This window comes from Helianthus annuus, chromosome 7 (assembly GCF_002127325.2).
Source record: "Helianthus annuus cultivar XRQ/B chromosome 7, HanXRQr2.0-SUNRISE, whole genome shotgun sequence".
Classification (NCBI taxonomy): Eukaryota; Viridiplantae; Streptophyta; class Magnoliopsida; order Asterales; family Asteraceae; genus Helianthus; species Helianthus annuus.
The window spans coordinates 84,578,426-84,650,514 of record NC_035439.2 but is presented as its reverse complement, the minus strand read 5'-3'; the positions used below and the strand labels follow the sequence as shown (position 1 = coordinate 84,650,514).

General features: G+C 36.0%; 1 protein-coding gene across 1 annotated transcript; it reads left to right on the top strand.

Moving 5' to 3' along the window:
• Window positions 1-28,650: 28,650 nt before the first annotated feature.
• On the top strand, window positions 28,651-40,696 carry LOC110867917 (glutamate decarboxylase). The gene is made up of 7 exons (XM_022116976.2): window positions 28,651-28,849; window positions 28,931-29,135; window positions 34,749-34,949; window positions 35,516-35,730; window positions 38,004-38,257; window positions 38,978-39,030; window positions 40,050-40,696. Exons 1-7 carry the CDS (start codon window positions 28,764-28,766, stop codon window positions 40,515-40,517), a joined length of 1,482 nt encoding a protein of 493 aa, XP_021972668.1. The 5' UTR covers window positions 28,651-28,763; the 3' UTR covers window positions 40,518-40,696.
• Window positions 40,697-72,089: the final 31,393 nt, after the last annotated feature.

The window sequence follows — 72,089 nt, the reverse complement described above, 5'->3', positions numbered from 1 at the left end:
AGAAGAGCTGAGCCAGTTCGAGAAGTTAGGAGTGTGGAAGTTAGTAGATTTGCCTGATGGTCACAGGAAAATTAACACAAAATGGGTGTTTAAATGCAAGAGAGATAATCGAGGGGTTATTATTCGAAACAAAGCTCGACTCGTAGTCCAGGGCTTTAGTCAGCAGGTGGGTATAGATTTCACTGAAGTATATGCTCCCGTGGCTCGACTAGAAGCGATTAGAATCTTTCTGGCATTTGCATCGTGGAAGGGATTTAAAGTGTTTCAGTTAGATGTAAAATCGGCGTTTCTCTATGGGAAGGTAAAAGAGGAGGTATATGTCGGACAGCCACCGGGCTTCACCGATCCAATCCACAAAGACAAGGTTTACTTACTGGATAAAGCGCTGTATGGTTTACACCAGGACCCGAGAGCTTGGTACGAAACATTGTCTCAATTCATCCGTGGAAAAGTGGATGCCACTCTCTTCACCAAAGAGGTCGATGGACATCTTCTGATAATTCAGATATACGTGGACGACATCATATTTGGTCGACGAATGAAAATTTGTGCAAAGACTTTGAAAAAGTTATGAAGCAAAAGTTTGAAATGTCATCGATGGGGGAGATGAAATTCTTCTTGGGACTTCAAGTTGATCAACTACCTGAGGGAATTTTCATACACCAGACGAAGTATGTTCATGATGTCTTAGAGAAATTTGGGATGTCAGGATCTACTCCAGCGTCAACCCCTTTAGCGACGAATCATGGGACAAACCCAGATCTCACCGGAGACAGGGTAGATGAAACGATGTATCGCTCCATGATCGGATCGCTGATGTACTTAACTGCTTCAAGACACGATATCATGTATCCAACGTGCCTCGCAGCACGGTTTCAGTCAAGCCCCAGAGCTTCGCATATGGTGATTGTGAAACGGATATTACGCTACCTGAAAGGAACTCCATCATTGAGGTTGTGGTATTCAAAAACAGGAGATTTCACGCTCGAAGGGTATTCTGACTCCGGCTATGGAAACTGCAAAGTTAACGCAAAATCAACAACAGCGGGTTGTCAGTTTTTCGGACCACGATTGGTCACCTGGCAATGTAAGAAGCAAACCTCTGTGGCTCTATCCACATGTGAAGCTGAGTATGTATCTGCTAGCAGTTGCTGCTCTCAGATCTTGTGGATCCAGCAACAGATGCGCGACTACGGTTTGCAATTTCTTAACACCCCTATCTTTGTTGATAATGAGGCTGCGATAAATATTACGAAAAATCATGTTCATCACGCTAAAACGAAACATATCGAAATTCGTCATCACTTCATCCGAGATTGCTTCGAGAAGAAGTTGATACGAATTGAGAAAATCCACACTGACGAACAGAAAGCTTATTTACATACCAAAGCACTTGATAAAACTCATTTTAAATATCTTTTAAAACTGAATGGTATGAAGCTTTTATCGGTGTCGGATGGGATTATTGGCGTTGATGAGGATAATATTGTAGATGGTGATGTTGAGAAACAATCTGCAATGGTTTGTCGATTTTTTACTTGTTATGGTATTTAGGGGGAGTATTATATTTTCAGAAAATACAAAAACAGTAAAAAAATTCAAAAATCCAAAAACATGAGAAAATTTCAAAATCCAAAAACAATAGAAAACTGAAAAAGAGCTTGTGTAAAAAAGGAAAATGATAGTACATCGGCTTGACAGTTACAGTACGCTAAAGAAATGTAAAGTTTTAAAGTTTTTAAACAGTCTCGCTGATGATGTGTCAATAGGTTTTTATACATTCAGTAAATCTTGTTTGGGATATAAACCTAAAATTCAAACTTGCTTATTTTGTGGGGAAAAATCTTAGATATATAAGTAACCCCTGAAATCTTGTTTGAAGGGTCCCTCTTTTTGAGATACTAGGTCTTTATACTCAGTGATATCTGGGGTATTATCCCAGGACTTCTGATTTTGCGGAAGCAGTGGCCTAGTTCCCGTATAATACTTTGCGCTTGCTTGAAATAAAGCTCACCCTCAGCATAAAAAAATGATAAAACATTGCAAAATGCTAATCATGTGCTGTTGAAGAAAAGATTCTCTAAAGGGAACACACCAAAAGAGGAGCCGTCATCTCTCTGCTGAACGGAAGTTCTGACCTGAGCTCTCACGGTTTCGCATTTAACCCTTTACAGATATCATCTAGGTATACTCACCTGTAAGACTGAATATTGGGATCTGGATACGGGAGTATATTCAAGAGGTGGGACACACATATAAGTTTAAGTCATTAATTCACCTAAATCGTATCCTGAACATATTGAAGTTTGTATGAAAATTTAAGAGGATCAGCATATCGACAATCTAAGTGAATTGTTTAAGACTTAGTATGTTATCAAGCTTAACGGTGCTAGTAACTTGTTGTTAGCATATATGATTCCCTAACACGCTCACCAAAAATATGTTTGTAAATAGTTTACTTTTACTACATTTCATTTCTGAAATTCATTTCTAGTTTAGAGTCATTATTAAAAAATCCAAAAAGATTTTTCATTTCTGCTTTATTTTCCGACAAACCAAAGTGGGGAGTTGATCTTCAGATTCAAAAGGTTGAAGCAGATGCAGAAAGATTCTAAGCTGGATGATGAGTTGGGAGCTTAACATGTTAATTGAGGAATTGGAAAGTCAAAACAAGTTCATTAACTTGAAACTTGTAATTTTCAGAAATTTTTTTTGAAAATTTAATCAAAATCAGTTTGTTATGTCACAGATCAACCAAGGTCATTAAGTTGGACTTGGTAAATAAATTGAGTAATCAGGATCATTAACTTGGACCTGAATACTTAAGTGGATTTCTAAAACTGATAAGCATTTAATAAATTTTTAAGATTGAATAGATTATAATGTTATATGTTTGAGAAACAGGAGTGAAATCCCCATGGTAAAGAAAATGCCAAAGTTTGAACCAGAATTCAAGTCCCAGATTATCATGAGGGGGAGTCTGCGAAAGGGGGAGTCAAAATTCTGGATCAACATTCAAAGGGGAGTTTGAAGATAAAAGATTGAAGGATGTTTTTCAATGTCAAAGACAAATTTAGGGCAGAGAACGATAGATCAAGACTAAAGACTGAAGACTGGATGCTAAAGACTTCGTCAACATCCAAGGGGGAGTCTGTTGATGCATTGATGTCTGTTAACTTCGTCTTTACTGAGTCTTGTATTGTATTAGATAGTTCAGGGCACGGAAATCGAGAAAACAGTGTTTATGGGTAATTTCGCTTGAAATGGACATATACCATTTCAAAGGGAATTAAGGCTTCAAGCGAGATTAGGTAATTCCGCACGGAATTAACTAATTCCGTTTGAACTCGTAATTCCGCGTGAACAATTTCAAGCGGAATTAAGACGCCTATAAATACTGATGTGAATGTGTCATTTGGAACGGAATTAGATCATTGTTTTTGAGCCGAGGTGCTGCCGGATTGTTATCTGAATTGTAAAAAGCTCAGGAATTCAATATAAGAAGATAATTAGAGGAAAACAAGCTGTGTTACATCAATTACATTGATTCCGCCTTTGTTTTTGATGTTGAACTCTTCATATTGACTCGTTATGGTCACACGACGATCCAACAAATATGCATCGTATAGGCCTATACGATACGTATTGAGGGTGTCAATTTAATAAGCCAGGTTGTGCCAATAATACGACCCTTTTAAAGTTTTTCCAATTTCTCTCTCTTCACATTTCTCTCTCCTCTTTTTGTTATTTTGTAAAAAAGTTTTTTTTTAAATAAAGTTGTAAAAAAGTTTTCTGTAAAAAAAGTTTTCGTAAAAAATGTAAAAAAAGTTTAAAATGTGTGTGTAAAAGAAAGGGTTCGGTAAAAAAAAAAGGTTAAAACCGTAAAAAACTTTTGGTATAAATTTTTGTCTTTTGTAAAAAAAGTTTTTATGAAAAAAAATTTTGGTAAAAAAGTTTTTGTAAATAAAAAAATTAAAACCGTAAATAAGTTTTTGTAAAAAAAAATTGTAAAAAGGTTTTTTTGTAAAAAAGTTTTTTGTAAAAACAAAGTTTAAAACCGTAAAAAAAAGTTTTCGTAAGAAAAATTTTAAAATCGTAAAAAAAGTTTAAAAACGTGTGTGTAAAAAAATGGCGCGTAAATACGGGGGGGGGGGGGGGGGGGAATGGGGCGTAAAAAACGGCGCGTAAAAAAACAGCACGTAAAAAACGGGGCGTAAAAAACAGCTCGTAAAAAATCCGGGTGATAAAACGACGCGTAAATACGGGGGCGTAAAACGGCGCGTAAAACGGGCGTAAAAAAAGGCGCGTCAAACGGGCGTAAAAAACAGCGCGTAATGCCAGGCGTAAAAAACGGCTCGTAAATAAACCGGCTCCTAAAAATCTTTTTTGTAAAAAATTCCTGACAAAAACGTTTTTTGTAAAATAAATCAGATTTTAAAATGTTTATTAATTAAAAAATCTAATTTTAATAAAAAATAATTAATCTAATAAGACAAAAAAATAATAATAAACAATATATACAATAAGACAAAACAAGCAAATTTACTAAACTGCCCTTTTGACATTAAAATATTAAAAAACATAATAATACATAAAGAATTTAATATTATTTTTATAACTTTTAGGGGTTGTTTGTTTTTTTCTTAAAAGCTCTTCTTGGTCTCTTTTGTCTGCGCGGCGCAGACACACGCAAACCTTTTGTTTCGCAGAGTGTTTGTTTTTTAGAAGTGATTTCACTTAAAAACATCTCCCTGTCCTCTTCTTCCAGCAGACCTGGACTTCCATCTTCTAACCTCTTCATACCACTTCCAAACCCTAATAATTCTCCTTCCCTTCTTACCATTCACGTCTCACCCCTCACCTCCTCCCAAAACGGCTTCCACCTATCTCCTCCACCCCACAGCGCCGACGCCACCTCTCCTCCACCCACAGTGCCGCCGTCACCCTCTCCTCTCCTCCACCCTACCCTCCGGCGCCACCCTCTGTTGGCCTACTCACCTCTCCCAGCCGCCACAACTCTCTCAGGTTCCCCGGAATGGACTCCTCGCTGCCCGCCACCATCGTTGACTCCACTCCGCCTCCGACTGCCTCTCCCTAGGTCAATCGTCCTCTCCGTTGTTCCCTTACTTTCACGATTGGAAGTTCCAGTATGATTCCGATCTTAAACCTAAGGTATTTCTGTGTTTTTGTAAGATCAGATGTTGAAAATTTGATTGCTATTTGCTAGTGAAGTGATCTGAGTTCTAAGTTAGTGGATCTGATGTTGTAGTTTGGGAGAATGTTGAAATGATGTTTGGATTTGGGTGATGAATTAGGTTTTAGATGTATGAATCTGAAAGTGAAAGTTTGGTGTTAATTTATATAAGTTTTGATGTTAATTTTCTAAATTTTGGTGTTTTTATTAGAATTTCAGTTTATTTTAGCATTTTGCAGAGGTTAAAAAACAAACAGTCTTTCCCTTGCAGACTGCAGAGGTTTGGTCCACCTCTTCTACTTCAGATGTCTGCAGATGTGGTCCACAGACTGCAGACATTTTACCTCTGAAAAAACAAACAGCACCTTAATCTCATCCATCTATCTTCAAAGATCAATGATTGAAAGAAAAGTGGTTCTCATGGGGGTTCTCTTAACTAGGGGTGGTTCTCATTTTAGCGGCCCTATATATATATATATATATATATATATATAAATATATATATATATGGGAGCGCTAAAATGAAAACCACCTCCAGTCAAAACCGAGAGAACCACTTTCTAGCCACTAGATCAACAAGATGGATGGATGAGATTAAAAGTAACTAAAATTAATATTAAATACATTTTATCTTATTATATCTTTAATATTTTAATCCAAAAGGGTTGTTTAGTAAAATTACTCTCTTTTGTCTTTATTATTTTTTTATTACTTTTTTGTTTTATTATATTACTTTTTATTTTTTAAAACAGAATTTTTTTATTAAAAGCATTTTTAAATTCAAAATTTTTTAACAAAACAATTTTTTTTGCGCGCCGGTTTTTGCACGCCGTTTTTACGCCCGGCTTTTTCACACATCGTTTTTTAACGCGTCGTTTTGGAACGCCGTTTTTTACGCTCGGCTTTTTCAAGCGTCGTTTTTTTAACGCGACTTTTTTTACGTCCCGTTTTTTTAGGTGCCATTTTATCACACGGTTTTTTATGTTTTACAATTTACATAGAAAAAGTTTTACGTTTTACGTTAAATAGTTTTTACATAAAAGTTTACGTTTTACATTTTACGTTAAATTTTTTACGTTTTACGATTTACGTTTTACGTTAAACTTTTTACGTTTTACGTTAAACTTTTTACGTTTTACGTACAACTTTTTACGTTTTACGTAAAACTTTTTACGTTTTACGTTAAACTTTTTACGTTTTACGTTAAACTTTTTACGTTTTACGTTTTTACATTTTACGTTTTTACGGAAAACGGAAAGAGTTTCCTCTGTTTTTTGAATAAGCCGACAACTCAAGTTGTCATTATCTTTTCAAAACTAAACAATTTTCAACAATATAAACACAATATATAAAATTTCTATCAAAATGCCAAACGTAACAAGTCACTAAAGTATCTGTTCGAGCTCGGGTCCATTGACTGCTTTCGACCCAAACCAACCCCCGAAACTGACCCTAGTTGCACCGTGTCGAACCGAAAACCGAGCCGCTACTGAACTGTGTCACCGCCCTGTTTTCTTGTCAAACCGAACTTGAACCGAGTGAACCGTAACTGAACTATGTCAAACCGAAAATGAACCAAGATCCGAGCCGAAACTGAACTGGGCAAACCCGAACCCAAAATAATCCCCTGACCCACAACTGAACCAATGAACAGTAACAATCTGCGGTTGACTTCTGTTGACCATGCTTCACAAAATCCGAACCCAAATTAACTTGAACCAGAACGGCCGGAGAACATAGATTCGAGAGAAAAAAAAATGTTGTTTTAGAACTTACCGGAGAAATCCCAAAAAAAATCAGGCTGTCGGCTCGAATATGACCGGCGCCAGTGACCTCCGTCGTCGTGTCTCTCTATCTTCGTCGTGTCTCCTTCTCCTACCTCTCTCTCTCATCTTCTCTCTCTCCGATCGTTCTCCCTCTCTCTTGGTTCTCCTCACCGCCACTCGATGCCACCCGGACAGCGCCACCGGCTGTGGGGTTCCGCTACGCCGCCATGTCATCGCCTACCGTTGATGATGATGACTGGAAACCACGAGCCAATCTCTCTCTCTCCAGCACTCTCTTTCTCCCCTCCGATTCTCTCTCAGACTTGTGAGGAAGATTGATGTGTGTGGCCGGAATCGTCGCCGGAGAAGGATTTCAAAGAGAGAGATGAGAGAGGTGAGAGGTTCTTTAAGTGATTTGTAAATGAAAAATATGAGCATATAAATCTGTATCTTTAACAATTGTTTCACATGTTCACATAATTCAAAATAAGATGTGTACTTTACAACGTGTGATGCAGTAGTAGTGAAGAAATGGTGGATGGATGAAGGCACTGGGTAGTAAAGGAGGAGGATGGTTGGGTAGTAGTGGTGGGTTTCAAACGAGGAGAGAGAGAGAGAGACAAAGAAGGGTTTTTAATAGATCTGACATTTTAAAAAGGTGATGGTAACTAGAGGTGATTTTCATTTTAACGCTCCCATATATAAATAAACTAGGTTATCACCCGCGAACTTCACGGGTAGAAAAATTTACTTTATATTAATCGAGTTATGTCATTAAATAAAATAAAAATACATGTTTTCAAACGTAATTTTTTTATAATTGTTTTGAATTGAAAGTTGTAGTCAATGGGTTGCGAGTAAGGTCAGAAACTTCGGGCAAGAACCGGAGGCAGAAACTTGCCTCTCTGAACGACCCATGAAACAAAAAAAAAACTTTTATTTTTTATAATAAAATATACACATGAAGTTGTTCGAACCTGCAAAACAAACTCATTTAATTAAATTTAGAAGTTAATAGTTTAAATTAGAAAATATAAACAACAAAAACTTTATTCATTAAAATATACACATGAAGTTGTTAACCTGAGCTTCACCAACATCTCTGCATCATCGACATCGCAGAGTACATCCAAAATCATTTAACATCCTAAACCTGTAACAACCACCCAGATAAGAGACTTAATCTTCCAAGTACCTCGAATAGTTTGTCGGATCGTTCAAAATCCAGTATGTTTAACGCAACTTCACAGCTCTATGAAACAATCGGCTCTGGATCTTTGGAGAATTCCTCAAATAGAGATATACGTTGGTCATCTACAAAAATGGTTTATTAAGGTCAGAAACATCAAGTTTTTCATAAAAGTGTCCCGAGTCAACCCAACACAGCCGTTTTGACCCTAAAAACCATGTTTGACTACCTACCCAATATAGTCCATTTTCCACAAAATATTATTAAAAAGTATAGTAGATTTTAGAAGCATGGTTACCTTATATTTTTGGTTTTAAAAATGTGGCAACTCTCTCTCTATCCTCTTTTCTCTGTGTTAAATTATTCTTTTTATCCTTTTCCTTTCAGTTTTTCGTTCAGAATATAATTCAGATTATAAGAACCTCTCATTTTTTATACTTAAATGTGAATCTAATTGTTCAAACTTATTTGTCTACAATCAACAAAATCTCATATAACCAGCAATTTCACGCACAATCAAAGGTGTCACAATCAAACACAAACATAATTCAATCTACACATTTCTCAAAACACAATCTCTAACATCACTAACCTGTAGCAATAATTCAAAACCCTAACTAATGTGTTGTGCACTCACTAATATCTGCTACACATGTCTCACTTATTCATCTTCACAACTTCAAACACATCTTATCTAACACCTTATGCCAATCAACAAAATCTCATATATACATAAACCTTAAATATTACTCAAACACATCTTATTTAATGAATCAAAATAAAAACACATAAACCTTGAATATTACTCAATTTATGACTACTATCCCACAAAACAAAAGTTTGTCAACAAATTATACTAACTTATGCAATGGTAAACCATAAAAATAACAAATTAATTTAGATGATTAGCCTTGCAGAAAACCCAAATCGGGAAAGTTTACCAGAATCGTTAACGAAAAAAATCAGACTCAGATTGGGTTACTCAAGCGGATATTAATCACGAAAAAATCAGACTCAGATTGCCATTACTTCAAAATTTAAATTTAAGATAATGATTGACTTCAAAATTTAAAATTTAAAATTTAAAATCTGAAAATCAAATCACTAATATCCAACCCCGTAAATCAAGCAAACTTATTAGGAAAGTCTAACCTTTCAAATTTAAATTCAATTTACAGTTTCGAAATTTAAAATCAAACACATTAATGGCAAACTTTCAAATCTAATAAGTTCTGTTCAAACTTATTTGTCTACAATCAACAAAATCTCATATAACCAGCAATTTCGTTATCAAAGACCTCACAATCAATTTCAAACATCAATCAATATACAAAATTTCTCAATGCATAAATTTTAATATCACTAACCTAATGCGCTACTACTCAATAATGTGTCGGTGCCATGAAAAAACATCATAACCTTAACTAATGTATTAACTTACCAAGGCTCAAGGCTGTATATTTTCCCAATGTTGTTTGTCCGACGCATCGTCACAAATCTAACAACCGAATCAATCAAATTATTAGTTAAAACCCAATAAACAAAGTATACTAATATCATATCCCGTAAATCAAGCAAACTTATTAGGAAAGACTAACTTTTCAAATTTAAATTCAATTTACAGATTCGAAATTTAAAATCAAACACATTAATGGCAAACTTTCAAATTTAAATTTAACATAATAATTGACTTCGAAATTGAAAATTTAATATCAAACACAAGAATGGTTTATTTCAAAATTTAAATTTAGAATATGGATTAACTTCAAAATTTAAAATTTAAAATCTGAAAATCAACTCACTAATATCTAATCCCGTAAATGAAGCAAACTTATTAGGAAAGTCTAACCTTACCAAGCAAAACCAACCGACATGGTACCAATTTACAGCAATAGCAAGCATATCTCTGTCCAACATAGTTGCAGCCAAAAACTCCGGACCATCCAAAATAAACACCTAATGAATTAAAATAAAAGCACATCCCTAAAATTACAAATAATATAGTCAAAGCATCTCATAAAAAAACATCAGGATTTCAAAGCATTCAAAATTGGTTTGATTCAAAATTTAAATTTAAAATAATGATTGACTTCAAAATTTAAAATTTAAAATCTGAAAATCAAATCACTAATATCCAATCCCGTAAATCAAGCAAACTTATTAGGAAAGTCTAACCTTTCAAATTTAAATTCAATTTACAGATTCGAAATTTAAAATCAAACACATTAATGGAAAACTTTCAAATGTAAATTTAAAATAATGATTGATTTCAAAATTTAAAATTTAAAAATCAAATCACTAAGGAAACATACCAAAAATATAGGATCATATTCCCCAATCAACTTTAACAACAAATGAGAGTTGTTTTTAGGATCCATAACTGCAAAGGAAGTAACCATTGTTTTAAAAAATATATAATGGTAATATATTTATAGAAACAAAGTCTATTTACAGAAACCGAATCATAATTCCGAATACAAAAATAATCTTTAACAACAGTAATCTGATTATAGAAACAAAAACAACTTTAAAATTGAAATCAAAGGCATCTTTAAAGAATTAACAACTAACTAAACACAAAAATTATAACTCAATGACTCACGATAAATCATCATCAATAACTTTAAGACATTGACATATGAAAGTTGTTCTCCCACAATAAGGTTGCAAAATCATATGGTATTTCCTATCAATCGAAACAAAAAAAAAACATATAAGTTGCAATAACTTATTGTGTGCACAAAACTGAAAACTTAAGAAACATACCAAAAATATAGGATCATAGTCCCCAATCAACTTTAACAACGAAGGAGCGTTGTTTTCATGATCCATAACTGCAATGGAAGTAACCACTGTTTTAAAAAAAATATATAACGGTAATCTATTTATAGAAACAAAGTCTATTTACATAAACCGAATCATAATTTCGAATACAAAAATTATCTTTAACAACACTAATCTATTTATAGAAACAAAAACAACTTTAAAAAGAAATTAAAGACATCTTTAAAGAATTAACAATTAACTAAGTACAAAAATCATAACTAAATACAAAAAATTATAACTCACAAAACAAACCATAAGAACTTCAAAAGATAATCACATAAAATTTCAAATTAACACCTAAAGACAAAAATAAAAAAGAAAGACTATACATATCAAAAAACAAACAACACCAACAAAACTGAACTAACCTGTTTTTGGTCGACGAACAATTCGAAAAATATAGGATCATAGTCCTCAACCGACTTTAATAACGAAGGAGCGTTGTTTTCATTATCCATAATTGCAAAGGAAGTAACCATTGTTTAAAAAAAAATATAACGGTAATCTATTTATAGAAACAAAGTCTATTTACAGAAACCGAATCATAATTTCGAATACAAAAATCATCTTTAACAACACTAATCTATTTATAGAAACAAAAACAGATTTAAAAAGAAATTAAAGACATCTTTAAAGAATTAAAAACTAATTAAATACAAAAATTATAACTAAAATACAAAAAATTATAACTCACAAAACAGTGCAAGATATACCTTTTCTTCAACTTCTCATAGGAACCCATTCAATAGTTCCTTGTAGGGGAAGGAGTCTGAAAGAAGCTCTTCACCTAAAATTACAAAACACAAAAAGTTTGTGAGATATGCAACTCGAGTACAAAAACAATAGTCAAAGACTCGAAGCATCCCTAATATTACAAATAATATAGTCAAAGCATCTCATAAAAAAACATCAAGATTTCAAAGCATACAAAATTTAAAATCAAACACAATAATGGTTTACTTCAAAATTTAAATTTAAAATAATGATTGACTTCAAAATTTAAAATTTAAAATCTGAAAATCAAATCACTAATATCCAATCCCGTAAATCAAGCAAACTTATTAGGAAAATCTAACCTTTCAAATTTAAATTCAATTTACAGATTCGAAATTTAAAATGAAACACATTAATGGAAAACTTTTAAATTTAAAATTTAAATACAAACCTTAATTCCGGAAAAATTATCATACTAAAAATAAATCACTAAAATTTAAATTTGAGGTTTCAAAAAAAAATTATTAACAAAATTTAAAATTGCTCAAAAATATAAATTTAAAATTTGAATTCCGGAAATAGAAACCCTAATTCCGGAAAATAATCATACTAAAAATAATTCACTAACGAAATTTAAAATTGATCAAAATTTATAAAATTTAAATTCCGGAAATATAAATAGAAACCTTAAAATTTTAAATTTGAGGTTTCAAAAAACGTAACACCATTTATTTATAGAAACAGAAACCTTAATTCCGCAAAATTATCATACTAAAAATAAATCACTAACGAAATTTAAAATTGCTCAAAATTTTAAATTTTAAATTTAAAATTTAAATTAGAAACCTCAAAATTTAAAATTTAAAATTTGAATTCTAAAAATTATATCATTAACATCCAATGCCATAAATTATCATACTAAATATAAATCACCATTTATTTGCTATAAGTTTAAAACGAAATAAAAAAAGATAAATATCAGTTTACTTAAAATATGATTAGTAATTAGAGTACACATAAACGTACCAAAAATATCGGTTCATCTTCATCAATAAGCTTTAAAAATGAAGGACTGTTGTGCAAGGGATGCATATCTGAAAAATATATATGAAGGTTTTAAAAAAAATAAAACGGTAAAGTATTTATAGAAAAACAATCAATATTCCTAAATCAACAATCAATAAGCTTTAAAAGATAATTTAATCAATTGAGAAACTTCCAAATTCAAAAATAAAAAGAAACGGTTTAAAAAAATAAAAAATATTTATTTTTTAGAACCAAAATCAATATTCCGAAGACAAAAACATTATACCGGATGAAAAAATATCAGACCACTGTAAATCTTCATCAACACAATCAAAAAACATCGGACACAATCAAAACATATCATCATCAACAACAAACTAAAAGACTGTAAATAAAAATATGAGTAACATGAGAACAAAATCAAAACATCAACAAAATATCATTTCATATGATTGGAATCGGATAATGCAAAATCATCATCAACAAACAACCAACAAACAACGAAAAAAAAAAAAGAAATACCGAACAGAAAGGATAAAATCAAACCTACACAAACTTAAAAAAAAAAAAAACAGCTATAACATTTAACTAACCTCTGTTGTTTCACGAATGATCGGAGTCCGATTTTATCCAAGATTTAGGGTTCCACATGAAAAACAAAATCAACAAAAATCAGTAACTTTGATATATGTAGATGATGATAATAAAACCTCTGATCTTGATTTTGTTTGCAAAAAAAAAAAAAACAGAAAGATAAATGTTCAATCGCTAGATTAAAGATACACAATAGATAAACAACAAATTAAAACAACATACCTTCAATTTTTATGATCAGATCTACAAAGTTTAGGACAAAGAAGAAGTTAATAGCATTCGACACAATCTTTATAAAATCAAGTTTCTATAGAATTGAATAACATAAATAAAGTAGATTTAGGATCGATTGTGTAGATTACAATCGTAAAACAAAGAAATCAGAAACAATAAAATCAAAAACATAGAAACATACCTTTGATTGGTTAATAGGATTGATTTGTGTGAAGAAGATGATGTTGCAGAGATTTGGCTATGGTTTAGAATTGAGGATCTTGGTGGTGGTGATAGGAGAGATGATGCAACTTAGTTTTTTAGGGTTTGTAAAGTGTGTGCAAGAAGAATGAGAAAAAAAGGAAATATATACTATGATCCGAATTCGAAAAACCCGACCCAACTCAATTCGGATCCCGCCTTTTTTCCTTGGAATCGTGATTGTACAAAGCAAATTGGGATTTCCCTCCTAAACCAAATTGCCACATCAGCCTAGATGGCCAAAGACAAAGGACACATAGCCCAAATCCATCTCATTTATATATATATATATAGATGTTTACAAATTTATTGTATTATTAGACAAATAAGTATGAATTGATATCGTTTTGGTCCAAATTGTTTTGACCCCCTTCTTTTAACCCAATCAATTAATGCCCCTGTAAAAAAATTATGAATGAATCACTGGTCCCTCAAAGATATCCACACCAAACAAGAAGTGTCAAAAAGGTGTAGCTATAGTATTTTCACGAATCCTTTCTTAAACTATAAGTCTATAACTTTATGTACGCAACTAATTATAAATTTATAACACAAGTTGTATTTCACAAAAGTTTTCAAACCACTCGTAACAGTTTTTTTTTTTTTTTTTTTGCGAGTTTGTTATATGCTTTCTAATATTTTTTTTGTTTTCTGTGAATTCGTATTGTACACACTAGTAAATACCGAAAATACCCAAAAGGCAATCGGTAGTGGAGAAAGAATAATGGCCATGAAAAAACAATCAATATTGAACCAAACAGATCACAAAACTTATCAACTAAAGAAAGGGCAATGATAAACAAATGGGCCCCTTTTTAGAAATCACTATCAGCGACAGCTACCTACCGTATTTTTTCACTCCACCAATACAAAACTGACAACACACTAAAATATCTTGAATAAACTACCATTATTTTTTGAACGGAATAAACTACCATTATTAAAGGCGTTATGCGGCGAAACACGTAACTTTTTTCCTTATTGAAAACACGGTTGTATATTTTTTGGTGGGGTCTATTCGCACACGCCCTTAGTCTATTTAAACACTCCAAAGCGCCCCGCTATGGCCAAAGCTGGGCGCTTTGGTGTAAAGTCAACAGACAAGGTCTGACAGGTTCAGTCCTTGTCTGTTGACTTTACATCAAAGCGCCCCGCTTTGGCCTAAGCTGGGCGCTTTGGTTTTTTTTTTTTTTCAAAACGCCCCGCTTTGGCCTAAGCTGGGCGCTTTGGTTTTTTTTTTTTTTTTTTTTTTTTTACATTTTAGGCGTATTTTTGACTGGTGACTGTTCTACGTTTAAGTTTAAATTTTACATTTTTGGTCCAAATTTTACAATATTTAATTTGTTTGTGCACATATATCTAAAGGTGAAGTCTCATCTCAATATTTAATTTGTTGAGTCATCTCACTGTCATGTACAACCCTTTCCAACTCTTTGACTAGTCCCATCCGTGCTATAGTATACATCCGTGCTATAGTCTCATCTCAATATTTAGCAGTTCTTGTGGGCTCCACAATGCCACTTGCCACAATGAAATATAGTATACATTAGGGTGTAGGGAGTGGTTAGACAATTGAAAGTGGTAAACTTCAAAATTAACCAATGAGAGTGTGCCACGTCATTCAGTCATAAGTGTTTAAACTATGGTAGCGTTTGGAATGATCCATTTCATTCCATTGTCCATTCCATTACCTCGTTCATTCCATTCCCTCATTCATTCCATTACCACATACCAAACATACCCTATGTTGAAAAGGGTTGGCAATGGTTAGACACTTGGTGAAGTGGTAAACTTTTTTTAAAAAAAAGGTGTGATTGGTTAAAGATGGCATGGACCCCACTACCGACGGAGCTTAAATGAGTTCTTGTTAACATTTTTTGATTCGGAACTTGCAGTATAGTCCATATATATTAAAAAATGATGTATAATGGAAAAAGCGTAAAATTTAGGCTATTATCGACGCGTTTGTGAATTAAAAACAATTTTAAAAAATTAAAAAAAGACCCTAAGCGCTGCGCTTTGACCTAAGAGGGGCGCTTTGCCCCAAAATGTAAAAAAAAAAAAAAAAAAAAAAAAAAAAAAAAACCAAAGCGCCCAGCTTAGGCCAAAGCGGGGCGCTTTGATGTAAAGCAACAGACAAGGTCTGACCGGTTCAGACCTTGTCTGTTGACTTTACACCAAAGCGCCCCTCTTTGGCCATAGCGGGGCGCTTTGGGGTGTGAAAATAATTTTGGCCGTGTGTGAATAGCATGGTCCTATTTTTTAACAAAGAATTTGTGTTGTTTTAAAGTTTCAAACACTATCCTCAAGTGTTGCAAGTGGCTATCTAGGCTGTCTGTCACTGTCAATCAAGATGTCATCAAAGAAAACCAGTACAAATTTCCTCATATATCTTTTAAAACGTCAAGATAGCATTGTCTTAAACAAATGAGACAAGTAAAAATTGCTTACATACTAAAACAAATTGTTAAACAAATAAGAAAAACTATAAAAAGCAATATTTTCATGACTGGTCTGAACGTCAAATCTGTTGCCCAGACTTGATCTTTGATCTCTAGAACATAAACGATAATATAAACTTTATTTAATACTGAATTTGAATACAATGGAATGAATACAAATGAAACTATTTATCCCTATTTATGCTAATCTAACGGGTACGAGTGTAGAGACATGTCCCTTCGTGAACGGATGTGTCTCTAGATCTTGTGGTTGTAATTAAACGTGAAGAGGTGCGTCTCTAAGATCCAAAAGTCGCGTCCCTTCATCCTTGTATGGCTGCGAATTCTGAATGGATGCCTCCCAAGGGGTTTCGCACCCTTTAGGGTGGTGGTTGACAAGTTCTGTTTTGTCAACTTCAGTCCCTATACTTTGTAACCGCCATATAACTACCTTTTAACCACCATATAACTATCTTTTAACTAATAACTAATAAACCCTTGTACTTTGGATATGTAGAGATTAAGGATTTCATTCACCCCCTAATCTTGAACATCCTTGAGTTGTTGCAGATCTTGGACTCCGAGCAGTTCTCGCATTATAGCAAACTTGACCCTTGCTAGTACCTTTGTTAGTATGTCTGCCCGTTGTAGTTCTCCACTGATGTGTTCCATAGTGATATCTTCGTTCTCCACGCATTCTCTTATGAAATGATAGCGTGTATCAATGTGCTTGCTTCTTCCATGAAAGACTGGATTTCTCATGAGTGCTATTGCAGAAACATTATCCACTCTGAGTGTTATCTTCTCTTCCTTCCAGCCTGTAATTTCACTTAATAGTCTTTTAAGCCATAGTGCTTGGCATGCTGCTACAGTGGCTGCCATGAATTCTGATTCACATGATAATAATGCCACTGTCTGTTGCTTCTGTGTACACCAGGTTATAGGTGATTCTCCAAAGTAGAATACCAGACCAGTTGTTCCTTTTCCTTTGTCTGTATTAACTCCAAAACTGCTATCACTATAACCTGTGATCTTACATCCTCCTTGTTTCTTGTATATGATTCCATGCTCTTTAGTTCCTTTGATATAACGTAGTATTTGCTTCACTGCTTTCAAGTGTTGCTCCTTTGGTTCTTGCATGAATCTACTAAGCAGACTGACTGGGTAACATAGATCTGGCCTTGTATGCAATAAGTACCTGAGAGAACCTATCAGGCTTCTGTAATGTGTTGCATCTACTAGATCTCCTTCTTCAGTCTTCGTTAATTGTGTTCCTGGATTGATGGGAATCTTTGTGTCGTTGCAGGATAACATATCAGCGTCTATATTTACCAAATATTTAAAGCAACACGTCCCATACCATGTCATAAATGAAAATACAATTATTACAGAAAGATCTAGTCAAATTGTTCTGTTCTGACAATTCAGATTTTTATTACAGACAATTGTTTATTGTTGACCTAGGTCTTTCCTAGCCTCGATTTCACAGCAAAGAAAGCAAATAAGCATCCTAAGCACCTGTCACATACGTTAAAGTAAAAGTCAATACACATTGTGTAAAGGTGAGCATACAAGTTTAATAGATATAATAGAGTTCGAAATCGATTACGCATAACCAGCACGTACACAGTGTGAAATGAGGCATGTTAGTTATCGACATGAACCTATCGATACCAATGACTGCAGGTTGACTGCCCAAGGCAGTTCGCGATACATACTCACCACTGTGAGCCATATAAGTAATTGTCCTTAACAACCCCTGAGTGAACAGGTGCTGAGTCCAAACTTATAGTACTGTCGTTGCTAAGGCAGGTAGACAACATTCCATGTGTAAATATAACAAACAAGCATTCATTAAGTCACGTATAACATGCGGTAACGGTTAGCATTAAAAGTATTACGTAGTGTGTTCGATGTGATTTAGAATAAGTAACGTATGTAGCACCCAAAAGTGCGTAAAGCAAAAAGGGATCGAGTATACTCACAGCGATTGATGGATTGAAGGGAGCGCTAGAGAGTAAGGTTAGCCTGATGAGAACGATAGCATAACGATGAGTGACGCGCAAAACGATGCAAGGTATAATTGGGTCGGGCAGCAGTTCGATCGGATGGTAGTCCGATCGGACAGCTGGTCGTTCGAGTGACAGTCCACTCGGATGGTCATCCAATCGGGTGACCTTTCGAGTGGATTGTTTCTTCCTTTAGGAAGGATGCGTTTGTGTATGATGGCTTGACTTTTGAAGTTTTTGTTGTAGCATTTTGAAAACACAGAAGTATCACTACCCTTCAGGTCGGTCAATCGAACGGCTGTTCGATCGGACGATAACCCGATTAGTTAGACACTTTAGTGAGAACAAGTTCACCGCAGTTTGTCGTTCGATCGGTTGGTAGTTCGATCGGGTGACAATCTGTTGGTATTGAACATGTTGAAAATTGTTTAAGTGTTGAAGTCTGGCCATTACATGGTGGAGTGGTAGTCCGATCGGATGGTAGTCCGATCGGTCAACCCTTCATTCAATGTTCATCCTTCAAGATTTTGAAAACAAAAGTTAAGTGTGGGGCCAAGGTGATCGATCGGGTAACAACCCGTTCGGATGACAGTCCGATCGGATGGTAGTCCGATCAGACGGCATTCCGTCCTGGTCGTTCCGTCCATCTGACACTTGGTTGTTTTGATAGTTTGTCGTTTTATCGAGATGTGTTGATATCGTGCTAACCAACAGAACCCCATCCTAAACCTTAGTGACCCGATTGAACAGGAACCACCCAAGTTCAACCAGTTAACCGGTTCAAGACGGTTGTTCTTGGTTAACCCGAAATCGGTAGTCTCGTTGTAACGCCCTGCTTTTTCAAACATCCTACATTTAGAAACCTTACGTGAAATTCTATCTTTGGAAATCTTGTGTTCTTATAACCATTCTTTCATCGTAATCGTTGTAAAATACGGAACTTGCTTCGTAAATAAAACTTGTACATTACACTTTTTACCTAGTTAAATCATGTTTTATTTCATATTTCACCTTGTTACAAGTTAGGGGAAACATTGTTGCATATTATTACACAACTTAATTAACAAAATTATTCATTATAATGTTTTAAAAAAATAAAAAAAATAAAGAAATATGGCAGCCCAATTCAGCAAAATTCAGCCCCATATAGTTGGGATTTGTGGGCTAGTTTCAAGGTGTAACCCCTTCTAAACACTTCCAAAGCCCAACCCATTGAAACCCTAATCCTTCCCCCTATAAATACCACTTATAACCAGCCTCCATACCACTTTTGCAACCCTAAAAACTCACAAAACATCCACCAAACCGTAGCTGAAAGCAAGGGTTCGAGTAGATTGACACCCCTTCACGAAAATGAGCATAACTCACTCAATTCTTATCCGATTCACTCGATTCTTTTTCCTACTTGCTTGTATAATCATGGGGTTCGATTCCTAGACTTCTCCTTGGAGAAATCAGACCTGGAAATGCCCCGAAATCGTCCATAAACTTTCTGTTTGTTTTTACGTTCATCAAAAACTTGTTTAAACCTATGTAACTTGTGTTCAACACATCTCATACCTATGTCCTAATGCTTACAACTTATCCCATGGTTGGTTAAGCTTAAAAACAAGGGTGAGACATTTAAAATCAGAGGATTAAACCTCATAAACTTGGTGTTTTGTTTAGGGTTTCAACGCACAAATCATGTCAAACATAGCCTTGATACATGAGTGATTATGGAACAACTTGGGTTGTCCTACATACAATCCTCACATGATTTGATGATTTCTCAATAGTTAGGTTGTTTATGTTATTGTGCAAATCCTAGTTCGTGACCCTCCTTGGTTGTTGTTACACCAAGTGAAGTGGTGAACATTCAAGGGGTTCCTAAATGGAAGCATGTCCTTCCTACCCCATACATGACATCTATGATAACACGAGGTGCCTAAATGAAGATTCTAATCTTCTACCTCCTACTTGAATTATTGGACTAAATAATATGTAGTACTTAACCTAGATATATATATACACTCATTCGAACCTTTAATGTTGAACTCATGTTTATATGTTAAAGTAGTAGAACATCACCTAAGACCTAAACCTTGTTGTGATTCTTATGGGTGTTCAACTCATGAAAATATTATCATAACCCTTGTGGTTACCAAGTGTCATACAAGTGTTATGGGTTGAAGATGATTACTTTCACATGCTATTCTCATATCTTACTTTTATGTTGTTTTTAAATACCGAATCTCGACTCTAAGCATACATGAACTTTAACCCTACACATTCAACCTTCTAACCTCATCAACTCGTCAACAATTGGATAATCGGAAAACATATGCAAACTTTGTGAGTATACTCGTACTTTTCCCCTTTTACTTTTACCACTTTTGGGGTGTAACATGTTTACCTATTGAAACTTACACATGAACTTTTGTCTAAACACACGAACATTCCTATAACAATGCTTGTATATGTGATGGCTTGATACTTTAAATTTGGGTGATTCTTATGTGTTGAACTTATCATTAACTTCGTACGAGCCAAACCTTGACATATTTAGCGCTATAGGATTAACGACCCGCCTCTACTGAAACTTTGGTTATGTCATGAGCAAGTTGCGTTTTCTTGGTTTGATATGTTATACACATGCCATATTTAATGTTTATCTTGAATCGCATGCTCGCTATGAGGAATTGTTCACATTTTTATCTTATGCTATGTATGTACCAAACTTGTATACTCGCCTTTGCTTTTGCATTGAATTATTTTAAACATGTTACAGGTTGATGAGGACGATGCTAAGAAAAGAGATAGCGTTGATGCCTAGATACACATATAGACGTTAGGGTTTAAAATGTTGTATCAAAATGTTGTTATGTTATCATGTTGTTTTGTTAAACTTGTCGTATTTGAATTTCTTGTAATGTTGACTATTTGAAGTTATGAAATGAAATGAAATTTGGATTTTCTAAATATCGTCACAAATAGCGTTATGATGTCTCTAGCAATCTTCACACTTCGTCTCATCCCGATGTTTCCGCCATTGGTTGGGGTGTGACAGATTGGTATCAGAGCCATAACTATAGGGAATTAGGAAAAGTAGGAATGCTTTAGCCTAGTCTATAGTTTTAGAGCCTTATTCTTATGTTTTATTTGAAACTCCTTGCATGCTACCTTATTTGCTCTTATTTATTCTCTTTTGATCTTTTAAGCATATATGTCGCTTATGTATTAACACTTGACATGCTATACTTGCTTTATTATGTGCTAATACATGTTTTATTGTCCCACTCATTATGTGCTATTCTTAATATGCTTCATTGTGAGTTTATATTTGTTGTTTATTCCTTTAACATACTCTTTCCCTCATGCATTTTACTCGACTATTCTAAATCCGTAAACACTCGAGACGAATTCACCAAAATAGGCGTGAAACCCACAATTTGGTGAACGAATCTCAATCTACCTATTCTTTTTCTTACACGAGATATCGCGATTAAGCTAGGAGTGAAATCCATGTCTTAATGGTAAATCTCAAATTTCAAGTTCTAGTGGACCCTCGTCAACACGTCGAAATTAAATTTTGACCCGACGAGTACCAACCACACTTAGGATACGAAATCGTCAAGTTAGGGGTGAAACCCGCACCTTGTCGACTAGTTCCACTCCTCGATTTTTTTTTTTCATAAATCCCGCCAAGTCTCGAAATTTCGATTGATTTGGGACATGTAGTAACCGGAAGGGTAAATACCGTTAACCGACTTGTCGGCGAGAGTATTTTACCTATTAGGCCAAAGCATGCTCCTCAAATTTAGAAGACTTTTCGACCACTTTGGTTAGTCAAAGTTCCGTTTGGAACACTCCAAACTTTGGTCAAACATGTGTTTCTATTGTTCATTTTATACGATGCAATCTTTCAACCTCGAGTTTACCTTTGATTTCTCTTTTCACACGCACAACATATCGAACCTTTTCGATACACTTATATATGCATGATTTTCATATAATTTAAATTCATATTCCTTGTAATAACTAGTGGAGATGTATCATCGAGATTGGAGTGACTTCCTTACCTTGACGATTGACTCCACCCCTCTTCCCTTAAAACGACTTCACCAACGAGTTAGGGGTGATTCCCTTACTTAGGTGACCGTTACCCAAAACTTATCTTTCAAAATATTTTATTATGCAAACCCGATCATGTTTTATACCTAAATCATTTATCATTATTCAAAATACCTACTTATACCGATTTCAAAATACATTGTTTATCAAACGTACTTCTTATTCTACCATCCATTTTCACTCAAATCATATACACGAGATTCTTAATCATGTCTTTACCGTTTTACTACACGAATTTCCAAACCTTACGAAATGCTACCTATCAATTTAATCGGTCTAATGAATCTCTTGCCCATGAACTTCACATCTGATTTATTAACTGAAACACGTTCACATTATATCATCATACTAGAGACTTCCACTCTTAATCGAAATCAAACTAACCTTTCTCAATTACTTATAAGACCTCATAGATGTTATATGACCGTTTACCAAATACTCTTTCCAACATCAATAAATCCTTTGTTAAAATTATTTTTAAACAATCACTAAGTTCTTTTACTAAATTTCTTTTCTAAGGGTCGACGTTTTCACAAGAACTTTCAAAGTCCAAAATTTTCATGTTTTGATGCAAATGAAACAAACCCGTTATAAAAAAAAAAAAAAAAAAAAAAAAAAAAAAAAAAAAACCTTCTCTACAACGCTTAACTCGTCATCCAAATTTCAAAACACGTGGGCTAGAAGACTTCATGGGGACCGACAATTTTCAACATACGTGAACTTCTTTTTTTTTTTAAACAAAAGTAGCATTTCAATCATTACAAAATACGTTAAGCATGACCAATGAGTACTTTATGTTCCTTTACATATACAAACTATATTCTACCTTTCAAACCAAGCTCAATCTAATTTTGATTCGTCAAACTCAACATTTTGTTTAAACAACTATACATGCACATCATCATATACATTTTAGTCGATATCTCGCGATAACATCATTTATATCGTTCGTATCTACATACTTAACCTTTTTTTTTCTCCGCAATGTCTCAACGTACACCATATACGCAATATTTATTTTTCATACCTACACCTATGTTCATACGTTTTATGCTTGTACTCATACACATACTACTTATACGTTTTACGCTTCTGCTTGTACACATACTACTTACACGTTTTATGTTTATGCTCATACATACATGCGTATTCATACTTAAACTTATGCTCATACTTTCATCCTTACTCATGATTCGTACATTCGTACCTATACGCGAGCGTAATCCGAGGGATTCGCTTACGTGGGTCCCATACATGCTTAAACATAAACATGCTTACATACGACATTCTTCTACGTACACATTCTTATTTTCAAATTCATGTATACCTTGATTCATACATAACTAGTACAAGCTATGTGGATCATGCGACAATCAGTATAATCGCGGGTGCACACGGGATTATAGTGATAGGCGTATGAGAACCATAGAGTGTACTACTGTGTATGGTAAGACACGGAACGTAACATGACCCCAAGTAACGAAACGGACGTAATGTGGTTAAAACATGGTGGATACGCCGCTGGTACTTCCTATATATAAGTGTTTTCACCATGTTACCAAACTTTCGTAAAACGTGCCATGAGAAATTCAGTGTGTTGCAGACCTTTTGGACCTAATACAACTTCACGCAACTCACAAACGCATTATATCCGATTATTCATGACGAGACTTCATCCTTAACACACTACGTTCATCTATCCAACACTTATGCTATTCACATACTTGTACTCTTTAAGAGTCATTCGTTCATTCTATACTCGTATTATTTTATACAAAACTCGTTCGCAATCCAGCTTGTTTAAACATTTGAGTCCTAACTTACCTCGTTACCTATAAAATAGCCTCCTTATTCTTGATTCTTGTGAAACTATACTTAGTATACCTCTATTGCTTACGAAAGTATGATTTTTTTTATACTATCCTTAAAAACTTCCCCTTGCAAATCTACCTTGACGTTCTCCAAAATTTGGTACTTTTCAAAACTTTCAAACTTCCCAAGTTTCAATTCTTAATGATCGCCTTTATGCCAAAAACTCTTTCGAGCCTTCCTCTTGAATAAATTTCGGGACGAAATTTCCTAAAGGAGGGGAGACTGTAACGCCCTGCTTTTTCAAACATCCTACATTTAGAAACCTTACGTGAAATTCTATCTTTGGAAATCTTGTGTTCTTATAACCATTCTTTCATCGTAATCGTTGTAAAATACGGAACTTGCTTCGTAAATAAAACTTGTACATTACACTTTTTACCTAGTTAAATCATGTTTTATTTCATATTTCACCTTGTTACAAGTTAGGGGAAACATTGTTGCATATTATTACACAACTTAATTAACAAAATTATTCATTATAATGTTTTAAAAAAATAAAGAAATATGGCAGCCCAATTCAGCAAAATTCAGCCCCATATAGTTGGGATTTGTGGGCTAGTTTCAAGGTGTAACCCCTTCTAAACACTTCCAAAGCCCAACCCATTGAAACCCTAATCCTTCCCCCTATAAATACCACTTATAACCAGCCTCCATACCACTTTTGCAACCCTAAAAACTCACAAAACATCCACCAAACCGTAGCTGAAAGCAAGGGTTCGAGTAGATTGACACCCCTTCACGAAAATGAGCATAACTCACTCAATTCTTATCCGATTCACTCGATTCTTTTTCCTACTTGCTTGTATAATCATGGGGTTCGATTCCTAGACTTCTCCTTGGAGAAATCAGACCTGGAAATGCCCCGAAATCGTCCATAAACTTTCTGTTTGTTTTTACGTTCATCAAAAACTTGTTTAAACCTATGTAACTTGTGTTCAACACATCTCATACCTATGTCCTAATGCTTACAACTTATCCCATGGTTGGTTAAGCTTAAAAACAAGGGTGAGACATTCAAAATCAGAGGATTAAACCTCATAAACTTGGTGTTTTGTTTAGGGTTTCAACGCACAAATCATGTCAAACATAGCCTTGATACATGAGTGATTATGGAACAACTTGGGTTGTCCTACATACAATCCTCACATGATTTGATGATTTCTCAATAGTTAGGTTGTTTATGTTATTGTGCAAATCCTAGTTCGTGACCCTCCTTGGTTGTTGTTACACCAAGTGAAGTGGTGAACATTCAAGGGGTTCCTAAATGGAAGCATGTCCTTCCTACCCCATACATGACATCTATGATAACACGAGGTGCCTAAATGAAGATTCTAATCTTCTACCTCCTACTTGAATTATTGGACTAAATAATATGTAGTACTTAACCTAGATATATATATACACTCATTCGAACCTTTAATGTTGAACTCATGTTTATATGTTAAAGTAGTAGAACATCACCTAAGACCTAAACCTTGTTGTGATTCTTATGGGTGTTCAACTCATGAAAATATTATCATAACCCTTGTGGTTACCAAGTGTCATACAAGTGTTATGGGTTGAAGATGATTACTTTCACATGCTATTCTCATATCTTACTTTTATGTTGTTTTTAAATACCGAATCTCGACTCTAAGCATACATGAACTTTAACCCTACACATTCAACCTTCTAACCTCATCAACTCGTCAACAATTGGATAATCGGAAAACATATGCAAACTTTGTGAGTATACTCGTACTTTTCCCCTTTTACTTTTACCACTTTTGGGGTGTAACATGTTTACCTATTGAAACTTACACATGAACTTTTGTCTAAACACACGAACATTCCTATAACAATGCTTGTATATGTGATGGCTTGATACTTTAAATTTGGGTGATTCTTATGTGTTGAACTTATCATTAACTTCGTACGAGCCAAACCTTGACATATTTAGCGCTATAGGATTAACGACCCGCCTCTACTGAAACTTTGGTTATGTCATGAGCAAGTTGCGTTTTCTTGGTTTGATATGTTATACACATGCCATATTTAATGTTTATCTTGAATCGCATGCTCGCTATGAGGAATTGTTCACATTTTTATCTTATGCTATGTATGTACCAAACTTGTATACTCGCCTTTGCTTTTGCATTGAATTATTTTAAACATGTTACAGGTTGATGAGGACGATGCTAAGAAAAGAGATAGCGTTGATGCCTAGATACACATATAGACGTTAGGGTTTAAAATGTTGTATCAAAATGTTGTTATGTTATCATGTTGTTTTGTTAAACTTGTCGTATTTGAATTTCTTGTAATGTTGACTATTTGAAGTTATGAAATGAAATGAAATTTGGATTTTCTAAATATCGTCACAAATAGCGTTATGATGTCTCTAGCAATCTTCACACTTCGTCTCATCCCGATGTTTCCGCCATTGGTTGGGGTGTGACACTCGTGGATAGAATCCAAATCTTGAACCAACACATCCACAAGAATGAGTAGAAAGTCGGTACAAGCTCCGATTCTATCGGTTTTGAGTGCATTGAGTGTAAAAGAGTTGAAAGAAAGTTGGAAAACCATCTTTCATCCCCTTTCACCGTGAATTTGTTTAGATCTATGAAAGATCTTTGTTTGTTTATGTGGAAATCGGTTAGATCTAAGTTATTCTCGGTGGATTGAAGCCAAAACATGAAGTTCCTAAGAATGATGACATCATCCTAGAGCACCTCAAATCTAGTGATTTCACGGTTAAAAGTCAAGATTTAAAAGATAGAAAGGTGTAGAATCAAGTGTAGATAAAAAATGTACAAGATTTAGGTTGAGATCTTACCGGAAATGAGAGAAATCGGAGAAAAAGTGAGGTTGAAGCGTTGGTCGGACGTCAGAGAGCAAAAGTGGAAAGTTTGATGGTGACATGGGGTATTTATAGGGTTACCCAAAGTGGAAAGGGGCTGGTCGATAGGGTGGCAGCCCGATCGAGTGGCTGACCGATCGAGCGGCAGCTCAATCGATCGGCTGGTCGGTCGGCTGATCGCCTGGTCGATCAGTCGCTTGGTTCGAGCATTTGGTGCGACGTGTTTTGCTGTTTCGATTGCGATTGCGAGTGATGCGAATGCGATAGAGTTTCCTATTCAAATTACTTTTAATCTCAACTACTATATCTAACATACAATCATCCTATTTCACTTGCGTTTAGTGTTTGCGATTCGATTGCGATTAAGTTTCGATTGCGTTTCGATTGATCACCACATCATAACATAATTAAACATGCACAAGTAACACATAAGGCACACACACACACGTAAAACAATATCCAGAACGTGTAATTCGAGTTGCGAGTGCGATAAGCGATAAAGCGATCAAATATGCGATAATTATCGAATAAACCTCGATTATTAATAAGTACTCCACATAATACAACTAACGTTAAGCATAAAATAGACTAACTGCGAGTCAAAGAAGTCAAAATAGGAATTGAGCAAGGAGTGACAGATCGCAATTAGCAATCTTGTCTCCCTTTGATTTCAATCTTGACTTTGACTTTCGAAACACGGGGTGTTACACTTGCCACCCGACTTGGGTGTTAAGCTATAGCAAATCATCTTTGAAAACCCATCAGAAAAATATATGTAATATTTAAGTGACTAAATTGAAACAAACTATGTGATAAAAAAAAACCCTAATTCTTTCGTAAAAAGAGATCAAACTGTGATGTGGATGATTTCAAGTTCATGTCCATCACTAATCTAAATGTCAAAGTTGGAGCAAACAGATGTATGATAAGGTTATAAAGAAAGCAAAACGGGGAACAAAAACAAACCTTGTGAGCTCGTTGATGCTAGTCGAATAGTCGATTGGAAGAATTTAGGTTAAATGTGGCCCAAACCCAAACTTATTGGTACTTCACTCGGTTGATGGATTTAAACTTTATAAAGAGATTGGCGCCCTAAGTATGACGATTCGTTCTTCTTTTGGCTTCGAATTAGACAACTCTGCCTAATCACATGATTAACTTCATAGTTAACCACCCTAAATGACGATGAAATACGCCGTCATATATTAAAGAAAACTTTACTTTAACCTAAAATCCATAACTATATGTACATTCACAGAAGCCACCCATTTTTTTTATTTTTATAAATTAAATGGGTTAACCCACAGACCGGACGAGTAACTATTACAATTAAAAGTTTAATAAATACAGGTTTGTTATATTTCTCAACTTTGTTTTTTGAACGACAAATGTTACTCCTCTAAACCAATAATTCTTAATTATTCTTTTTTGTTCAGGTCTGAACCTGAGACTTTCGTTTTAAGAGACATATGACTATCATTTTTTTTTTACTTTTTTTTGAAGGGCATGTTATATTTCTCAACTTAAAATCAATTATTCAAATTCCGTATTTTGTTCCCAAAAGTATATTTCTTTGTCTTCCCGCAAGCCGTGACTTTATAAATGATTGTCCTCATTTTTCTTCTTCCCACATTCTCCATCCTCTCTTCTCACTCAAAATACACACAACACCACCACAAACTACACACACTAAACCAGCAAGCATGGTGCTATCGCGGATGATATCGGACAGCGATGCCTCTGTATCCTCAACCTTCGCTTCTCGATACGTCCGCACTAGTCTCCCAAAGTCCGGACCCGACTAACAAGATCTACACATTTTCCAACAAACTTTCTACGTGAATTTTGATTTAAATTTTTGTGTTTGCAGGTTTAAGATGGCGGAGGACTCGATCCCTAAGGAGGCTGCGTTCCAGATCATCAATGATGAGTTGATGTTGGACGGAAATCCGAGGCTGAATCTAGCTTCGTTCGTGACAACGTGGATGGAACCCGAATGCGATAAGCTGATCATGTCTTCGATTAATAAGAATTACGTTGATATGGATGAGTATCCAGTCACCACTGAACTCCAGGTATATATGCTTTCATTTGTTACGTTTGGCTCAACTTATTATTTGTATGTTGCTCGCGCAATAAAGAGACGATGTGACTGATTTAGGGGCTGTTTGACAACATCTGAATGGTTAAGTGCTGAATCAGCAAGAGGTCTGAATCATTAAGTGCTGAACCAGTAAGAGGTCTGAACCATTAAGAGCCTGTATGTATAATGTTTAACCTTTCAGAGGCAAATGTCTGACAAATTCAGATTAGAGGTTTTAACCATTCAGACTCTGTATAATGATTAACCATTCAGAGGCAAATGTCTGAACCATTCAGACATCTGCTCATGAAACAAACAGTCTGAACCATTAAGTGCTGAACCAATAAGAGGCCTGAACCATTAAGAGTCTCATTAAAAGGTAAACAAACAACCCCTTAGTATATAGATAGGATGCCGTTTAGAAAAGAAAAATAGTAAGGCGGGAGTACTCTTTAGCTAAAGCAAAAAAGACTATTTTCTCTAAGATCAGGGTTTTAGTGATAACTTTGTTTGTTGGGTACGACATAAGATCATAACGTTTTTGGGTATATACATTTTCAACCCTATATTTTATAGAAACTTTTGATTATATACGTTTTCGATCACTCGGTCGAAAATCTTCCGCTTTTGTCACTAACGTGTGGTCAACAAATAATTTGATAATCTTTTTAGATTTTACATCCCCCATACCACATGTGTGGGATTGGGATTGGGATTGGGATTGGGTATGAGGGTATCTATCGGATAGTGGGCCCTCGGTATGGGTTGTCACGATGTGCTATTATTATTGTTAAAAATATTGGAAATTATCTAACACCCTCTGTATGCAATCATGGTTATTAACTTAACGATAAGAAAGAAATAAATCTGATTTATGTATTTTTTTAAACGATTCTTAATTTTTAATACTTAAAATATAAAATCATACATTAAATAATATTCTTTTTCCTGCTTAAGTGTGTGATTTAGAACCCTTTCGTTGATATTGGGAGACTAGGCGAGTAGGCGGAGATCGCTAGTTCGATCCTTGAACTGAACGGATTTTACCTTACCGCACTGTCGTGCCTTCGGGCGAGTGTTCACGGGCTTCGGCCCTAGTTGAAGGTTTTCCCCAATTCAGAGGCAAGTATATTCCGATATGATGAATTTCACCAGTAACCCATTTAAAGAATTCGTTGATCATTAAAAGAAAAGAACCGGCCATGCTTCGCGAAACACAAGGACTGATTCATTGATATCGTTATGGCCAATTAAAACCGGCCATTTTATTTTTTCCACATTAATTTAATATTTCAAAATATTAAAGTAAATTTTTATTATGTCCCTTCAAAATTTAGTCATATTAAATTAAATCATTACTATCTGTTACAAAAGAGTCCAAAATCAAATGTGTGGTTGCCATACTGCCGCTGCATAGAACATTTGATCTGATTTGCTTTTTCTAATAATTACCACTCAATAGTATTCTATATCTTTAAATATAAAAATAATAAATCTTTTAAAAGCATTTTCGTTCCAAGTCTTTCCATCTAAAACACTTTATTCTAAAGATAATTTTTTGAAAGGTATTCTAAAGATAATTGATTTAGAAAAATACAAACTTACTTAATTGTCTAACATTTTTAAATAAAGAGTGTATACCAAATATGATGTATGAAATTTATTTTATTGTACAATATCAGTGAGTAATAAGAATAAAAAAAAAAAAACAGTTTAACACAATATGCTAGTTAAGTTAATACAAAAGTATGCTCTTAGGCTGTACGGGGCGCCTTCGGGAGCCCAAATCGGTGAACGCTTTTGCCGATCGGGGTGGCACCGCCAACCTTGCGGCAGCCCAAATCGGTGAGGGTATTGGTTGTGCAGTCACCGAACAAGAGAGAGAGAGATGGTGGGCCCCATGGCTGTAACAACCAATCAACTTTTTGGTTTTTTTTTTTTTTTTTTTTAATAAAAAAACAACTCCCCTAATGCTGTGTTCCAGAGATCCACTTAATAGGGGGAGGGGAGGGGAGGGGAGGGAAAATGAGGTCTTTTTTGCCTGATAATAGTCTTTCCAATTTGGAAAGACATGGAGGGGAAGGGAGGGATGGGGAGGGATTTTTAACTCGGGAACACACCCTAAGAGGGGTGCACCCCGTACGTTTTTGGACAAGAGGGGAGTTATAGAGGGGAAATGACATGGCAACGTATGATTGGGTTAAAAAAAATTTTCACTCACCTAATTAGGGGTGCACCCCCTTCACCCTTATGGTTGAGACTTGAGAGGAGTGGTGTTAACATGAACTTGAAATTAAATTTACAGGTTTGAGTTACTTTAAAATTTTCCAGCTAAATTTTAGGTTGAATTTATTTATTTAAATAGGTCAAGTACAAGTTAACCCATTTATTCTTATAATATTTTGAGTAAACTATCAAAATGGTCCCTGAGGTTTGGTTATTTTTGACACTTTAGTTCAAACCTCAAATCTTTTGATCTGGGTCCATGTGGACTGTAGTTTCAATTTTGTTGTCATTTTCATACAAAATCAAAATCTTGTCAGAATTTTCAGTTAACATCCAGTTTTTTTTTGTCTTTTTCCTCCCTTTTAATGAAGAGCAAAATGGCCAGATTTTTTAAAGTTGTTATAATAAAACGTCAAAAGACCATTTTGCCCTTCACTAAAAGGGAGAAAAGATACAAAAAACTCGATGTTAACTGAAAAATCTTACTAAATTTTGATTTTGGATGAAAATGGTAACAAAATTGAAATCACAGGGACCCAAATTCAAAAAGTTTGAGTTTTGGACTAAAGCGAACAAACCTCAGGGATCATATTGGCAGTTTACTCCAATACTTTAAATTACTTGTTTTATGTTATAACTTAAACTAAGAGTCTTTTATGTCAGAATTTAGAATTTAGTAGTGTTTTAAAAATCGCTAGGCGTTAGTTGAGTGGTGGGGTACCGACTGGCTATTAATAGGGATTAGTCGAAATTAATCGCGTCGAGATTTTTATATGTACTTTTTAGTTATATATATACACACACACAATTTTATATGTAGTTTTCTGAAGTATACATGTTTTAACCTCTTATTGACTCATTTTTTTAAGTAATTGGAAGGAATTTATAAGGTTTGGTCAAATTTGGCCGACATCTGGCAAAATTTGGCTAGAATAGACCCGCCATTGACCGCCTAAGGATTAATCGACTTTTAATAGATGAAACTCTAATTAGTGATTAATCGGCGACTAATCAAAAACTAGTCAGGACTTTTACAATTATAGAATTTAGAAAGACAAGCAAAACGAGCATCATATATTCTATTTTAAACGTAATTGTTTTATTCCCATTCGTATCTATTGTTGTGATTTGTAACTTTTATTTGTCTAATCAGAAAAATAAAAAAAAAAAACTTTCTTTTTCGGATTAAACATATTCGTGTGAACCACAAATACATTTGTCTTTTGTCTTGTTCGGGTTCATTTCTTTGTGACAATTTCAAACTTGTATTATGTTTGTACTTATGTCGGTTCAACCCATCACCCTTCGAAAACAACCCTTGTAATTAACAATTCCATGTTAAAGAGGATATAATTTAATCAATTATTAAAAATACTATGGCTAACTTTTAGGCACATATGAAATCATCGTATTTTAATAGTTAGAACATATCTAGTGGGGTATTATTATAATGAAACTCCCATCGATTGAAACGATATATGGCACTCAGAGGCATTATAGAACGTGAAATTAAAAATGAGTGTATTGGTATCATGTCTCATTCAATTATTATCTCATTATTTATTTTTAATTTCTTTTCTTTTTTTAGAAAAATTAAAATAAATAATATTTCATTAAGTAAAAAAAATACATTAAAAGTAATTAAAATACTAAATAATAAAGACAAAGACATACAAAAAATACCAAGAAAACATACGGATGGTAAAAAAAAAATACTAAAAGTATAGCTCTAAAGTCCGTATTTGTCGCGTATTTGTTGCCTACGCATTTAAGCTAGGATAAAGGCGTATCCTTAAAGATGATCGATCGGTTTAGACAAATACTCGATGTCTCTCTCCTCGTCTTTAGTCCAAGGCTGGTAGTGTTTTTTCATACAAGGAGCGGTAGCCTCTTTTTTATGCGATCGATTTCCACGTTGAGGTGCTTTGGGTTCGCGCTCGACTTGTGTCTCCGACACCGTCTCGATCTCGGGCTCGGCTTCTTCTTGGGAATCGTACATCTCGTATCGCCAGGTTGGGTGGTATTCAGGCGATACGAATTTGGTTGCTTGGGCAAGACGGAACACCAAAAGAGGACAAGATGGTTGCATGGTATTATTTTTATAAAGAAAAAGTATAGAGTTTATAAAAAGAGGTGAAGAGTGTATTTGCATTGTATATTTTTTATAATGAAAAAGTATAGAGTTTATAAGAAGAGGTGAAGAGTGCATAATAAACGGGTTGAGGTAGGATTTAAATAGGTAGATAAATGTAATTTAAAAAATTGAAAATTATATTTTTTTATTTTTTTATTTTACCATTACCATACAACGGTAACATCTCGAACAATTCAAACAAACCGGCGTTTTAAGGGAAATACCCAACCTGGATTTCAAAAGAAAACGTCACAGATGGCGATGCTCCAAGCGTTTTAAGGCGTTTTGGACGTTTTAGCTCAATTTCACACCCAATAATACTCCCACGGTGGTGCTACTTGCGTCCAGCTAATACATTACTTTAGAGAATCATTCTTGATTTCTTTCCTTTTCTTGATTTTTTTCGATTTTTTATTGATATCATGTGTCCTTGTCCTTTTTCTACTTATATTGTCTTTCCACTTGTCAAACAATTTTTATTGTTATCATGTCTCCTTTAGTCCTTTTCTACTAATCTTGTCTTTCCACTGTCAAACAATTTTAAAATCATAATTAAATTCGTATAATAAAAAGACAATAAAAGTCATGTTTTCCCAACAGAAAAAGGTGACTATATCATACTATACCAATTTGGTACTTGTCTACTCGATCACTTCTATAAATAGAATATTAATTATTTATTAATCAATCATAAAAACCACCACTCAGGCATTCACATCTCATTATTTATACGTATTCAACCCATATTATCCATGATTTTTAAGGAAATCTAAAATAATTCTTATATTTAAGGAACACTAAAGAAAACCATATAGTTTTATGGAAGGAATAGAGTGTGAGAGTGTTTTAAAAAACAAGACAAAAATCTATGGAAATATGATTTTAATTACTTAAATTATATGGATAAAGATAAAGAATATAATGTAGGGATGAGCTAGGTACCAATACCAAAAATACCAGTACCAAAATCGTCAAATATGGGTAACGGTACCGAAAATATTCGGTATTGTACCGGTACTTGTATGTAAAATTCAGTAAAATACCGGTATCGAAAACGCCAAAAAGTGGGTAACGAATCGGTACCCAAAAAAATTGGTATGGGAAATTCGGTATTGATTCGATGCCGGTCCAAATAGCAAATGTTATGAATTGTTATATACAGCTAAATTGGAAACAATACTAACAACTAAATATATTTGTATTCAAATCATCTTTGTGAATGATTATTTGTTGTACCAAATGCAGAACCGTTGCGTTAACATGATAGCTCATCTTTTCAACGCACCGCTTGGGGAGGCCGAGACCGCTGTCGGGGTTGGAACTGTGGGCTCATCCGAAGCCATCATGTTGGCCGGACTAGCTTTCAAAAGAAAATGGCAAAACAAAATGAAAGCTCTTGGCAAACCTTGGGACAAACCTAACATTGTAACCGGGGCCAACGTTCAGGTAGTAACAATATTATTATAATTTTAATTTTAATTGTATTTAGTTACTTGAGTTTTTGAGTTAAGTTCAGGTAGAAAGGACCTGTACGAAAAGCATAAAATAGCAAAAAAAAAAAAGCTGACATTTTCATAATTATTTGTTTGTAGGGTAATTATCAAAATTACTCTTCAAATGATTTTGTATGGTAATTATCAAAATTACTCTACAAGTGTATCAAAATTACTCTGCAAATTTATCAAACAACATACAATTCAAAATTACTCTACAAGATCATTTGTATAGTAATTATAATACTCTACAAAATTACCCTACAAGATCAAAATTACCATACAAGATCATTTGTAGAGTAATTATAATACTCTACAAGATCAAAATTACCCTACAAGATTATTTTACAAAATTATACTACAAGATTATTTGTAGGGTAATTTTGATAATTACTCTAAATAATTATGAAAAATGCCACCGTATTTTTTTTACCTTTTCACCCTATTTATAGATTTTGTATAGGTTCTATATGATAAGGGTATTTATATTAGATCTTTTGTCTTATTTAATATGTATAGGTTTGTTGGGAGAAATTTGCTCGGTATTTTGAAGTGGAGTTGAAGGAAGTGAAGTTGAGGGAAGGTTACTACGTGATGGATCCTGAGAAAGCTGTGGAGATGGTTGATGAAAACACTATTTGTGTGGCTGCTATCTTGGGTTCCACCCTCAATGGTGAATTTGAAGATGTTAAGCGTTTAAATGACCTCTTGATTGAGAAAAATGCCAAGACCGGGTATGTATCAAAATCTGACATTATTTAGCGTTCAATACAGAACTAATTTTAAATAAAGAATTTATACATATTGCTTTAAGTATGATACATGGTTTTCTAGTTGTCTCTTTCTCTCTCCCACCATATGTGGTTGTCATGCGTATATGGTTTTCACGGCTCTTTACTTAAAGTTGGGTTGGTATTGAACACTCCCACAAGTGTGTAGATACACATATAGGGGTATGTTCGTGTCGGTTTCAATAATACGTTGAGAACCGCATAATACAAGATAATCAGGAGTAGTGGGAGAGAGATTTATAGGTCGTGTTGGAAATTTTGTATAGGAAAATGACTTTTTCCTATTTTTTGGACTAAAAATAAATATAATAAAATGAGCGGGTTTTATATATTTATTTGTGGGTTTGTGTTCTACGTTGGAAGGGCTTCGCAACGAACTAAACCACGTCCAAAACGGAGCTAAGATGAATGAGATATCGATGCTCAAAGTTTGGTGTTTGAAACTTGAATGTTGAAATATGTGGGAAAGTGGCACCTTGTCCCACATCGGATGAGAGATGGAACTTAAAGGGGTATTTAAGTAGGATCTCTCCATTCTTATTGTTTCATGGAAGCACTCACTAGTGTACTCGCGAAGGGTGCAACCCGTACTTGCACACGCGCGCGTGGCGTGGGCGATGAGGCGCAATATGGCGCTTTGATGCCGCCTTTGTATTTTTGACCGCGCGCGCGTGGTGAAGCACAAGGGTTGCAAGGACCAAGTGGTTGGTGATGTGGGATGCATGCGCATGACCCTGGTGGGTCCGCGCGCAGTGGCGCATGACGTGGCAGTCATGCGCGCACGCGCGCGAGTACACATAGCATGAAGCGCGCGGTTGCGCGCGTGGTGCATGGGCCTGATGTGACGTCCGCGGCGCACCAAAGTGAGCCAAAACGGCGCGACTGTGTGGCGTGCTCGTAGAGGCTCACAGGTGACGTGGCACACGCGCGCGCAGGCGCGCATAGACCTGAGTGAGTATGGCGCACGCGCGCATGGCAGTGAGCCAAGTGGACGCACCGCGCATGCGGGTGCAAACCTGCGCGCGCACCAGTGTGTATTGCGCGCGCGGAAGCTTCCAGCTGCAGTTAATGCTAGTGCAGTTACATTCAGCATTTGAAACTGACGTAGTTAATGCGTTTGACTGAGAATTTAATGACGAATTAAAGTGCATTGAAGACGCTTAATGCAGCTTAATTCCCCCATTAAATTCGTTTTTCAGTTTCTTCAAGATTTGCAGTATAAATTGAGGATTCAGTATAAATTGAGGATTCAGCTGTAGAATCAAACACACCGAAAAATCATAAGCTCTCTCTACAATCTTCTCAAGCAGAATTCTTTTTCTTCCTTCAAGCTTCAAGGTATACCTTCGGGTTGGAGTCAAGACCGGCAGTGCAACTGCTTACGGCTGTTGTATCCTGGAAACAAACGTGTTCTCCTAGGAGACACGAAATTTGTTTTAAGGGACCCGTGTCTAACACGATCCTCAGCCAAGAATAGTTTCGTCTATTCGGATTTTCTGACTTTGTTTTTCCCTTTGTCAGTTGTAATAGTATTTTTATTTCAGTTGTAATTCTGTTTTGTTCTTGTAATTCAAGTTAATAAATTATTTTATTTATTTTACACGAACGGATTCCTACAGGTGGTTCCAAAATTAAACGCTCATATATATTTAGGTTTTGGGTGGGGGTGGGGTGGGGTGGGGGTGGGTGTTTAGGTTTTGGGTGGTAATGTAGTGGGTTTAATTTTAGGTTATTGGACACTTGTCACTCTATAAATTCTTCTTACACTTCTTACAATTAGGTAGCGTTCGTTTCATGGAATGGAATGGAATGGAATTAGGAAGTTTTTTTTGTAAAATTGATCTTGGTTGGGGGAGGGAGGAATTTGAAATCCCATGAATTTCTTTAATCAATGAAATTTGTGACTATTTCAACATTCCTTAGAAATCCTTCACTCTAATGAAGGAATGGAATGGAATGTTGAAATAGTTACAAATTTCATTGATTAAAGAAATTCATGGAATTTCAAATTCCTCCCTCCCCCAACCAAGATCAATTTTACAAAGAAAAACTTCCTAATTCCATTCCATTCCATGAAACGAACGCTACCTTAGAATCATTTGTAGAATAACTTGACCCTATATATTTAAATGTATATGTGTGTATGTATGTCTTTACTTAAAATTGGTTATGCGTTGAACATTTATATACGAGTCTAATATTTGTATATGATATAGATGGGATACACCTATTCATGTGGACGCTGCAAGTGGAGGTTTTATTGCACCATTTATTTACCCGGAACTTGAATGGGATTTCCGGTTGCCATTGGTTAAGAGTATAAATGTTAGTGGTCACAAATATGGGCTTGTTTACGCCGGAATTGGGTGGGTCATTTGGAGGAACAAAGATGACTTGCCTGATGAACTCATCTTTCACATCAACTATCTTGGTGCTGATCAACCAACTTTCACTCTCAACTTCTCCAAAGGTAAACTAATAAACAAGTGGCGCAACCAAACCTTTCAATCAGGGGTCATCATAAGGTTTACTCTACTGGTTACACTTAAAGGGTCCTACTCATTTTTTTGTTAAAAAAAACTCAGATTTTATTCTACTGGTTACAGTTAGAGGGTCCTATTCATTTTTTTGTTAAAAAAACTCAAATTTTATTCTACTGGTTACAGTTAGAGGGTCCTACTCATTTTTTTTTGTTAAAGAAAAACTCAGATTTTATATTTAAAAGAGTAAATTACGATTTTGGACCATCTGTTTATATCACTTTTACCCTTTTAGCCCAAAAAGAAATCTTTTAACATCTGAGCCCCCAACGTCTTTTTTTCTAACCATTTTGGCCCCTAACACTAACCCCATCCATTTACTTTTAGGGGCCAAAAGGGTTAGAAAGAAAAACGTTAGGGACCAAAAAGGTTAAAAAAAAGACGTTAGGGCTCAAATGTTAAAAGATTCTCTTTTGGGCTAAAAGGGTAAAAGTAATATAACCACAGGGGCCAAAATCGTAATTTACTCTATTAAAAAATCTAACAAATTCAGGTGGTCGGCGGTCAGCGGACTCTCTTGACCCCCGTTGGTTTTGATTCCGCCTCTTATAAATTTTGCACCAACATTTTTGCATTTCGTATTTTTAACTGACGTAGAACGGAAGCTAGAATACACAACCTATCATCAAGTTTTGTTTATTGTTTTCCAGGTTCTAGTCAAATAATTGCTCAATACTATCAGTTCATTCGCTTGGGTTTCGAGGTTAGTTTTCATCCTTAGATCAGTCTTTGATTTAACATCTGCACTACTCCAGAATCGACTGTTTGCTATGGTTAAAACAGTTGCAAAATACGTCACCGCTAACTTTTGTGACAAATTAACAACGGAAAAGAGTGTCACTATTAGGCTGTTAGCGACAGTTTTGCGTCTGAATTTTTGCTACGATTTTACAAAAGATTTTGCGACTAGATTTCCGAATTTTTGCAGAATTTTGAAAAATAAAATGGTTTTTTTTTTCTATTTACAAAAATTTATCCATCATCACATCAATATTTACAAACACAAAATTTCTACAACTAAGGTTCAGATTCAGGGGCAGACCCACATAGAGCGAGTCAGGATCCTCGGACCCCAATGTTTTTTTAAAAAAGTTAGTAAATTCGGTATATTAAATTTTATAAGAACCACATAAATACAATTAGGAGGACACCATAAAAGAGATTGAAAGCTGATGTATTGGTAAACATTTCTTTTTGCGCACAAGACATCCTGGGTTCAATCCTTGTATAGTTTGTTTTTTTTTTGTTTTTTTTTTAAATCTAATTCAAACTTCGCTCTGACCCGACCCAAACGAGCGCCGACCCGAAAGTTTTAACATTTTGTTATGAAAATTTTGAACACCAAAAAAAATGGACCCAAGTGGAAAAAAATCCTGGGTCCGCCACTTCACATTAGTACAATTAATATTTGTAAAAGGACCTTTAGGCAATATACTTTATCACAAGTTTGATTTCTACTTAGGTTCGAAAAATTATGCTAAATCTCCTTTAGGTTCAACGTTTGTCACACGTTTCACCGTTTTCACCATATGGGTGGTCAGTGGCGGATCCAGAAAATTTTTCCGGTGGTTACTTTTGATAGATTTTCACTAATTTTTCTCAAATCATCCAAGGTTTCCACTACTTTTTTCCAAACCGAGGGGTTTTGGATCCGCCACTGTGAGTGGTTAGTTTTTCAGTTAGTTTTTATAAAAAAAAATGACTATTTGCTTTTATTATTAGGGATACAAGAGCATCATGGAAAACTGTCAAGAAAATGCAAATGTTCTAAAGAAAGGTTTGGAGAAAACCGGACGGTTCAACATCATCTCTAAAGACAACGGCGTCCCACTTGTAGCCTTCTCGTTAAAAGACAACAGTGTGCACGACGAGTTTGAGATATCAGACATGTTGAGGCGGTTCGGGTGGATTGTGCCAGCTTACACAATGCCACCTGATGCACAACATATTACGGTTTTGAGAGTGGTGATAAGGGAAGACTTTTCAAGGACATTGGCAGACCGGCTCGTGAATGACATCGGGAAGGTGCTTCATGAGCTCGACACGTTGCCGGCGAAGGTGACTGCTAAGACAGAGTTATGTGAAGAGAAGGGAATAGAGAATAAAACCGACCTTGATGTCCAAAGGAAGATTGCAGATGACTGGAAGAAGTTTGTAGCTAATAAGAAGAAAAGCAACGGTGTGTGTTAGATTTGGTTAATACTATTGTTAAGTGTTGTGTTGTTTTCGAGAATTTTAATAAAGGATTTTGAGTGTTGTTGTATTTGTATGAAATCGAACGATGTGTTATTTTCTGTGTTATTTTGTGTGTGGATTTCATGGATATGTACGCTTTGTGGTTCAAGTAAAATTACAATATCCTTGATATCTTTAAGTTCTTACAACTTTTTCTCTAATTATATTTTATAATATGTAGTAGTGTTGCTAAAAGTTAAAGTAATCTCTCTTTTGAATATTGAAAGGGTATGGTATCAAATCCTACGCCGACTAAATGAGTAAGTCTCAGGTCGCGCGCAAGACCATACCCAAAGTAAATCAAAGCCTTGGCTTCCTCGACCTTGCGCCGACTACAAGAGTGTACCCTCAGCTGCGCGCGAGGTCAGGACCAAGACAGAACCATTTCTAACATTTAGTTCCTTTGATAAAAGACTTAGCTTCCTTGAATTTGCGCCGGCTACACGGGCTTGCCCCGGTTCGTGCGTAGGGACAAGAAGCGCAAGACAACATTAGACAGTAGAGAAAGTACGAGTGGCAGGATAGTGGACCAATAGGCGCTCAATAGGCAGTATCTGATCATGTTGTACGATGAGCAATCGTGCAGGAGACAATAAGTACACAAGGATACGTATGTGGCACCAATTAGCGTGCGCCGACCACTGCTCCATGATCTCCACTCCACTGCTGATGACAGGCCAGACAACAAGGACAATTGTCAGGATACGTGGATCCATTCAACATGCGCCAGCCACCCTCTCGTCTAGGATCAGTGACGGTCGTGGCAGAGGAGACAGAATAGATATTCGTTGTTTTCGATCTCAAGCCTAAGGCCCATCAGCCCATCTCCTTCACAAATCACATCGGCTATAAATAGAGAACTTCACCTCCAGATTTAAGAATCACTCTCTTGCTCTCTTACTTAATACACACACTTTATTTCTCGAAACAAGTTCTTATTATCACGCCGGAAGATGGTTACAAAGAGAACATTCTTATATATTTTGTTGCGGGTCCCAAAAGCTTGATGGAAATACCTAAAAAGCCCTTCAATAAACTTCAATAGAGTATACAATTATACTTTTTTTTGAGTATACAATTGTACTTTTTTTAAAGGGTGTACAATTATACATACTACAAAGCTGCTAGCATAAACATTTTACCCATCTTCTATACCCACTGTAGTAGACACCAAACATGTTAACGAAACCGACCGTGATCCGGTGGTTGCTGGTGGCGTTACTGGTGGTTTACCGCATCGAAGAAGCTGAATCAGGTGGCTTCGATCAAAAGTACAAACCTAACGATGAAGTCCCTATTTACGCCAACAAAGTCGGCCCCTTTCATAACCCTAGGTACGCCTTTATCTTCTATATCTCTGTTACATACTTTATATATTGTAGAGTAAATTACAAGTTTTGCCCTTTATATTTACTCCCTTTTTGCAGGCGGTGTCCTTTGACGCAAAAGTTGACAAGTTATGTCCTTAATGTTTCAAAATCTTGCACGTTATGCCCTTTGAGCCTAACCCAGTTAATTTTTTCTGTTAAATCTGGTCACCCAAGGGTATTTTAGTCTTTTTACCTTTTTATTTAAAAATACTTTAATAAACAAACAAAAATCAAAATTACAAACTTAATAAATATAATAACAATCTCTCTTTCATTTAACATCCCACCTCTCTCTATCTCTCCCTCTTTCACTTTCACTCTCACCGGTGGCACCACAAATTAGATATGCACTACACCCAACATCACCATTGCTATTCAAAGCCTCTTGATTCCACTGATTTAGCAAAAAACGAGATATACAATTCAAAACCAACTCACTAGAACTTCAATGGAAAATCTTCAACCTCAGATTGTATATAAGGCTTACCTGCAAAATCCGATCTATGCGAAAATAGAATTTGCAGGACAAAACAAGGTTACCGGAATTCGGTCGGAACTTCATCGGAAGCCTCGATGGGTCGCCAGAACTTTTCGTTCTTTCTTCGATCTCCGATCGTCTTAACTTCGTCTTCAACATTTGCAGCGGCCGCTGCAACAACACACCGCCACCATTCTAGTCGTGACAGACGCTAGAGTTGCGACTGTCACCGTCTCCACCATCGTCGTCCTGTTCATGACCAGGGTTGGTCAGCGGTTGGGTTTTGGAGATGGTCGCCGAAATGGGCGGTGATGGTGTGGCGGGTTAGGGTTTGCAGATAGGTAATCGGGTTAGGTTTTTAGTGTTGGAAAGTGAACAATTGTGGTGGTAGTGGTGGTGCAATTCGCAGATGGATAATCAGGTGGTGGGTAATAATAGAGGGGTCGTGGTGGTGGCAGGTGGGTGTAATCGATTAGGGGGTGGCGGAGGTGGTGGTGGTGTTGGTGTAGCAGAACTTGTAAGAGAGATGGTAGAGAGAGATGGAGTTAAGAGAGAAAGAGATTGGTTAGGTTGAAATTTGGATTTTATTTAAAATAAAAAAGAAATTAAATAGGTAGATTGACAAAATTACCCTCATGTACCTTGCACATGATCAGATTTAAGAGAAAAATATAACTGGGTTAGGCTCAAAGGGCAAAACCTGCAAGATTTTGAAACATTAAGGACATAACTTGTCAACTTTTGCGCAAAAGGACACCGCCTGCAGAAGGGTGTAAACATAAAGGACAAAACTTGTAATTTACTCTATATTGTAATTCATGTTTCTTCTGTTCTAAATTGTTATTTTCTGTTGCTTATTTTGCTGTTTGCTTGGTTCATTTAGAGGGAATTTAGGTTTATGTTTGTGATTTGTTAGGTCCAAGTCTAAATTATGTTAATTTAGTCTAAATTATGTTAATTTAGGGATAGCATTTGGTACCGGCAGATTCGGTATGGGTACCGGTTCCCATTTCCCCGTTTTTCGGTACCAGTACCGGTACCACTTTTCCATGTTTTTCGGTACCTGTTCGGCATCTCTATGTTAATTTAGGGATGAACATTTTTTATCGAATACTGGTACCGTACTGAATTGATACCGGCTAAATAAAATATGCACGGGTACCTGTATTCATTTTTAGGGTTTTTGGTTTTGGTACTAATTGTGTTTTCAGTATTTTTGCACTACTGGTACTGAACAAGTACGGTACCACCATAATAGGTACTATATTTGATTTATATATTTACTCGTTTTTGGTATTGGTACTTTTAGGTACGGTACCGATCTCATTTCTAGTTGTAATTATTGAGCGCATTGGATTTTAGAAGGGTTGGTGATTGGTTTAGCTTCAATTTTGTTAATTAGGGTTTTACGTTGTCGCAGTTGTAGTTATTGAGCGCATTGGATCTCTAAATGTTTGGTGATTATTTCAGCTTTGATAATGTTAATTAGGTTTTTCGGTGTTGTAGCTGTAATAATTGAGTTTGTTGTATCTCAGACTGTTTGGTGAATGTTTCAGCTTCAATTGTGTTAATTAGGGTTATATGTTGTTGTGTCTCTCATTACTGAAATTGTAACTTGCCCGATTATTTGAAATTTCGTTAGCAAAGGGAATCTATGTTGTAATTGAAGATTAAGGGAAAAGAGATGGTAAAAGTAGAGGTACACATGACGGATAACTGGTTATTAACCAAACCGGTTATTGGTTGACTTGGTCAAAACTGGTTAGGCCAAGAACCGGTTTGAGCATGCCTAAAAGGCTAACTGTTATAACCGATAAGGTTAATAACGGAACTGCTTAATCAATTAGGTTATATCCATATTATAAAATACCACGCTTTTATAATATTAAACACATGGGAAAATCCCAAGTTTCAAGTACACACATTTTATAGGGATAAACCCTATTTTATTTAAATAAAACATTTTCTTTATTTTAGGTAACTTTATAGCCACTTTTTCACGCCTTCAGTGCTGTCCAGCTGGCTTCTATTTGGCTTTCACATTTTGTTACCTGAAACGCGTTTAAAAACATTTTGTCAGTGGGAAATACTGGTGAGTGAATCCAAGTTCAATCAAGACAGGTAAAACCGTTTTATAGTATTGAGGGCAGTTACGCAATTACATTTGTTTCCATCTACTTTAATTACCACCCACGGTACTGTCAACCCGACTTGTGATCATGTTACTACTCACAATGTAGTAACAAATTTTGTATACAAAACCCCAACATACCGACGATAATTGTAGAATACAAATACTCAATCACTGTTTAATATAATGTTAAATAATTGAGGTTTGTAAAGACAGTTTACAAAAAGGAGATTACTCACATTGCTATCTTAGGGTTTTCTTTAAGGATTTCCTGGTGATTATCTATTAATTACACAAATGCACGCGCGTTAGTATAATAACCCAATATTTACATTAGTAATACCCTCCCCGAGACGACATTCCAATGACTACGTCGGGCAGAACCACGACAGCCGTTACGGAACCCTAGATCAATTGGGCAGTGTATCTAATACGTAACTGGGGTTATGATACTTACAACGAGGCAGAACTTCGTTATTTAGGGGGTATAATGCCCGAGTATAGCTTATACTATATAGAAATTGAGAGAGAATTGTGGGAAATTGTCACACCCTGACTTTTGCGGAAGCGTGATTATGGTGTGACTTTCTTAATATCATTGCATTCAATCATAACATCAACTATATGATAAAACCATAGGTTTGTCATCCATTAAATAAGTGTAAAACATAACAACATCGTTTTAAAACGTAGACTTCAAATTCAAGTTTTACAAATCATACAAATTGTTTATGAGTTCATTAAAGACTCGTTAAAAGTTAATGAATAACACCAAGGTTTGGAAGACGTGTCTCGTCCAGGAATAAGACACACTAACCAAACTCAAAGACCATGGATGAGATCTTTATTCTTAACGCAACATAAAAACTTCCAATGCCCGCTAGATCCACTTTATAAATTCCCTGAAATACATGTAGTTTGAAAAACATCAACAAAAGTTGAGCGAGTTTATGTGTTCGTTTGTGTGTATGTATAAACCTTTGAAACGTTGTAAGTATGTATGGAAGTCCCTGGTGTGTAGCAATAAGGAAAAAGAGATCACCACCGGTTTGCAAAGCCAATGGTATGTGTGAAGTGATGCAGGAAGACTTCAAACCTAGCAGATTTCGTCAATAAGACATAGTCACCTCATGGTCCACTCAGCGGACTCAGGGGTGGGGCTCGCTAAACCCGAATAGATCTATCACTCATGTCCCTCGGTCCTACGACGAGGATTAATGGCCTTAAGTGCTATACCCACCACTCACATGATCTAGAAATAACCCTCCTTAGCTAAGCATACCATGTATAAAACGTTGTAATAATCGTAACATGTATTTCACCCCCGAAGTATAAAACTGAAAACAGTTAAAAGAAAAGGGGGACATGAACTCACAGTATTGCGTCTTCAGTACCGGCAACTCAAATCTCCGCAGCTAAACACAACTACCTACAGTGTACTAACGTCTATTAGACAAACGGGCCGTGCCTTGGCTTAGAGTTTAACGTTTTTGAGTTGCGTTTCTTATGTTATTCCAAGTTATAATTATTTGTTAAAATAAAGTATTTTAACTTTAAACTATATTTCGTTTTGGAATAATTGCTTAACAATATTTTGTAACAACACTTCTCGAGTATTTATTTCCGTATTTCCTTCCCAAGGATGGGAGTATTTCATACGTGTATATTTGTAGTCTTGGATAATATATTTTTAAGTCTCACTTAAAATATATATAACTTATTTGTCAAAAGTAATGTATCCCAAGAAAATATATATTTTTCCCAAAAATCATATATCTTCTAAATGTACTAGGAAAATATATTTTTATCTCCCAAAAATAATATATTTTCTCCTTGTTGAAAATATGATATAACTTAGTAATATTTACAAAAATCATATTTTCACTTCCTTCGTTTCCAAAATAATATTTACCGAAAATATAGTTGTAAGAGTATTTTCCGGAATATTTCATAAGTTACGTCTTATCGTTCGGTTTCACAATATCAAGTGTGTAACTTATATTTCATTCCTTGTGATTTTTGGTATTATTTTGGAGTTGTAAATGTCATGGTATTTGTAAGTTATATTATTTTACCCTAAAATAACATAACTATTTAACAAAGTATGCAAATATTCACACAAGTGTCTTAATATGAAATATATATTCTAAATATATATTTATCCATTTTTATTTATAAAAACCAACCTCCAATACTTGTATTTTTGTTACAAAAATTATGGCAAGGTTGATATTGAAAACATAGTTTAAAACATACTTGTAAACACTTGTTTAGAAAATATTTTCTAAGTGTTGGAATTTTTAGAAAATTTCGCCATAGTTTCCTTTGTAAATGGAGGTGTCCATGCTATTTAGCATATCATTTTCTTTTCAAAAATCATCCAAACAATCAACAACAAATCACTAATCATCTTACGCTTACCAAGTGCAAAAACTATATACTTTTCATAACAACATGAACTTGATATTTCACAAAAATGTGTAGTAACTTGGTAAAGTGTTTAGTGGGTTTAGTTATCCTCCAAAATATATTTACTTCTTGATAAACCTCATTCTTGGAAGTTTTAGATGTTCACAACTTGTAAACATGTTTTACAAAAATGTTTATTTATAACCTCTTCTTGTTTCTCTAGCATTTCTACACTTGTTTTTCCACTAAATATAGTGTAGGTTTAAGTAAAAGCTATGATCTTTCAAAAATCACCTTTTTAAACTTGGTTTTCATGGAAAATCATTCATACATCTTAGATTTATAAGTTCACTAGCTTACTTTGTTTATTGTTTTTCAAGAAATCATTTTCTTTTATCAAGTTCATGTGTTCACAAGAAGATGATCATTCTATGGTATTACATGATCATCCTCCCACTTGCTAGATTATGTGTTTAATCACCATCTAGCAAGCTCCATGTGATGATTAACATCATCATCTCAAGAAATCAACAACTAAACATCATTCATGCACTAAACAACATCATATCATCCATTTTTCATCATATGTAAGCTTTATGTTCAAGATTCAAGTTCAAGTCTTTTAGTGTTCTTATGTTAATCAACATAATATATCTTTTATCCACTAAAAATATGAAGTAACAAGAGTTAAAAAGAATCTTACTACTAGCTTCAAGCTAGGGAAGAACAATGGTGAATATGGAGTGGATAAAAGCTAATGATGGAGGTCCTTCAAGATCCGTGAGTTCCAAGCTTCCTAAAACACCTTGTTACACCCTTGGATGAACTTGGAATGGGTTGAATTGAAATGAAAAGATGACGGTGTGGGGAAGGGGGGTCGGTCGTGAGCTTTAGAGAGAGGGAGGAAGAGTTGTGGTGAGTTGTGAGAATGATGAAGATGGTTAAGTTCACTTATAATCCAAATCTCTATTGTCCAATGGGTTAAGTGTCTAGTTAGTACATGACAATATCTTACCAAATCCAAGAGAAGATCATGGAAGGATTGTGAGAAGATTACAAATCTTGGGGTGGGGCCCTCTTGGGCCGCAAATAAGAAGGAGGGGGGTTAAATGTAAATTGATGGTAAATGTAGGTAATTAATTGGAAGATAAGTATAAAGTCTAGTGTTTTATGTGTATGATGCTTTATGTAGTATGTTAGGGTGTTCGGGAACCATAACTAGCTTAGAAAAATAAAAACAATGCTTCTAGCAATATTTTAGTGTTCCGGGTAATGTCCGGTTGTTCGGTTAGATACCGGTTCGTTAAAGTGTCAAATTATTCCGTATAGTGTCCTTTATGTAACTTTTTGCGACTTTTTTAATTCCCGACACTTAGGAAAGCATACAGGACCATTTTGTCATATTTTTGCATGTTACTAGCATGTTAAAATGCTGATTTTTGATGATTAATGCAGAATTCTGCACTTTGAGTAGGTTTTAGGCACTTTCCGGCACTTAAACTATCACCAAGTGACGCAGTTTCATGGTCCTTACTTCCCTACACTCCATACCAGTGTAGTACCTTGTCTCTGGCCCTTACGGGGTCTCAAAACATTGTCTGTCTATGTACTAACATTGTCAGCATGTTCTGAGTTATCCGCTAACAGTGCTAACTGTGCTTTGTGCATCGCTTTTGTCACTAAAGTTTGTATGTAATAAATGGTGTGACAGTATGAAATGTGATGCACATGTATGTATGATACAGAAATCATAAAGCAGTTTATATCATCAGTTGTAATTAAGCATAGTCATTAAGCATTAATCAATATTAATTAATTGTACGGATATATGCAAATTTGATAGTTGTCACAGAAATGAGCGACGTAAACTGAAGGCTGAGGGCCTTCTTATATAGGGCTGTTCCGACATCGGGTCGCGACCCGCGAGCTAGGTGGCTAGGGCTTAGCTTGAGTTAGTCACCACTATAGGCTCGCTGGGTGTTGTGCCACGTGGCACCCCAGGGTTCCGCCACCCCTTTACTCACTCACGCCCCGCGACGGACCACGGGGGGTCTGTCGCGCCCCGCCAGAACCACCTGATTTTTGTTTTTTATTTAATTTTTATAAAATTAAAGTATTTAGGGCCCACTTTTCGTATACAGGGTGTATTTTAGGACGTATTGGGACATTTTAAATATTTTTAGGGTGTCGGAATTATTTTGGAGGGTTGTTATACGTCCTGATTCTCGAAAATCGACCTTCGATCTGGTTATCATCAGCTCTGTGTTCTCGAAGAAGATGTTCCTAAAACTGCATTTCGCACTCGTTATGGACACTACGAGTTTGTGGTTATGCCTTTTGGTTTGACCAACGCACCCGCCATGTTCATGGATCTTATGAATCGTGTTTGTAAACCTTATTTGGATCGCTTTGTGATAGTCTTTATTGATGATATTCTTATTTATTCGAAAACTAGAGCTGATCATGAACGCCATCTACGTCTTTTGCTAGAACTTTTGCGTGGTGAACACTTATACGCTAAGTTCTCTAAGTGTGAGTTTTGGATTGATGAAGTACAGTTTCTAGGGCACGTTGTTAGTAAGCAAGGTATTCATGTTGACCCTTCTAAAATCGAAGCTGTGAAGAATTGGAGTACGCCTAAATTTGCATCTGAGATTCGTTCCTTCTTAGGATTGATGGGTTATCACCGCAGATTCATCTCGGACTTTTCAAAGATCGTCGTTCTTCTTACTTCGTTGGCTCAAAAAGAGAAACCTTTTGCTTGGGGTCCCGAGCAAGAGGAATCTTTTCAGACCCTTAAGACTCTTCTTTGTAATGCCCCTGTCCTTGCTTTCCCTGAGGGGAATAATGACTTCGTGGTATATTGTGATGCCTCGAACCGAGGCTTGGGCTGTGTACTCATGCAGCGGGACAAGGTCATCACTTATGCCTCCCGACAACTCAAAATACATGAGAAAAACTATACTACCCACGACCTTGAGCTTGGCGCAGTTGTTTTTGCGTTGAAGATCTGGCGGCACTACCTATATGGTACTAAGTGTGTGGTTTTCACTAACCATAAGAGCCTGCATCACATCTTTAACCAAAAGGAACTAAATATGCGTAAGCGACGATGGGTAGAATTGCTTAATGACTACGACTGCGAGATCCGATGTCATCATGGCAAGGCGAATGTCGTGGCCGATGCTCTTAGTCGTAAGACTCTGTAAGACCCTAATACATATTTGACAAAAGTCGTAGCGGAAATTCGTGCCGTAAAATTTCTTTCATTACACACGTCTTGACTTACTTGAAAATTCATTTTAAAAATATCTGTTTTACAAAACAAAAGCATTACACTCTTTTGCTAATGTACAAACTCAATTAATTCCGTACAATCTCTCTCGTGACTCGGTCTTCGATCTCTATTCCTCATGATAATAGCCCGCGATTTGCATAGCCTGCACTCACCACATACAATCATAGCATTAGCATACCATACATAAACAAAATTTATGCTTGTACACTCCCCATTTCGTTATCTTTCTAACTTTAAGCATTTCATCTGTGTATTCGTATCCTGGTGAGGCTTCAATAATGTACATGCATTACTTTTCATCCTCAAGACACACCATTAATAACGTATTACTTAACGTATCTAAATTATACACACTTACATTCTCACCAGCATACATCCACATCTACATACGTACATACCTTCCTATACTTCTACATATTTGCATACTCTCATACGCACCTTCATGCATACATTCATACATACATATTTACATATGTGCCTACATTTCTACATCTCTACAATACATGCATATACTCCTACGTATTTTCATATATACATAAATACTCACCTACATACGTACATACACTCCTACGTACACTTTCCATATCTTGCATACTCATTATACATTAATCACATGGGACTTGGATTTAGATTTATAATCCATATACATCAAAGGAACGTTAAAAATCATGTTTGGGAGACCCATCGTAGTCCACGGATAATATACCGAAGCCTACGATGCATAAATTACATAAATAACGAAATTTCAGCTTTTAGGACATGGGGAGGGTGTCAGCGACGGCACTAGGGGGCGTAGGCGACGACCCTTGCATTTACACGTAGCCAAAAACCTCTGTAGGCAGCAAAATAAGCCGTCAGCAAAAACTGACTTTCCAGGGGGCGTAGGCGACGTCCCATTAGGGCGTAGGCTACGGCCTCTCGAAAATCAGTTTTCCTGCTGTGTTGTTTTCGTCGTTCGAACGCACTAAAACTCGCATAACTTTTTAAACGTTTACCCGTTTAACCTCCCGTTTCTTCCTACATGATTGTAAATTAACATTCTATCATGTGAACTTAAAATCCAACATCCGGGTTAAGGAAATTCTTGACTTATACGTTTTCGGCTTATTATTCATTTACGAATTATTCGACCCGTTCATGTATTTAGCAACATAACTTGTTGGTTTGACTTTAACTTCATATGAACTTAATAATTTCAAGGTCATCTATCATAAAAGATTTATTCCCGGATACCTTACACCTTTTTCCACCCATTTTCTCTCCAAAAGCTTATTTTGACCCGTTAAGGTGTTTACGCATTAAATAGTCTATGACCTACAAAACCATACTCCCCACTTTCATACTTGACCAAAACATTACACTAATCGAATAGCTTGTTTCTAAACTACCTTAAAGATCGTTTGCCCAATATACCCATCAAGGGCGTCTTAGTCAACTTTAATCCCGTCATTTACGACGAAGGACTTCATCACATATTTGATCTCAAACATCATGTTTAATTAATTAAAACATTATATTACTTAAACAAACTAAGAAGTGATTACGGAAATCACTTACCTTATGCGTTCGTGCTCGTATCCGATCCTTGCTTCCTCTTGGCCCGTTAACACCTCGTGCTTGAGCCCGTCCCGACGTGATTCCTATACTTCCTTTTCATCGAAATCACGCTCTTATTAGCATACTCATTTGTACATGTTAACAATCATATCAATCGCATATTTCACACTTAACTTTCATCAGTCATTCCTAACAAATGTAACTCATAATATCATATCCATATCCGTATATACTCATGTAATTCATCACGTCATTAAATTTAACACGTACTGCTATAACATGTACCATACGACTTCCTATAATCCTACCTTTACGATAATGAGTCAAATCATGTTTCTTATACTTAGTTGACTTTCAAGAGTCAACGGTTTATCAGATGAACTTCCGACTTGTCCACATATATCCATAACATCATTTATGTTATATCAATGACACTCTATACATCTCTTACTCATGATGCAATTGTGCTTACAATCACATAATCACATAGTGATATTAAACACAACGTACAAGTCCCTAATGCATAGTCTTGACCAAGACATACATTCAACCCGAATTCTTGTATGAGTTCTATCTAAAGCACATTCTCCAAGTTAGTATACTACTAATTTCATCATTTCCTCATCTCATTCATATATATAACAAGCCATTTCATACAATATCACATCTTAACTTCACTTGGACATTTCATCATACACTTGGTGTGCGTACACCATTTAGTGCACATTGTACAACTAATTAAAGCACATTCTTCCTAGTTCATCCATAGATTAACATAATCTTTCACAAATCATTATCATAACCAAACATCATATGTTTTATATGAAATTATATATCTAACTACTTTCTATAACACAATTCTAATATCAACATTACACAATTCATCATAAATCTTCACTAAACTTCATCTTCCTACAAATTCTAAGTGGGTTTTATCCCAACTCATCAAATTAACACAAACCATACATAACCTATGTTCTATATGATGATTCTAACCCTTATACATGATCAATTTCATATTAACTCACGGATTAGAACATAACCCACTTCACACATGATCACCAATCTTAGATTTAAGACATACCTTACGATCCCCTTGTGAAGGTGATCATACTTTCATGTTCGGTTGTGAATTTGGGACTCGATTCACCCTTCAATTTGGTGACTTAATTGAGTTAGGGTTTTTGAGCTCTCAAGGAGCTCCTGGCTCCTTCTCGAACACGCACCAGATGTGTGTGTTGTGTGTGTGTTTGGTTTGTTAATTAAAACATAACTTTCTCATTATTCATCTCTGGTCCCTCTAGTTTGTTCCCTTGTGTGTTTTGCTAAACATTTGACTAGGTATAATAACCTAGTTATTACACTCCATTTTATTAAACATGGGGTCACACTAGTAAATTTAGTAATTCGAGTTTTGGGGCGTTACAAGTCTACCCTCCTTAAAAGAGGTTTCGTCCCCGAAACCTTGCTCATTCTTACTCTTACCTTTTCTTTGTACCCATTCAGAGTGCGTAATACAATATGAATACATTCAAGATCTTGGCTAGAATTTTACTCATAACTAAATGTAATTGTACGCATTGTACCTCCTTACTTAAATTAAGCAAACTTTACCTTCACAAACACATGAAAGGTCAGAAACTTATCCAGAGCTCTTATTAGTGTCATTTTCTCTTTCTATGATTTATTTCATTCTATTATTATATCATATACATTATTTCATTCTGTTCACCACGAGCAAACCCTAACATCCTGTTACTAACGTCCCTTCTACTTACATTTCATATTCATAGAAAGGTCGACGTATCATTATACGCATACCATAAACATTCGATATACCAATTCTTACTTATAATCACAAGCTAAACGTTTTACTAACCTCGTTTCCATTGCATAATCCAACTGCATGTGACCCGAATCGACCCAATTCATTGTGAGTCATGCAATACCTGGGTTGATTGTATTTATTCCTTGTTAAGCTTCCACTTAAATGCGTTCTTTCAACAATGTCTTGTTCAAATAAACATGGCCAACAAGCCTAGCATCAAGTTAGTATTTCCAACGATACTTACTGTCTTGTATAATCTATCAGAATTTACACAGTTACATTCAACTTTGTTCAGACGTAATGTTTATTGCATCTCCTTATTTATATATTAATTCTTTCTCGATTTCTTTTTTAAAACATTAGTACGTTCAACCCGTTTAAACAGGTCAATACATAACCATTACCTAACATGTCTCTTCCGTTGGTTGACCCACTCATGACGGGTCAATACATTACCATTCTTTCTCAGATATCTAACTTATTTGTCAACTTTTGCAGTTTGACTCTTTAAAGTAAACCCGGTACTTCCTACTTATCATAGACGTATTAGAGTATACGTTCATAATTTTTCCTTTCCATTCTTGTGTACTTGCAAAGACTTCATTTCCTCATTTTATTATTAATTTGCAAGAATTTTTACCCGTTTCCGCCCCTACTTAAATCATTTGTCTAAGTCGTAGACGTCATTTATCCCGATTCCCAAGAGCCAATTAATGATATGTCTAGCACATAACTTATTTTAGAGATTATTTCTTTCGCCTAAAGTTTCTTGCTACTGCATTAGCTTTTATCAGTTTTATCTGCTTGACAAGTCAACTACCTTATACTATCTTGCTATTACCTGCTTAAATATCTATTAATTTACTTTGATTGACCTTTCAAAATTCAAATCGTAAATATATTCTGGCCTACACTTACCCATTACCCAGTTCTGTTACTGTTAGGATCTGAGTTTGGTTTTGATTGTGTTTTACGTTTGAAATAAGATGAAGATGAATGAGTTGTGCAGCGCAATTAAAATGGAACAAACTTTTCACAATCAAACAGGAGAAATGCTTTTAACATACAAGTTTAACATTGAATCGAATGATTGAATTTATTTTCAACAACGATTACAATATGCAAGTATGCAACAAACTCCCCCTCAGCCTGAGCTCACAGAATTTGTTCGTGCAGGAAGATGATGGTGAAGAGCTAATAGAACAGTACAGAGCATGGTTCTATTTATAGGCACGAACAAACTACTGAAGCATCTAAGCTGACGTCACCATGAAAGTGACATCTAACCTCCTAACAAACTCTAACCTCTGATCTATACAACCCCTGCTATGCTAACTACTGTTATTACAATTCATTACATAAAGTAAACAAAACTATTGCTGCATCCTTCCACGCTATGAACCCAGCAGTACTTGTCATGATCAGCAGTGCTTGACTCAAGGCAGTAGATTGGGCAGCAGGGCTTTAGTTCTTCATCAGTCTTTGTCTTGATCAGTAGTTGTAGGTCAGCAGTTTGTATGATCAGTAGATAGGAGGTCAGCAAATGTTGAAACCACTTTCAAGGGGAGAGACTTGTATACATAACATCTGCTTATTCTGGATCCACTGCTCTGATCCAGTTTTGGCTTTAATTATCTGTTCCTCTGGTAGGGTTCAATCCCAACAATCTATCCCTGGAACAGATAATGCCAAAACTCTTCATTATTGTAGATCTTTATTGCCTCATCAGCAGTTCCCTTCTTTGTCCTTTGAGTTGAAGTTCAAAGGCTAAGGCATCTGTGTCGTCATCATCCCTGCTTAGGGTATGTTTGGCAAAAGTAGCTGGTGGCTGGTAGCTGGAAGCTGTAAGCTGGTAGCTGGTGGCTGGAAGCTGGTAGCTGTAGCTGGTAGCTAGTAGCTGTAGCTTTTTAGATATATTTGATGTTTGGTAGAGTAGCTGGAGCTTTTAATAAAATGTATAAAATGACCAAAATGGACATAACTAAAAATTTAGAAAGTTGGTGCATTAAAAAGTTTCCTATTTTTAGAGGTTAAAATAGTCATTTTTTCCCTAAAAGCTTGTAGCTCCTTCTAAACGCTACTAGTAGTAGCGTTCAACCAAAAGCTTCAAGCTCCTAACCTAAAAGCTTAAAGCTCCTTCAACCAAACAAGACTTTTTATTGAGTAGGAGCTTTTTCTTAAAAGCTTAAAGCTTGAAGCTCCTAAAAGCTTCTAAAAGCTCCATGCCAAACATACCCTTAGTGGAAGATCAAGGAGATCCTGCAAATCTTCAAGACTCAGGCCAAGAGCTTGTTCCCTTGATATATTCTTCACTTCTCCACTAGACTTGAGCAATGTCAGTACGTGGGTCTGTTTGTCAGTTTTCCACTTTAGTACTTTTGAGTCTGGTGGGTTTCTTGGGAGATTTTTATTGGATGAGGTGTTAGGTGATACAGGCCTATTCATAACTGGCTGAGCAGTGTTTGCAGGTTGATTCAACTCAAGAGTTTCTTCAATCATTCTTTTTATACCCTCTTTCACAAGGTCATCACCAGCAATTAACTCTTGAGTTGTTTCAGCATCCAACTGTTTTTACTCCTTCTTTTGTAGATGGCAGCACTAGCTGGAGCAGTGTTTCTCCTATTTGCACTTTTGATGGTCTTTTTGAAACCTCTGCTTCAGGATAGTTAGGTTTTTGTGGAACTTTTGGATCTTTCTTTATTAGTTCCTCCAACCTTTTGTAGGTGGCCCTGACCCTATCTTCTCCCCACTTTGACATAGAATTCTTGGACCCATAATCAGCTGCTATCAGCTCCTCTTTCATTCTCTTCAACTCAATTTTTCAGGAGGAGTATGTTTGACCTTATTTTTAATCATTTCTTGAATCCTGGCTGCTTCATTTTCAAGCTCAGGAATGGTCCAGTCTTTGTACATGTATTTCTCTCCTTTGTATTTCTTGTAAGTCATGATGTTATCAATGTAGTCTTTTCTCAAGGTCTCATCTGCCCTATCTGAGATTTGTTGACATACATTTTTAGCAAATCGCTCCAAAGCATTGACTTGTGAAAGTAGAAACGGGTAATTTTGCTGAAATTCTCTATCAGATTTCCCTTGTTTGTTTCTATTTGAGATATCCTCTGCTTGCTTAGCCTTGACTTTCAAATATTCTTCAATATTGTTTGGCCTGGGATATCCTTCAACTGATGGCAAACTCCTTTTAGCAGGGTCATCCTCATAATAGAAAGATTTGATTTCTTCCCTAACTGCTATGAGTTCCAAAGGAAATAAAACACCTGCATGAGGTAATGGCTTTTGAATTTGAGCTGAAGAGAGAGGAATGGGATTTGGAATTGTGATAAGTGCTAGAGATTTTGAAGATGCTGGTGGTGGTGATGGAGAATCATCATCTGGTATGATAATCCTTCTCCTTTTTATTTTAGGAGAGGCAAATGATGTTTTGGGTGGAACAGTGATGGTGACTTGAGTGGCAGTGGTTTGTGATTGACTAACAACTGTTGAAACAACTGGTGTTTCAACCACTGTTGTCATTACAGCAGATGTTGTAACATCTGCTGTCTTCTGCTTTTTGACAGGAGGTGATGGTGGAGATGTTGTTTTAAGTGGTGATGGTAAGGCAGTGGTTGTAGTGTGTGTTCAAGTGGTGTGTGTTGTAGTGATAGCAGTTGTTGAAACAACTGAAGTACCAGCAGATGTTGATACAGCAGGAGTTTCAATAACTGTTTGGGTGGAGGTTTGATGTTGGTGGCTTTTGGATGGTGGTTTTGAAGTATGCTTTGTGAGTCTGGATAGTGTGGACTTGGGTTTCCTTACTTTTCTAGTAGGATTTATTTTTGGCACAGGATTTTGAACATCCTTTAGCCCAGAACAACCCTGCGCATTCAGCTCCATGTAAGCTCTTTTCTCCTCATTCCACCTTGACATATCCTTTGCCGCTCTATCCCTTTTTACACTTATTACTCCTTCATCAAGTGCATTTTGGGTAACATCAACCTTCTTGCTACCATCTGGCAAGGGAATATTTCTGAGCATAGCATCCTTTTCTGGTTCAACATACAAACCATCATCAATCTCCTTCTTCTTCCACTCCTGAATTTTCTCCCCCTTTTTGGCATTATCTGGGGGAAGTTGATCAATAAAGAGAACTGTTGGAGGAGCAGTGCCAGTGGTTTTCAATAGATGGGCCTTTATAGCCTTGATGTCAGCTTGTGTGTTCTTGAACCTAGACTCCATTGTGTTTCTCAGCTCTTGGACATGTTTTTCATGTTGCTGATCAGCCAGTTGTTGTTGTTGGAGAAAAGGTTGAAAGAAGTTCCAAAGCTCATTTGCAACAGATGCTTGTGGAGCAGATGTTTGAGGTGGAACAGCAGGGGATTGCACCTTTTGTAGTGTTAACAACTGTTGCAGCATTTCTTTGATCTCTGCAACCGAAGTATCCAGTTTTTCAACACGTTCCGTCAATTCCAGGTACTTTAAACCATCACCCAATTTAATGGGATCATCTGATTTCCCACTAGCAGTGGTTTTATCAAAGGTTGAGGTAGGGAGTGTACTCCAAACATCAACAACTGATGCCCCTTTTTCTTGGTACTGGGGTCTTTTTCCTTCAACACTTGACAACCTTTTAATGTTGCCAGTGGTCAAAATAAATCCACTGGTGGATGTCAGAGGTGCTATAGAAGGAATTGCCTCCAAGGAAGTCTTATGGATGTAACCACTGTCCAAATGTAAACCAGTGGTTTTAACACTTGTAGTGGCTGCTTCACTTGGAATACCACCAAGAGTTACTTGTAACTCAAGGGGTGTAACCTCCTCAGGCATTGTTGGTGGGTTAACTATGATTGATACATCAGACCCAGTCATTTGTTGAAGTATATTCTCATTGACAGGTGATTGAGAAGGACTGGTTTGTGCCTGGTTCAAATCAATAGCATCCAACAAAAGTTTAGTTGGTGTGGGAATTGTGGATGTGAGTCTGGGTGTAGAAAGAGAATATGCCCCGGGCAGTGGGCTGTGGATGATGGAAACGAGTGATTCCAGAGCATCATAGAGTGGTGTCCCTTGTTGTACAACCTGTTCTTTTTGAGAAGAGACAGGAGGAGTTTCAGCTATGGTTTGAGATATTTTTACCAACTGCTGTGAGGAAGTTGCAGCAGTGGTTTGTTGTGACTTTTGTGTTGTCACAGGCAGTTGCTCTGGTATCTCATCCTCCAGAGTTGCCTTTTTGATGGGTTTGGGGGGTTTTTGAGTTTTCTTTTTCTGTGGCTTTTTGGTGATTGTAGGTGTGGGTTTCAAAGCAGTTGTTTTACCACTTTGATCACCTTGAGCAGTGGGCTCAGCAGCAGATACCTGAGGAGCAGTGTTTGCTGCTAAATTCTGCTCAGGCACCTCTGCTTGTGTTTTGCAAGGTGTTGACATTCTTGTAAAAGTTTCAGCAGTTAAGTTGTGCATTTGAAAAAATTCACCTTGGTTTATTACAGAAATATCATCCTTACTGAATTTCTTTTCAAAATAATAGCTTAGAAATCTTGGAAACAGTAAGAATGATTTTGTTTCAACATTTTTAACCATATCATTAAAGATTACCTAAGAATAATTGAAATTTTCTTCTTGAAGAATAGCATATCCCAGATTTTGAATCTTTAATGGTATTTCATTAAAAGCAATGGTTTTGTTTGAAACACACATATGGAGGGTATGGAATAAAAACCTTGTTGCAGGAGGGAAAAAACCTTTTTGTAAGGTATCCCTCTTCATCATAGTGTCTGCATACCCTCTTTCAATAAAGTCAATTTTTAAATCGTTTTTAGAAAAGCAAGTTTTACCTTGTTGATCATCGAGCTGAAAGACCTCTGATATGGATTGTGGTGTGATTTGGAGTGCTTTTCCCTGTAGAGTAGAGTTAATGGCTGTGACATTTTCGCCTTGTTTGTCAAGGGTACAATTTTTCCAAAACTCTCTCTGGGTTTGCAGGTAGATGGGAGCATCTGCTGTAAGCAAAGTTTTGTACTTTGGCGCAATGATCATATTGAGGATGGAATCAAAAGTATCTGTGGTGCCGGGTTTTATGAGAAGACCCAGAAGATTGTGAGAAGGTTTGTGTGGAATTTCTGTGGGTTTAGCCTTTTGAGAGGCTTCTTTGGAAGATGATTTTGCGGGGGACTTCGATTTAGTCATATTGAAGAAGACGATCGAAGAAATTTGTGATGTAATTTGATGAAATGTGAAGGAAACTGCTTTGAGAAGAGAATTTTTAAGAAGGATAAATTACATTTTTCGTCCTTTATGTTTGTAGCGGGTTGCAATGGATGACCTTTAACTTTCATAATTATAATCACAATCCTTTATTTGGAAAACGTATTACACATTTCGTCCTTTAGCACTAACTAGGTTAAAAATTTTAGTTAAGTCTATTCACTTGAGGGTACTCTGGTCATTTCACGTTTTTATTTAAAGTGTTTATTAATAATAATGCCAAAAATTATATATACACATCAATTTCTCCAATTTCCCTAATTTCCCCAATTCCCCATTCCCAGCCCTAGAATATCTCTCTCCTTCTTTCTCTCTGTCTATCTTCAACTAACCTCCATCACCACCACCACCACCACCATATCCCACCTGAATCCTCTCATTGTCGTCGGATGCCTCCGCCACTAGTCGTTTTTCCGGTGGTGGTGAATTGAGAGTGCTTGTCGACTGCCACCAGTCATCTGAAGCATGCCATCGCCCTTGGTCGTTTTTCCAATTCACCTTCTGTTTCAGATCTGCTCTAAGCAATATCTTCTACAAACCGTTTTATCGCAAATGGTTGTCTGATCTGAGTATTGAATGTCCTATGATTACTTTTAAAAAACAAATTCAAACACCACATTCTGTTGGTATTCTCATGTGAGCTGCAAGTTTAGTGGATAAGCTCTGTTGATAGTATTATTAGATTTCACCTTCTGTTGCTCTGTGGAGATGGCCAAATGTCAATATGAAGACAAATCGACATATAAAGAAAAGAACCAATATCAGTGATACATTCTTAGAAAATTAGAAAGGTATACATTTGACCCTTTAAATCTTATTATTTAGTTCCAAGATTTTTTTTTATTTTAGACAAAATGGTGTCCTAACAGTGAGAGGGAGACAGCGACGATGGTAGGTTCATTTAATTGAAGACTTAGAGATTAAGCGCTCAACGAATTTCATATCTGCATCTCTCTCTGTTGTTTATGTTCCTATTTCTCTCGCTTATTTAATGTAATTAACACATATGTATGGCAGAAGGGAGTGGTGGTGATGGTTGGCAGCAGATGGTGGTGGTTGGCAGCGGGGTGATGGTGGTGGTCGTAACTGTCGGTGGTGGTGGTTGTTTTAATTTAGATACATTTTAAATAAAAGTGTGAAATGACCAGAATACCCTTAAGTGAACAGACTTAACTAAAATTTTTAACCTAGTTAGTGCTAAAGGACGAAATGTGTAATGAGTTTTCCAAATAAAGGATCGTGATTGTAATTATGAAAGTTAAAGGTCATCCATTGCAACCCGCTACAAACATAAAAGTCGAAAAATGTAATTTACCCTTTTAAGAATTCAATTCGACAGTAAAACACTGTTTGGGGTTTGAAAGAGGGTTTTATGGAGAAAAAGTGAGTGCTGACGTGGCAGCGGTTACAAAAGGACTGACCACTATGTACTGTCCACGTACTATCCCCTGATGAAGTGAAGGACAGTATTTTCATGAAAATTACTGATGAAGGCAGTGGATGTAACGGTATTGAAGACAGTGAATGATTTTTGCTATTAGTGGATAGCTCATCAGTGGATACAGCACTGCTTTTGAACAACGGTGTTTATTAAAGGAATGAGAGAGCAGGGGATGATTTTCAGCAGTGGACAGACTTTTGAAGTAGAACAGACTTTTAAACTCATCAGTGGTTATGGCAGACTTTTAGGATTTTAATGAAAACTTCATTTTTAGCTATTTTTAAGGATGGATTTTTTATTTTCTGAAAACATTTTAATGTTTTTATTCATAGAAAAACAAGATTTTGCCTGTTATTCCATGTTCAGCATGCCAATCCTAGAGATCAAGCTTTCAAAGGTGGATGTGTCTAATGCTTTGGTTAGCACATCTGCCAGCTGATCCTTAGTTGGAACATGATGCAGAGAAATCAAACCTTTTTCATAGCAATCCATCACAAAGTGATGTCTGATGTCGATGTGTTTGGTGGTAGAATGAGAAACTGGATTTTTGATGATATTTTCTGCTGCCTGGCTATCCAACATGAGTGGTGTCTTTAAGGCAGTGATACCAAAATCCAGCAACTGATGTTGAAGCCAGAGCAGTTGGGCTGTACAGCTTGCAGCAGCTATATATTCTGCCTCAGCAGTGGATGTGGAAACAGCTGCTTGCTTTTTGCTTTGCCAAGACACCAAGCAATTACCTAGGAATTGGCACCCTCCTGAAGTGGACTTCCTTGTTTTGTCACATCCAGCAAAGTCACTATCTGAGAAACCTGAAAGCTCAATTTTACCATCAACTGGATACCAGATACCAAGTGTGGGAGCACCTTTGAGGTATCTGAATATCCTTTTTACAGCAATAAGGTTTGACTTTCTAGGGGCTGATTGGGATCTTGCACAGACACATCTTGCAAACATGATGTCTGGTCTAGATGCAGTTAGGTACAATAAAGACCCAATCATGCTTCTATATAAGGTCTGATCAACCAATTCATCCTTCTCATCAGACATGACTAGTTTATTAGTTGCAATGGGTATACTGCATGGCTTACAATCATCCATATCAAAATTCTTTAAAAGTTCTTTGGCATATTTGCCTTGACGGATAAAAGTGCCATTTTGCAGTTGTTTTATTTGGAGACCAAGAAAACACTGGAGTTCACCCATTGCACTCATTTCAAACTCAGCTGTCATGAGTTGCCTAAACTCTTCACACATTTTGTTACATGTACTTCCAAAAATGATGTCATCCACATAAATTTGGACAATCATCAAATCCTTCCCTCTCCATTTTAAAAACAGTGTTTTATCAATTCTGCCTCTGGTGAAATCAATGGAAAGTAGAAAGGTGGAAAGAGTTTCATACCAGGCCCTTGGTGCTTGTTTCAGGCCATACAAAGCTTTATTCAGCTTGTAGACATGATTTGGGTTAAATGGATCCTCAAAACCTAGAGGTTGACAGACATAAACCTCTTCTTGAATCTTACCTTAGAGGAATGCACATTTGATATCCATTTGATACACCTTGATATTGTGGTTGACAGCAAAGGCCAGAAATAATCTGATAGCTTCAAGTCATGCTACAGGGGCAAATGTTTCATCATAGTCAATGCCCTCTTCTTGTCTGTAACCTTGAACCACAAGCCTGGCTTTATTCTTGACAACAATGCCCCTTTCATCAGTTTTGTTTTTGAAGACCCACTTTGTGCCAATAGGACTTACACCTTCTAGCAGTGGTACAAGCTCCCATACTTGTTGTCTTTTGAACTGTTGGAGCTCCTCTTGCATGGCTTCTACCCAGCTATTGTCTTTCAGTGCCTCTTGGTGTCACACCCCGACCACGTAAAACAACAAAACGTGGCGGAAACGTCGGGGAGTGTTGTAACAGAATCATTGTTTCACAACCATGGATTAAACAAATTTCGTTTTATTGAATTAAATGAGTTACAATGTCTTAACAATAAAGAAACATAACAAAAATTAACTAGTCTTGCATCTTTTAATGTCACTAAGGTCTCGTCCAATTCTATGTGAGCATGCATCAATATCATCATCAAATATCATCAACTATTGTACCTGAAACACATGTGAAAATACGTCAGCATAAAAATGCCGGCGAGTACATAGGTTTTATGAAAAATAGGATCCATGACTTAGTTTTAAGAAAATGTTTAACCAAAAACTTGTCATGAATCCAGTTTAAGTGTTTGCTTTTATAAAACGTTTGAAAATCGATGATAGATATGTATAGTTAAAAGAATGATGTAAGGTTAAATGAATAACCAAGTAAAAATGAGTTTGTATAAAACAAACTGTTTTGTAAAACAATGTCTTGTGAAAAATATGTTATTTGTGTAAAAATGTATAAATCCAAATGAATGATTTAAATAACGCTACGCCATGTAATATAATACAAGCACTTATATATAGGAAGTACCAGCGGCGTATCCACCATGCTTGTATCACATTACACACGTCTCGTTACTCAAATCACTTACCCACATAAACCACCAATGTAAATTGCCCATGTCTAAACCGTTGTCAAATGTCAATCAAGTATTGTGTAAACAAAATGTCATGTATGGCAAGTGAAATATGTAACAACCAAACCATAGGTAAGAATGCACAAACAATGTACTAAGTATGCGACGGATGGACATACATAGCATGATACCAAGTATAAGATGTCTTGTAAAACGATGTACTAAGTATGATGAACATACATAGCATGAAATGTTATGTAAAACGATGTACTAAGTATGCACACAATGGGCATACATAGCATGTGATGTAAAATGTACTAAGTATGATGAACATACATAGCATGAAATGTTATGTAAAACGATGTACTAAGTATGCACACAATGGGCATACATAGCAAAAACATAATGAAATCATGTACTAATAGTGTACTAATGAACATAGCAAGTATATGATATAAAAGCATGAAATCATGAAAGTAACAAGTAGGCACATGTGTTTCACCCCAAAATGTTTGAAAAATAGTAAAAGACGGGTCTATGTACTCACTTGAGGGTGCTTAGAAGTCTTAGGATAACCACCAAGCAAAGCTAGAAGATCACGGAATCAAACGGCACCTATATAGGTATCTACATTAATAAACGGACCTATCGGAGGATCGGGTAGTACAAGGGTTCGTAAACCAAATAAGTATGGGAACTTATGTAATATGGTTTAACAAAGCCTACGTACTAAAACGAAACCTTTCCTAAGTGCTTTTGACCCATTACGACCCGTTTAGGTAGCTTACGCCACTTTAACGCGTCGTTTACGTAAAACGCGTTTGGAATGCCTAACTAGTCCCATGACAAGCAAGATATGCCTTAACAAGTTTAATATCGTTGTTAAATCAGTTTAGATGTCAAAAATTTCGTTACATAGACTTAAAATGAATTTATGCGTAAAAAGGGCATTTTGGTAATTTATCTAAGGCATATAAACTACCTATCATATAACTAACTAAACGTCGTGACCATAAGGTATAACCTCGGAAGGTTATTCCCTATACAACTATGGTCACCTAATGTGTTTGGTCGGATCCTAAAGATCGACCAATGGGTCGGGTTCGTAAGCATAAGCGATTGATTAGATCGCTTACCTTTACGACCCTAAACAAGCACAAATCTAAAAGCGACGAGCTAAACATGCTAGAACATGTTTAGTAAAGTTAGAAAACAGGTTTGGTATTAAAACAAACGGTTTTAATACCCTAGAGTAGTTTGGTTACAAAATACGCGAGAAAACGCATTTTGGCCGAAACTACGACTCGTCACTGAGCCTAGATAACGTGGTAATCAGTAGGTATAGTTACTAGGGACTATAACCATCGTGATTACGCTCACGTTATGAAGTTCAAACGAACTTCGCATTGACCATAAACTGGTTAATGCAGAAAGTCAAACGCAGTTTGACTTTAACGCTAAAACGAATGAAAAACGCGAAAGAATACTTACAGAAGGTCCCCGCAAGATTCGAACCCGATTCACTCTCAGGTAGGAAGCATATACTTCCACTTAGAGAGTGTAGAATCAGATTCAAATGTGAGGAAGAATGAAATGGGTGAGGGGTATTTATAGATTTCCTTGAACCGTTAAGATCGTTCGTCGAAAAACGTGATTTGATCTAGACCTTACATGTGGGCACATGGTTTTCAAAAACCATGGGAGCCCCTAATGTGGACTATGTTCATTGAATACCATCCCATGGTTTTGCAAAACCATGGGTGAAAACCATTAACACTTCAAAATGGACTAGGTTCATTGAATCTGCCAGAAATTTCAAAAATGGTCCCTACACTTGTAAAACTTGATTTTTTGGCACTTTTAAACCCCTTTAACCTCATTTCAAGTCTCTAAAATGATATTAAAGTATAGGGAACTTAAAATATGCTCAAAGACATCACGGATGTCGGTTCGTTTGGTCGTACGATTGCGTTATTCGCTTAATTACGACGGGAGTCGTAACGAACGCAAAAACGATCCAAATTAAGAGACGAACGGAATTTATCATACCAAACACTAAAATAAAATATTTTAATGCTTACATAAATTTTTGGAAGTCCGGAAGTATTCAGAACGTAAAATATGCGCGAAAATGCAAACTTATGCACTTTTTGACGCTTTTAGTCCCTGAATGAGCATAAAGCTTATTTTTGCGCACCAAACAGCTCAAAGCCTATTTCTAAGCTATGTAAAGAATATTTAGGGCATACTTAACTTATGATCAAGTTCCGGAAGGTCTGTTACAGTACAAATTGACATACTTTCGCAGTTTGTCGAATTTAGTCCCTGTAAGCGAATAAACTTGATTTCGGCATGCCAAACCATCCAAAACTTATTTCTAAGTTATGTAATGGTTATTTAAGGTATGTTAAGCCTATTTCACTGTTCCGGAGTGTTTGTTGCATTAAACTGGTTATATTTACGCATCAGATCGCGTATAACCTTCCAGAAAGCGATTTAAAGCCCGAAATCGAACAAGAATTGATACGTGCAAAAGATACACATATTTATACAGATCCCAAGTATGAAATACAATATTTCATTGGCTTGGTATTTGTTTGATGGTGGTGGTGACACAGGTGTCACAGTCTCCCCTACTTTAGGAAATTTCGTCCCGAAATTTATTCGTATGAGTCTATCTGTGACTTTGTGTCAAAAAGCCACCAAAGATATGCAAGGCAATATCCTGTCATTTCCTTAACGGAGACTCTTCAGAAACGGAAATGAAGGAAAGATCAGGGATATTCATTTCCCTTCGAGGGAAAATTTTCAGAAACGAAAAATGCACAGAATGAGTCATTTTCCTTAATGGGTATCCTTTAGAAACGAAAATGCACGGAATGAGTCATTTTCCTTAATGGGTATCCTTTAGAAACGAAAATGCACGGAATGAGTCATTTTCCTTAATGGGTATCCTTTAGAAACGAAATGCACGGAATGAGTCATTTTCCTTAATGGGTATCCTTTAGAAACGAAAATGCACGGAATGAGTGTAATGGGTATCCTTTAGAAATGAAAATGCACGGAATGAGTCATTTTCCTTAATGGGTATCCTTTAGAAATGAAAATGCACGGAATGAGTCATTTTCCTTAATGGGTATTCTTCAGAAACGAAAATGAACGGAATGAGTCATTTTCCATAATTTCTTCAGAAACGAAAATGAACGGAATGAGTCATTTTCTACGATTTCTTCAGAAACGAAAATGAACGGAATGAGTCATTTTTTAGAATTTCTTCAGAAACGAAAATGAACGGAATGAGTCATTTTCTACAATTTCTTCAGATACGAAAATGAACGGAATGAGTCATTTTCCACAATTTCTTCAGATACGAAAATGAACGGGGTTAACTCTAGATACACGACAAAACTTGTTGTGGTTTCTGTGCACTAAATTCCATAATTACGTATGCATCCATAATTACGTAATTCCTTGCACAGTCCGCACAGTTTGTTTTGTAATGTTTTGGGGAAGAATATCAAACTTGTGATGAGGGTGACTAGACTACCATAGGGTCCTTTTAATTAGATCGACAGATGATCTTTTTAACTAGGCCACCAAGGAGTCCTTTCAGCTATATCATCACATGATATTCCTAACTAGATTTTTGGATCAATCTGTTTAACTAGACCACTCAAGGGGTCTAATTATGGAATAGTACAATATAATCCAAGGGTCTTTACTATTACGTAAAAGCCCATTGAGGATTTAATATAGTAACTTTGGATATCCTACTATGAATCCCTTATACGAATGATATGGACGATTCTACGAGGATTTGGATAACAAAAACTTGGATTACACCAAAAGCATAAAAGGGCACACATAAGCACATAATCACATAGTTACTTAACTCAGTTATTAATTTGTTATCTTTGGACGCGGATACTTAAAGTACACCAGGAATCCAATCCGTGGATTTCATTTGGCACTTTAATCATTTTCAAGAATCTATCTATGAAGATAGAAAAATCTTAATAGGAATTCGGCTTTGTCCTTATTGAATTGTAATGTACGTATTGAATCATACAGAGAATTTAATTAAGGACTCCGATGAATGTTACTCACCCACAAGGATCTAATTATGAGGATAGAAAGATCCTATATGGATTTTGGAGTTTGTGTAACGAGAGGTGTTCCGACACCCTGCACTAGGCGTGCTTACGTCGATACACAAGGTAGAAAGTTCATGAGGTTGAGGCGCTAGATATGCCAAGGCGACATATGAAGCAGAAATTGAAGGTTAAGCAGCAGCAAGATTGTAACAGCTTTGCTTTGGATTGCAAAGCAGCACATGTTAACCAAATATCCCCATCGTCCACTGTGGGTACACTTAAAACAGGGTATTTGATTCGGATGATGACGGTGGCATTGATTGCACCAAGGAGCAGTTCCCTTATACAGCTTCATCCCTGAGGCGAGTCATGGTGGTAGCTAAATCAACGGTCCTCTTGAGTACGACGCCTATTCGCTGGGTAATTGCAGCACCAGGTTTAGACATTTGAGTATTGTTGCGATGAAGAGGCATCTTGAAGACAATGGAAGGCATAGGAGGAAACAAGCAAAAGATAGTCAAAAGAGAATGACAACGCATGAAGATTGTGACCATTTGTTTGTTACCAAAGGCAAACAAATGAGATAGTGACTAATCAAAGTAAGCGGGTCAATATAATGTATCGCGAAGACATGCTCGCCTATAAGTGGACACTCACCCCAAGAGTTCCCAGGTAAGAGTGACTGGTCCGATACTGCGGATTTGTACGAACACTCTAGCCTTAGACAGAAAACTCAGGGTACAGGCACCCACTCTTCCAGTTTGCACGTGTTCACATTATTTAGACCCAAACTTTGACGAAATTTTGAAAACTTAAAGGGTTCAAAACCTTATAACAAAGGGTTCAAAACTTAGTAATCAATCATCCTAGAACAGATGATTAGTTTTCAAAGCAGATCAAATTTATGTTCTTGTTGTGGTTGTCACCTAAGGATAAGTGACGGTATTGTTTTATAACTAAACGCAAGTAAACTCGCGTTAGGGTCCTAGGAAGGTTATAGTCTAGGTCAAAGCATTACTAATAACCTAATTCTCTATAACCATTGGCTCTGATACCAACTTTTCTGTCACACCCCGACCACGTAAAACAACAAAACGTGGCGGAAACGTCGGGGAGTGTTGTAACAGAATCATTGTTTCACAACCATGGATTAAACAAATTTCGTTTTATTGAATTAAATGAGTTACAATGTCTTAACAATAAAGAAACATAACAAAAATTAACTAGTCTTGCATCTTTTAATGTCACTAAGGTCTCGTCCAATTCTATGTGAGCATGCATCAATATCATCATCAAATATCATCAACTATTGTACCTGAAACACATGTGAAAATACGCCAGCATAAAAATGCCGGCGAGTACATAGGTTTTATGAAAAATAGGATCCATGACTTAGGTTTAAGAAAATGTTTAACCAAAAACTTGTCATGAATCCAGTTTAAGTGTTTGCTTTTATAAAACGTTTGAAAATCGATGATAGATATGTATAGTTAAAAGAATGATGTAAGGTTAAATGAATAACCAAGTAAAAATGAGTTTGTATAAAACAAACTGTTTTGTAAAACAATGTCTTGTGAAAAATATGTTATTTGTGTAAAAATGTATAAATCCAAATGAATGATTTAAATAACGCTACGCCATGTAATATAATACAAGCACTTATATATAGGAAGTACCAGCGGCGTATCCACCATGCTTGTATCACATTACACACGTCTCGTTACTCAAATCACTTACCCACATAAACCACCAATGTAAATTGCCCATGTCTAAACCGTTGTCAAATGTCAATCAAGTATTGTGTAAACAAAATGTCATGTATGGCAAGTGAAATATGTAACAACCAAACCATAGGTAAGAATGCACAAACAATGTACTAAGTATGCGACGGATGGACATACATAGCATGATACCAAGTATAAGATGTCTTGTAAAACGATGTACTAAGTATGATGAACATACATAGCATTAAATGTTATGTAAAACGATGTACTAAGTATGCACACAATGGGCATACATAGCATGTGATGTAAAATGTACTAAGTATGATGAACATACATAGCATGAAATGTTATGTAAAACGATGTACTAAGTATGCACACAATGGGCATACATAGCAAAAACATAATGAAATCATGTACTAATAGTGTACTAATGAACATAGCAAGTATATGATATAAAAGCATGAAATCATGAAAGTAACAAGTAGGCACATGTGTTTCACCCCAAAATAACGGCACCTATATAGGTATCTACATTAATAAACGGACCTATCGGAGGATCGGGTAGTACAAGGGTTCGTAAACCAAATAAGTATGGGAACTTATGTAATATGGTTTAACAAAGCCTAGGTACTAAAACGAAACCTATCCTAAGTGCTTTTGACCCATTACGACCCGTTTAGGTAGCTTACGCCACTTTAACGCGTCGTTTACGTAAAACGCGTTTGGAATGCCTAACTAGTCCTATGACAAGCAAGATATGCCTTAACATGTTTAATATTGTTGTTAAATTAGTTTAGATGTCAAAAATTTCGTTACATAGACTTAAAATGAATTTATGCGTAAAAAGGGCATTTTGGTAATTTACCTAAGGCATATAAACTACCTATCATATAACTAACTAAACGTCGTGACCATAAGGTATAACCTCGGAAGGTTATTCCCTATACAACTATGGTCACCTAATGTGTTTGGTCGGATCCTAAAGATCGACCAATGGGTCGGGTTCGTAAGCATAAGCGATTGATTAGATCGCTTACCTTTACGACCCTAAACAAGCACAAATCTAAAAGCGACGAGCTAAACATGCTAGAACATGTTTAGTAAAGTTAGAAAACAGGTTTGGTATTAAAACAAACGGTTTTAATACCCTAGAGTAGTTTGGTTACAAAATACGCGAGAAAACGCATTTTGGCCGAAACTACGACTCGTCACTGAGCCTAGATAACGTGGTAATCAGTAGGTATAGTTACTAGGGACTATTACCATCGTGATTACGCTCACGTTATGAAGTTCAAACGAACTTCGCATTGACCATAAACTGGTTAATGCAGAAAGTCAAACGCAGTTTGACTTTAACGCTAAAACGAATGAAAAACGCGAAAGAATACTTACAGAAGGTCCCCGCAAGATTCGAACCCGATTCACTCTCAGGTAGGAAGCATATACTTCCACTTAGAGAGTGTAGAATCAGATTCAAATGTGAGGAAGAATGAAATGGGTGAGGGGTATTTATAGATTTCCTTGAACCGTTAAGATCGTTCGTCGAAAAACGTGATTTGATCTAGACCTTACATGTGGGCACATGGTTTTCAAAAACCATGGGAGCCCCTAATGTGGACTATGTTCATTGAATACCATCCCATGGTTTTGCAAAACCATGGGTGAAAACCATTAACACTTCAAAATGGACTAGGTTCATTGAATCTGCCAGAAATTTCAAAAATGGTCTCTACACTTGTAAAACTTGATTTTTTTGGCACTTTTAAACCCCTTTAACCGCATTTCAAGGCTCTAAAATGATATTAAAGTATAGGGAACTTAAAATATGCTCAAAGACATCACGGATGTCGGTTCGTTTGGTCGTACGGTTGCGTTATTCGCTTAATCACGACGGGAGTCGTAACGAACGCAAAAACGATCCAAATTAAGCGACGAATGGAATTTATCATACCAAACACTAAAATAAAATATTTTAATGCTTACATAAATTTTTGGAAGTCCGGAAGTATTCAGAACGTAAAATATGCGCGAAAATGCAAACTTATGCACTTTTTGACGCTTTTAGTCCCTGAATGAGCATAAAGCTTATTTTTGCGCACCAAACACCTCAAAGCCTATTTCTAAGCTATGTAAAGAATATTTAGGGCATACTTAACTTATGATCAAGTTCCGGAAGGTCTGTTACAGTACAAATTGACATACTTTCGCAGTTTGTCGAATTTAGTCCCTGTAAGCGAATAAACTTGATTTCGGCATGCCAAACCATCCAAAACTTATTTCTAAGTTATGTAATGGTTATTTAAGGTATGTTAAGCCTATTTCACTGTTCCAGAGTGTTTGTTGCATTAAACTGGTTATATTTACGCATCAGATCGCGTATAACCTTCCAGAAAGCGATTTAAAGCCCAAAATCGAACAAGAAT

What these genes read in the sequence shown, in the direction of transcription:
- LOC110867917 (XM_022116976.2), top strand. Translation starts at nt 28,764, where the DNA reads ATGGTGCTATCGCGGATGATATCGGACAGCGATGCCTCTGTATCCTCA. An exon ending in GAGAAAAATGCCAAGACCGG is followed by an intron (nt 35,731 to 38,003) that starts GTATGTATCAAA and finishes TATATGATATAG; the next exon opens with ATGGGATACACCTATTCATG. An exon ending in TCATTCGCTTGGGTTTCGAG is followed by an intron (nt 39,031 to 40,049) that starts GTTAGTTTTCAT and finishes TTTTATTATTAG; the next exon opens with GGATACAAGAGCATCATGGA.